At 39.0% G+C, this 72,089-nt stretch overlaps 2 protein-coding genes and 2 long non-coding RNA genes across 11 annotated transcripts in view; 2 read left to right on the forward strand and 2 right to left on the reverse strand.

Annotated features, from left to right (window-relative positions):
* Positions 1-9,731: 9,731 nt before the first annotated feature.
* LOC147835767 (uncharacterized) lies at positions 9,732-37,596 on the reverse strand. The gene is made up of 3 exons (XR_015498333.1): positions 37,503-37,596; positions 17,520-17,557; positions 9,732-10,068 (listed from the first exon to the last, which is right to left on the reverse strand). It is a non-coding gene; the product is annotated as an uncharacterized LOC147835767 (long non-coding RNA).
* Positions 25,158-53,415, forward strand: LOC101884065 (uncharacterized). Of its 8 annotated transcripts, none has more exons than XM_087265261.1 (6): positions 25,158-25,253; positions 25,667-25,811; positions 36,398-36,749; positions 39,623-39,910; positions 42,046-42,211; positions 52,347-53,415. In XM_087265261.1, the coding sequence occupies exons 3-6, from the start codon at positions 36,434-36,436 to the stop codon at positions 53,134-53,136; spliced, it is 1,560 nt and encodes a 519-aa protein (XP_087121387.1). In that variant the 5' UTR covers positions 25,158-25,253; positions 25,667-25,811; positions 36,398-36,433; the 3' UTR covers positions 53,137-53,415. The 8 variants fall into 8 exon arrangements, with proteins under 8 accessions (XP_087121387.1, XP_087121388.1, XP_087121392.1 ...); XM_087265264.1 differs by lacking the exons at positions 25,158-25,253; positions 25,667-25,811 and adding exons at positions 27,176-28,263; positions 28,792-29,003; XM_087265262.1 differs by lacking the exon at positions 25,667-25,811.
* A 12,052-nt stretch (positions 53,416-65,467) lies between these two features.
* Positions 65,468-72,089, forward strand: part of arpc5la (actin related protein 2/3 complex subunit 5 like a) — a 9,022-nt gene continuing 2,400 nt past the window's right edge. Inside the window, 2 exon segments of the mRNA NM_200578.2 lie at positions 65,468-65,793; positions 69,207-69,279. Coding sequence (NP_956872.1) covers positions 65,654-65,793; positions 69,207-69,279 — 213 coding nt within the window. The 5' untranslated portion in view covers positions 65,468-65,653.
* LOC147835768 (uncharacterized) lies at positions 71,119-71,952 on the reverse strand. Its single transcript, XR_015498342.1, has 2 exons — positions 71,440-71,952; positions 71,119-71,328 (listed from the first exon to the last, which is right to left on the reverse strand). It is a non-coding gene; the product is annotated as an uncharacterized LOC147835768 (long non-coding RNA).

A 72,089-nucleotide genomic window follows, 5' to 3' on the forward strand; every position in this document is an offset into this window, starting at 1 on the left:
AGTGTGAGTAGGCCATAAGTCTGATTTATACTCCTGCGTCAAACACCGGCGTATGCTACTGCGCTGAATCATAGCCCTTCGCCGTGGCCGTCGCCGTCACTGACGTGCACCTCTCAAAAAATGTAACTGCACGTCGCAACAATGCGTAGCGCAAGTTCTGTGATTAGTCGGCTTGGTAGCGCTGACGAGTCGGGGCGGGACCGAGAGCCGCGCGAATGGCGCGAGCCCGATGTAGCGATTGTTTACAAGTGTGGAGTCCCGTGAAGGAGCTCCGGATGGAAAGTTTTGTTTTGTGTTTACCTCATAGTTAAATTTGTTGCACGTCCGCCGGTTTCTGCCTCAAAATGAGCGAGTTTGAGTCACTTGTACAACCAGGAAGTGTTCAGGAAACACAAAACAGAAGCGGAGAAACTCGACACAGAGGAACATTTACACCTCACTGCCAACTAGCATTTCGGAAGTGTTAACGCAGACCAACAGAGACAGCCCGCAGAAGTATAAATGCACAGCTGCGCGCATTCCCTGCGCCGTGAGTTGCGCCAGTCACTTGACGCAGAAGTATAAACCGGGCTATAAGCTGTGCAGAGCTGTGGCCCTCCAGGAACTGGAATTGACACCTTTGCCCTAATCCCTTTAAAGCTGTCACTCCAGAAGTTATGGCATATCGATGAGCTCCTGTGGCATATTATTTTGCCTGTATGTATTTTTTTGTCATTCTAAACTCTGTAAGTGTTTGACTTACATTTAATGAATCACCAATGACTGCAATTTCAGGAAATCCTCCTTGTTCAACTAAAGAAATTAAGCCTCTTTACGAAAATTAACAATATATTATTTTTTTTTCGGTTAACTACACATTTAATTCTTTTGAGCAATCAAAAAACCCTTTGAAAACTGGTTGAAATATTACAGAAAGAAGCACATAAGAGCTTAATATTGATACAGCTTTGGACTGTTATTTTTAATATTACAGGCAAGAAAAACAGAGAGTGTTGCTATCAGCAGTCCTGCTGTGTGTTATTCCTCTGCAGATATATACTTTCATTTGTTTGGAAAGCAGTTGACTTAAGGTCAAGTGTTGAGAGATTTCAACTCTGTTTCTTGCTTTTGTCTGGACAAAGTAGATTCCAGTTGCCTAGAAGGCATGAGTAATTGGGAATCATATCAAAATATATCTTTACTCCAACCATTGGGAATTGACTTCAAATTAAAATGCTGTTGTCAACAACATTCATCCCAAAGGACATGTGCTCTGCCATAAAACTAAATTCATTTGCTGGAATCATTCTTTTATTCTCTTGTGCATAAAACATTTCTAATAAAAAAAACTTATTTCACTCTCGCTGCAAATGAGTGTGTGTTTCTGGACATCCTTTTAAAAAGAAAAACAGCACTGAATGCCTTGCAATAAATATCACGCAGTGGACTTTTATTGCACCCAATACTGCTAAACTATTATTGCATCTATTTGAGCTTTTTCACACATAAAACTTCACACATCATATCACAAAACACTAATTTCCCATACAAGGTCAGAGTGCGTGTACAATATTTGACAAAAACACTAATCATTTGTTTCCTGTTCTGGCCCCGTTCCTGTCCAGACCCAACATGAGGAAACAACCCAGTAACCTGAACCCATAACATGCACTTACTCTTATTATTTTAACTAATGCCTTTAAAAGTCAGTCAGAAAAGACCGCAGATTACATCACCCAGTGCCCCGGGTGATGCTGATACAAGCCATATAAGGCGGGGGCCATATTACATAAATGAAACCTTCATATGGAGTTCGGTGTTTGTCAAATGACACACATGAGCAGCTATTTTTTTACCTCAGAGTTTATTTATTTTTATTTGCATGATGCATCGCTCATTTGAGCTGAGGCTTGAATTTTGTGGGTGGGCATTATTATTTTTATACAAGGGAGACCGTGGCTATTTGTCAAGCTTGGCTGCAATGGATATTTTTTTAGTATGGTTTATTTGGAAAGTTAATTTCGCATACGTTTAAATGTTAAATATTTGCACTATTATTTCCCAGGAAAACAAAGAAACAGTTACTACTCACATCAAATTGAGCATGAAACAATACAATAAAGCATAAAAATGTGTACAAATCAAAGCATCAAAGTGAAGAAGAATAATGATTAAATAGATTTTGAAGATTCAGTAAAGGGGTCCTATTATGCTTCTATTAATTTTTTTATAGTAGCCAGTGTGTAGTTTTTATGTTTGGGCATTCAAGTCATATCAGACAAATCAAATTTAAGAGTTAAATGCACATGAACATCACCACAAAGTAATTGTTACAAATAGGAAACACAAAATTTCCTTTAAGCTCTGAGTTTTTCAAGTTGTGGGCATGTCAGTGAGAAACATGGCGAAATTGCTGATCTATAATAGACAATTATATACCATTAGATTCATTCATTTTCTTTTCTGCTTAGTTCCTTTATTAATCCAGGGTTGCCACATCGGAATGAACCGCCAACTTATCCAGCACATTTTATGCAGCGAATGCCCTTCCAGCGGCAACCCATCTCTGGAAAACATTCACACACAATCATTCACACTCATACACTAAAGACAATTTAGCCTACCCAATTCACATGTATTTGGACTATGGGGGAAACCGGAGCACCCATAGCACAGGTGTCAAACTCAGTTTCAAAAGGGCCGCAGCTCTGCACAGTTTAGTTCCAACCCTAATTAAACACACCTGATCAAACTAATTGAGTTCTTCAGGCTTGTTTGAAACCTACAGGTAAGTGTGTTGGAGCAGGGTTGGAACTAAACTGTGCAGGGCTTCGGCCCTCCAGGAATTGAGTTTGACACCCCTGACCCAGAGGAAAACCCACACGAACGCAGGGAGAATATGCAAACTCCACACAGAAACGCCAACTGACCCAGCCAAGACTCAAACCAGTGACCTTCTTGCTGTGAAGTGACAGCACTACCTACTGCGCCGCTGCGTCGACATACCATTAAATATATACCATTATTATAGCGGTTTGCAGTATATAGATCATTTACTGGAATTCAGGATTCTGAAGGCGACTCTTCTGACTGGTCAGTGACAACAAAATTAAAGCAAATGTTTTGCTCTGCATTTTTTAAAAGCAGATTTAACAAACCCCGCTGTATCTTCTTGTAGTTTATCAAAAGTAGGTACAACAGCATATTGTTTGACAAAATTACTTGAATGCGCCTGATTTTGTTATTACGCAGCATTAGCCTTCATGGAGCAGATGGAATTTGCTACCTGGGCAAGGCATGTGGCAGTACTGAAACAACATCTACAAGTTGTTCGACAAAAAACAAAGCACTGGCACAGCTAACCAATCAAAACACATTTAATTTTTCATAAGTTGGGCCTTCATCAAACCTGGAATTAATTACACTCATTGTGCTAGACTAGGGGGAAAAGGTATTGTGTAGTAATGCAAGTTATGTTGAAAAAATAAGGCCCATTAAAAATAACCACTTGTTAGCAAAGTCTATTTTACAATGTAGATTGTGTCAAAGCATCTTCAGTGCAGTTTTTAGAGTTGAAGTTCAGTTTAAGTTAGTTCAGTGTGGTTTACATTTCACTGCTGAAAGTTCAAACACTAAAGAGCAAATCTATCAATGAGCAGCTCCACAAGTCCCGAACCAACCAAGCCAGTGAAACCAAACTTCACCAATTGACAAAAGTGAAGGAAAAAAAATGTGAGAGGAACCAGGCTTAGTCGGGCATGACCATTTCTCCTCCGGCCAAACTTTTTGTGCAGAGCTGCAGTCTAGGTGCTTGAGGCTGGATAACATTGAATCGTGATGAAGCTGTAGGTGTGAATAGTTCACTGGCGGATGTTCAGGCTGGCCCACGGAACAATGTGAAGCCTCGTCTGTCACTGGGGTCTTTCATGAATCATGCTCTCCACTCCTCCATGACCATCACAGCCTGACCGGGTGTGGCAGTACTGATACAACATCTACTGTAAGTTGTTCGCCAATGCACTGGCACAGCTAACCAATCACAACATTTTTCATAAGTTCTATTCAGCCAGACTGAGGAGACTTTTGTAGTGATGTAAATTATGTGAAAAAAAGGACCCCTCAAAATAACCACTTGTTTCAACCAAAGTCTGAAAAATAGATTTCTGAAGACATTTAAACCTGAAGCAGATGTGCTACAGCAACAGAAAAAGTCGATGTGATGCTTCTACCAGCTAAGAACAGAAAACTAGGTGACAACAGAAGATTGGAAATAGGTTGGTCTGATAAGTCTACGGTTGACATAACAACGATGTAGCTAAAATAGTAATAAAAAAGGTTACAAATTTACATTTTAATGTTTTCAAAATTATCCGCATTCATACACCTGGGAAAATGTCAAAAAAGTATTATCAGGTATGTCAGGTCAGTATTGTGCACTGTTGCTTTTTGGAAACTGTAACTATAAGGAAGTTACGGAATGGCGTTAGCGCCTCTGTGTTGGTGTGTATGTAGAATTGACCATGTGAGTATGATGCGTCTCTGCTGTTGGTTGAAATGTGAAGTAAATCTAAGTACATACTCTGTCATTGTTGTGCATCACATCATTGTTTTCAAAGAGTCTTGTTTTTATGTTTACACAGACATGACATCAGAGTCGTTTTCTAAAACTTCCACTTTGAAACTGATTTTCAGTCAAAAAAAAGCTGTTGTCTTGTAAATGAGCACGCAAAATGCCTAATAAAGTTTCCTGTTTTTGGCTGAAGACGTGTAAATGGCTTCTCAATGTGCTGCTAATAGTCTTTTAGATCTGTTACATTAAACACAGTCAAAAGCTGCTTCAACCTTAGAATCTAGTCTGTGTTTTTATTGTGTATACATACTAGAAATTGTGTGAGCATATTTTACTGATAAAGTTTTGATTCACAGGATCAAGGCTCTGATAAACCCAAATACAGATTTAATTAATATTAACCAACCCACCCTCCATAAACTGGGTCAAAGACAGGGTGTAATATTTCATTTTTCTCTATGACATGCTGAAATGAGTGATATGCCAGGATTTACTGCTTTATGGGGTTGAGAGCAGATTCAGTCAGGCATCTCAAAAATCCTGTTTAATGTGAGAATGATAAATTGGCCACAGATGTTTGAGAGGGATATGCTGGGATGAGCGTATACTCGCCTCTGGAGAACAGGTGATGCCATATGTTGTGAAATGTGATCGCCCTGCATCTCTTACGGCTGTGGGTCTTATCATAACTGATTATTATGCCTCGTTCTGCGAGTGACTTTGAAGCCAATGATATTCAGATGCTGTGCCAATGCAAACAAGAGCGAAAAGGAAGGTTTGGTAAAGTAAACTGTACTATCACCCGGAACTCAATCTGAGAAGTTTGATGTTTGCGAGTGTGGGTGTTTGGAGAGAGTGGATAAGTAAAGTATAACAAACTATCAAGTCAAAAATCAGGTTAAAAGGATAGTTCCCTCATAAATTAATGTAATTTATTCATCCTCGTGGGAAAAATCTGTATGACTTTGGGACTTTAAGTTTCAATTCAGTGGTTCATATCATTTGAGTACTCAGGTCTTTGTGCATTCAAGGGGTTGTTTCAAACAAAAACACTAAAATAAGTTATGTAATGGATAATTGACAGAAAAAAAAAATATTTTTTTAGAAAATAATGCCTCTACTGGGGGGTAAAGACAAATAAGTACACTTGTAGATCACTCTTTCTGTAATGTTGACCATTCTCTCTCTCCTTTTCACTGGTAACACTCTCAGTTGCACATTTCTTGAGGGGTACTAATGTTGTGTTTCAGTGGTGTATTTAAAAATAGCCGCTTTATGTTGTCATTTCCTGTCTTGTTGCACATGCTGGTGACAATTCACTGTAAACCATTAGTGTTTAGCAGAAAGTCTCGTTCTACTCTTTTGGCACCATACCATACCTGCCTTCAACATTCACATTTTTCCTGGGAGTCTCCTGCATCTCCCACCACTCTTTCATTTTATTATTACTCCTGGAATTTTCTTCCCCCGACAACCACTTACCCCCTGCCCACCACCCCCCATGGCACTCAGCTTTTTGGTACAGTCTGTAATACCCCTGAGTCGCCAACTTTGGCATACTATCCGATCGCTGAGGTTGCCCAAAACCCGGTCCATAGTACAGTTACTAACACTGTGAACATTACCAGCTTGCACCAGCCTCCCTGGTTCTCAATTGTGTTACTCAGAAAAACATCTAATTTTTTTTTTTTTTTTTTTTTTTGCGATTTACTCTCACGTTTGTCTGTTTCTGAAAGTATGTCAGAAGCTATTCAATAATCATGTGCCCGTAATTATCATCAGCTCATGAAGTTCGTTATTTCAAATATAGATGCGCACAGGAACCATCTCTTGAAAGTGAAACCACTCGCTCTTTAGACGGCCTTGTAAACAACAACGGGGCACAGGGTAGATTCTGCTCGTCTTCTTGGCTTTCTTGCTGTTCATCAAGATAACGACAAGGTTTGTTTAAGCTCAGGTTGACCATGGCTTGTTATAATATGTATATATTATTACAGTGTAATATCTCGGCTGTGTTTTCAAAAATGGCACTTCCTTTGTTTTCATTCTCCTGGCTTGTGCATGAGTTAGTGATGTATCTGTAAACTAGTAGCGTTCAGCTGTGCGTCAGGCTGCACCTTTTGGTACCCTTTTGTTGTGTTAGGTACCCTTTGGAATAGGTACCCAAAAAGTGATATAATACGGTTCGATTTTTGGTATCTTTTACAGTGCAAATGAAAAGAAAACCGAACCATACTAAGTATGCCAATAATGGTATGGTATGATTAATTATTATGGCACCTTTGACAGTGGAAATCAACATAAATGCATACCGAAGGATGCTGTACTGAACCAATCCATACCGCAGTGAAAATGGGCCATAAGAGTGAGTGGATATACAGTAATAGAATGCAGGTCTCATACTGTAGAAGGAACAGCTGGATTCTGATGATGAACACTTCAAACATACATGATTGTGCATTTTTGTCAATGCGGTTTTTAAAAGTCAGCTGGACACTGCCTCAAGATTCCTTACTGAACTTGATAGATCAGAATTGATGGTATCACAAGGAAGACAAAGAGCTCAATCTTTGCAATATTGAGATGCATCATGGCAGATAGCAGCAGTTTTTGGCAAAAAACAGCAATACTTCTTGCCCTCATCTCCATGCTCACTCCTCATGCTTGCTGGCAATACAAATTGCCTACATTGGCAAGAGCTCTCCAAAAGAGTGTCCATTCTTCCTCCTTGTTTTGGCACCAATGAATGATGGAAGAACCAAAACTGATGGTAGAAGAAAATTGGAACAGGCATAAAATTGACTTTAATTATACAACAAACAAACAATCAAAGAAAGGTATCAGTTCTTTCAACATAATTGCCACACAAACATCAACAAAAAGTGTCCCTTCTTATTATCACTTCTGCCAATGTTAAGTCTTTAGCTCTAAACTGACTTTCAAGTGGGATTTGATTCAGTGATTACACCAATGAAGGCCGTAGTCTCTGGTGTCTGTTGCTTGTGAGCTTCAGGGAACTAGCCGACCTCCATTACACTTAGGGCGTACTCACACTATGTACAGTTGCCTTGAACCGGGACGAAGTACACTTGACCCCCCTCCCGTCTCCCCGACGGCCCGCTTTCACATCTCATTCGGGCCTAAGCACACTTACGTCATAAATGCTGTTCAGTAAGAAGCGCTCTTGCTCAGCACAGTGGAGATTTCTTTAGTTATATCATCTTAGTCGTTTGGGATGCAGTGACACACAGTCAAATATTTCGCTGAAAAGATCAGCCACAGCTGACGCTCATAAACAATCATAAAAGTCCTCGTGCTGCAGGAATTATTAGGTTTGCTGAAGGTGCAGCTGTCGTGCAGTGAGGGGTTTGCATCTTTAATAATCTATGATATTGTGCGTTCATTGAACAATAAGAATGATTAATAAATCCATATGAAACAGTCCCTTTAAAGTCACGTCTTGTCTTCAGTTTCGGGCTCAGCTGTGCTTTGCACTCACACTGCAAGCGTACCACACCAAAGCCCAAGTGAACCGCAGTCTAGCACACCTCTTCCAACCGGGCCAGGGCCGGTCAAGTGAACCATGCCTGAGCCCAAATCAGAGCACTCATGCTTCTCAAACAGTTCCCAGAAACGGGCCTGGGCTCAGTTCGGCTAGCATAGTGTGAGTACACCTTTATCCTTTCAAATGAGGAACTGCTAAGTGTAGTTTTATTGGAATGTTTGATACCGCACCGCTAATGGGAAAAAAAAACGCCACATTTCTCGGTAACTTGGATGCACTCGGTAGGTAGCGTCAGAAAGCTGTGTGTGTATAGACTATCCTGTCACAACATGCAGCGAAAATCCTACACGATGATAATAGTTTTATTAAGGTCTTTACATGTTTACACTCAAAGAGACGCATTTCAGCGGATCTTTCAGTACATAATATTGTAGTGATGTTAACATACTGTAAACTTAGAACCTTTGAAATTATTTTGACTAAGGTATGTCTTTAAAAACTGAAAGAATACTGCTGACGATACGAACTAGCTTTGCCATCTAAATAAACAAACAAACACCACTTATGACTTACCAAATCTGTAGTGACAGGACAAACAACACCAACTGGAACCGTGTCTTTTTTAAAAGGAGACGAGCAGCAAATCGGAATTTTACCATTTCCAGATGCGAAAAGCTCTCGGGTAAAAAAAAAAAGTTCAGTACAAACATATTTCTGTCGCATAAACTAGTCCACACATGAGTCCAGCTGCGCTCTCATAGCGGGAAATGAAAACAAAACGTTCGTTGCAGCACATTTATAAACGTCACCAAACAATTCTTCTTCTCCCATTTGTTTTGGCAACACAACGTAACAGGTAAATACAGTCTTCAAAGCTATCATGCATATTAACGAAGTTGCACCTCATTCACAATATTGCACTCTGATTGGTTTAAACCAAGTCTTTCTCATGAATTAAGGCTGCACACTCAGAGACGTCACGATGCACTCCCAGGTACAGACATCCAGTCTACACGCTGGAATACACGCAAGGATCTAATCACCGTGACGCAGCTTCAAAAATTTGTTTCAAACCGGAAGAACGAATTTGCTCGAAATAACACAAAAAACAATTTTCACTTTCTAGTGAAATACATTTCCTAAAAGTGTTTTTTTTAGCAGCGTGGGACACATATATGACTGTCAACAGCTCAAAAAATGTGTTTTGGTTTTTTTGACCCTTTAAAATTCTGTTACTCCCATCCAGGTCAGAGCACCTATGTAACCAGTTTAGTTGTATACTGACCTGCTTTGCATATAATTCTGCAAGGAATCATCTTAAGAGGACCTGTAAGGCTACAGCCTGTAGTGTCTGTTGATAGTGCACCTCGCTTGAGGTCAGAGGAGGAAGCTTTATTTGCACAACTCTTACTTACTGGACTCCAAACCACTGACCTCAGTCCACTTCTATGGCTCTCAGCCACTCTTTATGCATCACAGAAATATAATACAGTCAAGACCTGTCTGTGGCATCTTTAGATTTGCATTTCCCTAACAATGGGAATCAGGTCTTCAACAGTTCTGTAGCTTAACTGATGATAATATTTCCCTTATGGGATCTGTCAAAGAATAATATTTCTTTAATAAGTGCTTTTCCTCAACAGACGCCATTAGACGACATGATGATTGTATAATACATTTTAAGAAGGGGTGAATTCTTCCTTTAATGGTCAAATAAAAGGCCAAAATGACATTTAAAACAATGGAATTGATACGGCTTGTACGCCTCATTCACAAACACATAAAGTTCAGAAAATCTATTAACTCTCTTACACTCACATATCTTCTCTACCGGTTGAGGTACTGCAGTCTCCACATGTGCTGGGTGGAAAGAAAAAGAGCGAATATAAAAGGATTTAATGGTGTCTTCCACTGAGCAGATGTTGGCAGGGCAAGAGTCCATTTTACTTGTAAAAATCAAGCTGGAAGACGAGGAACTGGGGAGAATTCCTAGACGCTCATTCCTTAGAATTGCCTGTTGGGTTTGAAGGAAATAGCAGCATCTGTGAGTCCAGGAGAGCCGGAGAGCTATTCACAGAATGAATACATTATAGTGGGTACATGAGCATTCAGTTTACTAATATGTTTCCATTGTTTTTCTTAATGGGAGGTGGGTAAAGCCATGAAACAGCTGTAGTGAGGTTATTCTTTGAATATGTCTGTTTTTTATCACTTACGGCCTGCCAATTGTACCAAATGGGAATTTTTTTTTTTTTAAGGAGCCACTGCCCTGTTACTGCTGAGATGATGAATGTGGACAAGCATAAACTTAAAACAATGTGACAACTTGAAATATGTGCTGTTACTGTACGGTTTATTAAATGTGTTCCACTTAGCCAAAGACAGCCACTTCATTTTCAACACTACTCAAAATCCAGCTTTTGAAATGTTAAAATGCATCTCTCATAATAAACCTCACATGTTTGAAAGCTGGATCGCTATCTAATGATCTAAAGGATGTTAAATATACAGAAATGGGGTTCTGTTTGTAAGAGAAACATGTATAACTGTGTTAACAGAATGTGTGATAACAGGAATGTCTGTAGAATTAAAAGCTCACATTTGTTATTTAACATTGATGTTCATCAAAGATTTCAAAGTTTTATTCATGCATTAATTTTCCTTTTAGCTTAGCTCCTGATTTATCAGAGGTTGCCACAGCAGAATGAGTCATCAATTACTCTGGTTTGTTTGCATATGTTTTACACAGCAGATGCGCTTCCAGCCAACTATCACACACACTCATACACTACGATCAATTTAGTTAATCCAGTTCACTTAAAGCGCATGTCTTTGTACTGTGGGGGAAACCAGAGCACCCGGAGGAAACCCAAGAAGAACATGCAAACTCCAAACAGAAATTCCAACTGACCCAGCCGGGACTCGAACCAGCAACCTACTTTCTATGAGGCGAAAGTGCTATTTTAAAGTATTAGACTTTCAAAATGTGATGTTTTTGCACGAAAAATATTGGCCCTGAAAAACAACAACTTTATAGTAAGTATGTATTAATACACAGCAATATCCTCAAAATAACACTTCTTATAGTATAACGGAGGCCAGTTAGTAAGTGCAGTGCAGGTAAACCTCACTCCTTTGACCTCTAAACGAGCTCTTGCGACAGACACTAGAGGCCATGGTCTTTAGCCTCCTTGTTAGAGCAATCGACTCCCATGCGGAAGGTTGCCTGTTCGATCCTAGCTTGGAGCGGGTTGGGTGGTGTAGGACTGGCGGGGTTACAAGAGCATATAGGCCTACTCTATAGAGCAGGGATCACCAAACTTGTTCCTGGAGGTCTGGTGTCCTGCAGGTTTGTTTGATAAGGGTTGCAACTGAAATCTGCAGGAAGGTAGATCTCCAGGAACAGGGTTGGCCACCCCTGTACTAGGTATCCTTGAAACAATCAGTTAGGTGTGTTGGAGGCAAGTTGGAGGTAAACCCTGCTGGGACACCGGCCTTCCAGGACTGAGACTGTTGACCCCTGCTATAGAGTGTTAAAGAAACACTAAGGGAGTGTTAAACTAACAAGATAATAAAGTGTCTAATGAAGTGTTCAATCACTGAAGAATCAAATCTACAACAAAAACAAATCTACAGCTGACATCAATCACAACCTTAGATGAAATCAACTGAAATAAAAAAAAAAACTTTAAATCTGTCAAAATCTCATTAGAGGATCATTAAACAAGTCAAACAGTATCAGCAGCTGCACATATTACTAACCTGTTTGACTTTATTTTTGCTATACAGTCTAATGGAAAATCAAAAACACTTAGAAGATATTGTTTGGACAATTTGGTTGTCAGTGAATGCTTTAGTTGGGCTCTTGGCCCCTGTTAGATAAATTAGTTTTATTCACTTCCATATATTCTATTTACATATTTATACTTTTAAAGAAATGTAAAATTTATGTTATAAATGAATGTGCTTGATATAACCACATCGTCAGTTGTAGTTTTCAATCAGTCAAATGGTTTAAATGTGCCAGTAACAAGAATACTGTGCTGACAATGAGTCAAGTATTATAATAATAATAATAATAATAATAATAATAATTTATTTATAAAATAATACATTTTATTTTTATTTTTAAATGGCGCCTTTTTAGACACCCAAGGTCACCTTACAATAAGCATCAACAGCCATGCTAAAACAAATTAAAACAAATAATAAAACATTACTAAACAAGCATTGACCAAACAGGTGTAAACACACATCACAAATATAAAATAACATGATAAAAAACATGATAAAAATTGTTAAAGGTAAGCCTGCATAAAAGATGGGTATTTAGATGAAATTTAAATGTGTCAAGACTATCACTGCTCCTTACATACAGGGGAAGCGAGTGCCATAGCCGAGGAGCCATAGAGCTAAAAGATCTGTCTCCCATTGTGCTTAATCGAGTGCAAGGTGGTACCAGGGAGAAGGATTATCAATAGGATTCTACCACACAAACTGTTTAGACCAATGGTTAAAGACAATACTTCATCATCTGTTAACATGCCTGTATAATAACTAGCCTCAAAGGACTGCCCTTTGAGCAACCTTTTGTGTTTCTTCTGTATTGTTTCCTTGCTGCAAGAACATTACAATCTCAGAAAATGAATCTTGCTGAGTTTTGGAATCATTTTTGATCCTGACAACCATTAACTTCATTTCTTTTTCTGGCTATTGTAATTGTGCTTATTAATCACATTTTTTATAGTTCATAAACTAGGAAAAATATAATTAAGTCATACTTACTAATTATTAATAATGTATCAGCATATGAATCTCAATAATGGTGACAACAAATAAAATGCTTCATGCTCATCCATGGCTCCCAGCATGTTTTGGAACATATAAATAAATTATGCATCTGATTTGTCTGTCTTTTTTTCGTTCATTCTTATTGTTTGTTTTAATGTGTTGCCATTTTTGTTGTCTTTTTGTAGCTTGTTTAATGTTGAAATATCTGGTTATTGTCCCCATTTTTTAAATTAATTTGTTGATTCTAGAATAACGTGTCTTCTGCAGACAGCCTATAACCTGTTTTGATCAAATAATACATTTCAGACTCCCCTAAACTGAAAGAAAAGTGAAATGTTCTCAGAACACCTACATAAGTGGACTGAGTATGATTCATTTTGTTTTTGATAAGTGAAAGCAATGATATCTTGGTTTGCTTTTCACTTCGCACTTGTTTAATGCAGCTATCATTTTTATAAAAACAAAAAAACTTCACATCAAGACAGGTTGCAGGATTTTGTGGTCTCAAAAGAAGAGCGCACTTATTGAAATCTGGAAAGAAGGGTACATCAAACAACAGCTATTCAGAGCTTGCAAAATTTCTAAATTCCTGTTTGCCCTCAGGCAAGCCCTTTTCAGTCTTGGGTTGCCCGGATATAAAGTAGCCCAAAATAAAATACATTATTTATTAAACAAAATAATACATTTACTAAATAAAAAAATATATAATGACATTTTTAATAGGCTATATATTTATTTTTTAATTAACCAAAATTGTATTTAACTTTTTAAAGTTTTTATTTATTATTATTTTTTTAAATAACCAAAAAAAAAAAAAAAAGATTCTGTAGATAGATATTTCACCCAAACTGGAAAACTGCTATTATTTACTCACTTTGTGAGAGAACTTACTGTAAAGGCAGTGAAATATATTTTTCCTACTTAACTAGCACACAGGCATGTAGATCGAATTTAGTAGCCTGACTGTAAAAACAAAAGCCCCGGGAGGTCAGGCTACCAGATTTAAGGACTGAACCACTGAAATAAAGTAAAATTAAAATAACTTGTAAAATATTATTTACTGTTATTATGCCATTCTTCAACTACGGGCACTTTTAGCCTTGTGAAGTTGAGTAAAAAAAAACTAGTTCAAAATAAACGTAACAGCCTCATAAGTTTAAACAATTTGTCTAGTTTTAAAATCTGTAAGTGGACAAATTTAGATAAGAGGGAAAACATTTTTTCATCGTGAACTGAACAAATGTCAATTCCACATCTCAATATACAGCTTTTATGTCACAATGACATACATTATGGCAGTCAGACATTGTCTAAGATCATTTTTATATCTAGTTTAACCAATCTTTCCTCAATATATATTATAATTATACATTTGTCAATTAAATAAATGAGTTGTATGCTGAATTGTACACCTGTCACACTCTAGAATTTAATATTAATTTGGTTAAGAGCTTATTAGAAAATAAACTGATTTTGTATATTAAATAGAGCATGAACTCATACATTGTTAATCCACTTTTAATGTGTGATGAGAACTTTTTAATTTTATTTTTTTAAAATGTGTGTGGTGAAGGAAACCACAGTGGTGGAAATGACATTTCAACAGTTTATTGTGAAAAAATGAAAAATAGCTTCACTGATTAACTTTGAATTGAAACCAGCCTTTCATCTATACAAAACACTCTTATTTACCTTAATTGTGTTTGGTTTTTAGAAACATCTTTAAAGGTACAACATGTTTGGAAATGATGTAGAATAAATGTATTTCCTTATTAAGCAATATTTACCTTGATTTTTCTTTAAGTGATTTAAATTCCCTCCATCTTGAACATGTTCTCAGATGGCACTATTTATTTCATAGAAACCACCTAAATAATCTTTCATACACAAACTTTTTAAAGCGACATTACAGTGTTGTGGTGGAAATGACACTGATACTGTGCGACAGCTATATTTTGTATAAATAATAATATTGATAATAGTCTCACATTATTAACTATAAAATATTTAAATTACTTCACTAGTGCTCAATTAAGATAGATACCAGATAAATAATATTTTAAAATGTTATTTTCATTGTTGAAGTTTAAAACTCTGGGTGTTCAACAAGGTGAAAACAACGATTTTAACACCTAAAAGGAGGTTGAATAATATGAACAAATATATAATAGAAAGGTGGTAATTTTTTTAAGTAGATTTTATTGTAAGTTTGACAAAGAAAGGGAATTTGAACAAAATTATATATTTTTTTGGTTATCTGATCAAAGAACATACAAGTGCCCGTAGTTGAAGAATTACCCTATTATGACAAAGACAAAATAAAGTACTTATTAGACATTAGTCATTAAAACTATTGTTTAAAATGTGTTGAGAAAAATCTTCTCTCAGTTAAACAGTATTTGGGACATATTTGTAAAAGAATGATATTTTCACAACGGAGCTTATCATTTTGACTTTCTTAAGATTTTTTTAGATATTATATATATATATATATATATATATATATATATATATATATATATATATATTAGTGCTGTCAAAATTAACGCATGCGATTAATTTGAAATAATTAATGCGTTAAAAAAAATTTGCTCAATTAACGCAGTTTTTTTTTTTTTCCGGTTGTGGCCAGGGGCAGACGCCGGGCAGTTTCCCGCTGTTTCGACATAGTTTTTGGGCCGGGCTAATCATCTTCTTATGAACTGATCATAAGAAGATCTGTGACATAATCTGCAGCCCATTGCTTCTTTTCTTTATTGACGTTTGGCTGACCCACTCACAAATTGTTGGGCTCTGTGTAATGTAGGTGTGTATTTGTCAAAATAGCCAATATTCCCGCTTGTTTCTTACGCGCGGGTAAGGGGGAGAGCAGGCTTTTGCATCTGCATTCTGCACAGATCAATATATTCCTGACTATTTTATCTAGTTACCTATCTGTCCATATAAATATACTTTTTTTTAACTTTTAAACTGCACCACGGCCCGCGGCAACTTCCTCCTGCTGTTTCCTTAACCTGCAAGTCTTTATTTTACAAATTATAAACAATGTCCGCTTCTCAAGCCCTATGAGGAGTGTCAGTCATGTATTTTAAGATGCACTCGGTCAGAAGACAAGCACAGGAGATATCATGACATTGTGTTTTTGATCCTTAGCATGATGTAGGCTTATAGTGACAATAATATTTATACAATATGGTTATAATGATATTTATACATGACCAAACTAGTGTGCTACTTAAGCAACTTTTTTTTTACATTTAGTTTTGTAGTTGGGGCCGAAACAAATATTTGTTGCATTCTTCAATTGTTTGAGTTCATTTGATTGACAATGTAAAAGCTGTTAGCTACGTTTGATGTTTCATTGTTGAGTTACACATGTTATTTAAGGGTCTCTGACACATTGCTTTTATAATTTATCTTTATTTTATTAATCAACATTAACTGTGTGCGTCAGCAGGCAGTTTTTATGTTCATTATTTATTAGGCTCCCTCAAAACACACAGGCACCCACATTTCCAGTGTGGATTATAATTTTATTTTAATAATAAATAAAAAAATGTAGTTTTTTAATTTGTCAACTCTCGTTATTTCCTACATATGGCTTTTGTGCTTTTATAGAATGGGAGTTGGTAAACCTATTCAAGGGCATGCACAGATTTTTAATACTTTATTATTATAATTTTCCATATCTGCAATGCCTGTATTTTGGCATTTTTTTGCAGTCCACATAGAATCCAACATGGAAATTAATGTTTTCTTTATTGGCATTGACTGTTTTGAAATTCAAATGGCACTAACATGCCTGTGTTTTAATTTCTGTAATAAATATTTACGAAATATATTTGTTTAAATAATTACATATTGTAATAGGCTTTTTTACATTCAGAGCTTGTTCATTTAAAACTAATTCCTGAAAATGACAGTCATGTCATACAGAGGTTTAAATTATTAAACAAAAGCAAAGAAACTGTCATTCTGATTAAAATGTAAAGCTGTAAAGATGTAAATGTACAGAAGAATAAATAGGAAAAATGTAAGTTAAGAATTGCTATGCAACCCCCAGAATTGGAATTGGATCATATCGTTAAGTCCCTAAAAAGTCCCACCCCTAGTGATAACATAGATCACAAATCTATCCGACCCACCACAATACTTTTTTATGATCCAGGGTCACATATAATATTTATAAACATAACAATACCAAATCAACTAAATATTATTACATAATCAACTAAGAAAAAATTAAATCAGTAAAAAAATATGAAAATGTATAATTATGTTTGTAAAAATATTTTGTTATATTACTGTATAACAAAGTGAGTAATTTCACAGAACTGTCTTGGCTTGAAATTAACCTCAGCGGTGGCCTGTTATGACCCATTCAGGATACTTTAATCCTTTAATAAGCATGTTTCAAATTGTATAGGGCAGTGTTTCCTGTTTATGTTGCGAGCTCCTTTCTGAGCTTGAAAATACCGGTTGTTCTCTTCCAGGACACCAGCTGATATGCTTTGGACCTCAAACTGAGTGTTAAAAAATGAAACGGACATTCATAAGTTATGTATATCTTAAGCCTCGGGCTGTAACACGAGCTGCTTAAATTTCAACACCACTGAACTGTTTGTTTTAGATGATATTTAAGTCGATAAAGTGAGTGTTCGCTGCATTCCTCACCCTGAGACTTCCATCGCCAGCTGTCTTCTTTGATCCACCTGAAATGTATAGGAAGAAAGAGACACAGTGTGCATAAACTGCAAAATACTGGGCTCTTATTGATATTATCCAACACAAGCACAGCACCAAGCAAATCACATAACAAGAGGATGAGTGTTATCATGTTTTACTGCTAAAAAAATAATAAAGAAGATCGCTTAAGGACTTAGGGAGCTGTTATCTGTTTTTGCTGCCAGTGGGCAGTTTCAGTGCAACATGGTACTGATGATACACACGATAGCTTGTTTATAAAGCAGCAAGCCTGTCTCCATATGTGAAAATCAACAGAAGTTTGAAGAAAAGAATTGGTTCTTGGATGTAAAGCCAAAACTTGACCCCCGTCTGTCGCTGGATGAAGTGTAAGTGCATAATGTGCTGAGACATTCAATTTATAATGCTAATGTTATAGTTGGCTAATGGTGGGAATGTTGTCATTAAACAAAGAGCATAGTGAGAGAGACGTTTGAAAGAAAAATATACAGTATTTCTCTTTATGTAATGCTTTTTTAACTTTCATTTACACTGTAAAACCCATAAAGGGAACTTAAACAATTTGAGGAAACCAATTGCCTTAAGACAATAACAGTGATTTTTGACGTTACATGCATATCAGTCTGTTGTTGGAAACCCCAAAACCAAACCATGACCTTTAATAATGCATAATAGGGGCTCTTTAAACTGTAATATTCTTATTTCGAAATTTTGAAGTCAAGGTCAAATAAAACACAAATGTTTTATTTAAAAAAATCAAAACATGTAGCCTACTTATTAATGAGTAATAAGACATTTCTATTCTAAAAATTTCTAATACAGCAACATTTGACATAGCAAAATCCTGGCGCACATATGGGTCATATGTTATGGCCCTCTATACATCTTTTTCCTCTACCCAAAACCAGCACACACTGAAAACTGACACATACATTTAGATCCGGCCCAGATCTGTCCCACTCCTTTAGTAAAATAATGTTTTTTTTGTGGTCCAAGTCTTGTCCAGACAATATCAGACAGATCTGGCTGAGATCCAGCTTGGTCTTTGAGCCAGATCTGGTGCAAGCACTATCAGACAGATTTAATAGCCCCTTGCCTTCATCTAGGTGATTACATTACACTATCGACATTTATAAATGTATTGACAGTGCATTAAGAAGAGAAAAGAAAAACATAAGATCGAATAAATCCAAGGGTAAGTGTATGTGTGTGCTGTTCCTAATATAATGGTCAAGCGAATACTAGCTGTGAAGTTTTGCCATAACAAACACAAACACCTCGTCACCTTAGAATTATAAAGTTCTATCCGACAGTTTTGTCATAATTGAGTTATAGACATATTTTTAATGACGTCTTATTTACATTATGGGATGTTTTTTTTTAATTGTTTACATTTTAAGATGTTTTATTTAAAAATAATAATAATAAATGTTACACACATATGATATAGAAAGCAAAAACTATGAAGCTCAATATCTCAAAATTATTCAGAACGCAGATAGAACCTTATAATTCCAAGGTGACGACCTAGTTTTACACGTACTAAAACTCATCATCAAAGGCCTAATATGTGTGTAACAGTCTAAATTATCATAGCATTTGTTTATATGTCTTTTTCACCAAAAAAGGCTTACACAAATTCCAAAGGCAGATACTGATTAGATCAGGGCCTGGTGTGTGAACTTTGGGGGTTTTTACGACGTGGTCACATGTTGATTAGTCAGTTTGAATGTCTCAGTATTTGGGCTTTAGTCACATAGTCAAGAAAGAGCAAAGTTTACCAGCTATTTTGCCTCTGTCTCTTTTCCTTGTCTGCCTTTTCCCTGGTCTGCGTCTCTCCTGCTCTGCTCCTCTCCTGCTCTGGAGGCTATCTTCTCTGGCTCTACTGCTCTCAGGCTTTTTGGGGCCAACTTACTTACTTTGTCTCTCCCTCCCCCTGTCTCTTCATCTATATCTGGCAACTTAAGTTTTACATTTAAGCTGGGTACAATTATTATCATTTTTTTTTTCATTTCATATTTTACCATTTTACAGTTATTTTATAACTAATTCAGTTGTAACCATAGAGAATTATTGTCAATAAATAATTTTTATTTTCAAGTATTTGTGAATTATTTTTGATTTAACAACACTTAATTGCTCCATATTGCAATACAATCCAATCACATAAAATCAACGCTCTCCCACATTTTAAGCTATTAATTCTGCACTTACTACAGTTTTTGGTGTAAGATTGCAAAAGAATGGTTTGACCAGAAATGTCCAGAAATTTACCATCATGCTGATTACTTTTTAGTCACTCGGCAGAAGTTGGAACCTCTGTGGTTAAAACCCATTCTTTCAGGTGTAAGAATATCAGATGTGCACATCATTTCAGAAGTTTTAGACAAACATTACGATACCTGCAAGTAATCATCAACCATTTTTAGGCACAAGCAAAATATTTAACTTTAACCAAAGTAGAACAGCTATTTTGGGTCAGTGAATCCTTCTTTGTAGTTGGGAAAGGGAGCATGCCTAATCAAACTCCTGACACAAATCACAATTTAGCTGCCACCTTCATTCTGACAGGGGCCCATCTTTGACAGTACAAACTTGGGGGGAATGTAGCAACTAAATCCAAAGTGGACCTGTCACAGATCTTGGGCCAAAGGTGGAGACACACAATTACACCGATAGCGGACACATCACAGCAATGACTAAACCGAGTACGGACCTGCTGAACAAACTGCTTTTCTTTTTTGGTAATTATTTTTAAGGGTTTTTCACCTTTAGTTGGGATAGGACAGTGGAGGTTACAGACAGGAAAGTATTGGGAGCAGAGAGAGGGGAAGGCTTGGCTAAAGACCTCGTGCTGGGAATCAAACTCAGGTCACCGTAACCACTAGGCCAGTGGTTCTCAAACTTTTTTTCATCAAGTACCACCTCAGAAAAAAATTGTCTCTTCAAGTACCACCAAAATGAGCAGTATTGAAATAGAGTAGCGTAGTAGGCCCAGTAAAGCAGCTACAACTCTGCAAAGTTAAAAAACGTGGCAGATTACCTCAGAAATATAGGCTAAATGTCATATATGGCACATTATATACATCATTTTTTGATCAATTTTAAAATGTGTGTAGCATATACATGACATATTTCATTCCTCCGCGTACCACTAGAAGGAAGCCTGCGTACCACTAGCGGTACACGTACCACAGTTTGAGAACCACTGCACTAGGCTATTGGCACCAACAACATAAAATACCTTTGAGCTGGGACTAGCTCATCAAGGAAAATGTGCCAGTCAAACAGAAGGGTTTTGTAAAAAGTTGGCAAAGCTTTGGCCCGTTATTTTCTCACCAATGCAGAGAATGAGCCCACAGTGCCACATTTTAGTCAGAATTGGATCAAAAGTGCTTGCCATCTGGGATATTGGTACCAGTAAACATGTGAGAAAATGCTACAACATGCCAATTGTTGCTCACATAGCAACATTTTACATAAACACCCTTGCAACATGTGTAACCCCGCCGGGCCTACGCCACCCAACCTGGTCTTGAACCGGTGACCTTCCGCATGGGAGTTGTTTGCTCTACCAAGGAGGCTAAAGACCATGGTCTCTAGCGTCTGTCTCTAGAGCACCTTTAGAGGTCAGAGGAGTGAGGTTTACCTGCACGGCACTTACTAGCTGGCCTCTGCTACACATGCAACATGCATATTGCTAAAACGTGCTAGCAATATGTACGTACTTCATACTAGCAGCATGTTTTAGCAATGTGTGATGAACATTAGTAACAAACTAACAATGTGCTTAACAAGCTAGCAATGCTAAATACAATATAAAAAATACAATATAAAAACTCTTAAAACAGCTACTTATTAGCTACCAACAAAGTTCTAAACTTCATGTAAACTTTCCGGTCTGACTTTCTTAAGTCAACATCTAGTTTAAATGATATATATTTGGCTTGTATTTTCATTTGAGTGGTAAAAAAACAAAAAAAAAACATCTATTTCGAGAAAGGTTCAAATAATAAAAACACATTTTCCTCACTCTACAACCCATCAGGCAGAGTGATTATATCATGCCTGCATGTTGAAAAGCCAAAATTTAAAGTCATATTGCATAGCTATAACAAACTTCCTAGATAGCATAAGAATGTGGGCCACTTTAGGCAGTTATGCAGCACTGCAGCACAGGCCCAGACAAAATGACATGAAAATAGAAAATTTACAATGGCAAAGAGGGTGCAAAAATTTTAATTAATATATGGGCCATTTAAGGCAAAGATTTGGCACTTGTACTTTGCACTTGGCACTTTTGGCAAAATGTAATCTGAATGTGAGCCTAATGTGGCCCATGTGGGAAAATGATGAATTTGGCCTAAATGATGGAGTACAAATGTGGGCCACAGTTGGCAAAAATGTGGCATAGTCATTTAAGGGTAATCTGAGTCTAAACCTAAAGTGGTTCACATGTGTAGTGCAAATATGGCCCAGTTATCTTAAGAAATATGTGTGCCACTTTTGGCAAATATTTGGCACAGTAAGCTCTGGCTATTGCGGCTCTGAGCCTAATGTGGCCCAGAGAAATATAGCAAATGTAGCCCAGTTATTTTAAAACATATGTGGACCACTTTTGGCAAATATTTGGCACAGTAAATTCTGGCTAATGCAGCCGTTAGTTCTTAGTGGCCCAGAGACGATATGGAAAATGTGTCCCAGTTGTCTTAAAACACAGTTGAAGTCAGAATTATTAGCATCTCTTTAATTTTTTTTCTTTTTTAAATATTGTATATTCTAATGTGTAGGCCAGATCTGGGCCAGAATAAGCGCAAACTGTGGCCCAGAATAGGGTCAGTTCTGGTTCATTTGGTTCAATTCTGGCTGATATGTGATATTGCTAAGGCTTAATTGTGGCTCAGATCTGGCAAACAGAAGCAGACAGCACAAGAGCCATCATTCCATGCGGTTAGGGTTAGGGCATGTGAGCCAGATGTAAGTGTCTGGTGTGGGCCGGATTTGAGCCACATGAATTTTGTTGGGTTGTTTTGTATACTCTCAAAGGAATTTACATTAGCTGTACTGCAAAGTCAGGGTTCAACGCTAAGGATTTATTCCTACTGGCCCTTTCAAAAAAGAAGTTAATAGATATTTCTTAAGCCCCTTTCACACATACAGACCTTTCCGGAAAATTGCCGGTAATTTTCCGGAAAGGTTATATGTGTGAACAGGTCCTTTTTGAAAATACCGCTAAATTCGTTCTGGCTATTTTCCGGAAAGAGAAGTTGTAACATTACCGGCAATTTGCCGGAATGCTGCGCTGTGTGAATGCAGAAGGAAGATTACCGTAATAAGCGCGTGCACGTCTAGAACGTGCTGACGTGAGACGTCTGCTTTAGTCAATCACAACAGTCAGACGCATTTACGTGCGCGCGGTTTGTGAGAATAAAAACCTTTGAATATTTTTCCAGACACATTTAGCTGCTAGAAGTTAGTCAGATCACGTTTATATGTTCTTCTTTATGTCAACTGTGTAAATAATCATCGATGAGATGCTTATGATAAGCCGTTGTTTGTTTACCTTCAAGCTTTGCGTGTGCCTGTGAAACAGCCTGTGAGCGCCTGCACACGCACATATTATGAACATCTCGACATGAGAAAGTGATCCTGCGAAAGTTGTTCACAATATTGATCATCCGCAGAGTTTGTAATTTAGTCAAATGTTTACAAATACAAGCGCAGCCGTTTAAAGCTCATTTGTGGTGAATGATGTCAGAATTTACCGGTATTTTGGAATGGATGTGTGAATGCTCTTTTCCGGAAAATTTCCGTAACGTCCTCGCCTGTGTGAACAGCGCTTTTTTGAATATACCGGTAAAGTCGTTCCGGAAATTTTCCAGATATTTACCGGTATCACTGTGTGAAAGGGGCTTTAGTCACATATTTTAAATTATATGTCAAAAGCCTCTAAAACATAATTGAACACATAAATATATTATAAGCGAAAATGTTTACTTTAATTTTTGACACCCACACACATCGTCAACAAAAATAAATCAGAGGTAAGACTTTCTCATACATAGCCTCATTTCAGTTGTCAAGTTTTGTAAAAATCAGTTAAATTAATCAATCTATTAAAAATAATGTTGGCTAGAATTATGCATTATAGGCTTTAATTATAGAGAGTTATAGCAGATGAACCGAGACTTCAGTCTGATCATGAAGCAGATCAATGTTGATCTTTCTTTCCAGGTGTCAGTGGTCCCTTTCACACAGTGATACCGGTAAATATATGGAAAATTTCCGGAACGACTTTACCGGTAAATTCAAAAAAGTGCACACATCCACTCCAAAATACGGTAAATTCTGACATCATTAACCAGAAAGGAGCACTAAACGGCTGCGCTTGTATTTGTAAACATTTGACTACAATCACAAACTCTGTGGATGGATCAGTATTGTGAACAACTTCGATGAAAACATATAGAGAAACACTTTCGCATGTCGAGATGTACATGATATGTGTGTGTGTGCTGGCGCTCACGGGCTGTTTCTCGGGCACACACAAAGCTTGAAGGTAAACAAATAACGGTTTATCATAAGCATCTTATCGATAATTATTTACACGGATGGCATTAAGATGAGCATTTAAACGTTACCTGACTAATTTCTAGCAGCTAAATGTGTCTGGAAAAATATTCAAAGGCTTTTATTCTCATAAACCGCGCAGACTTGAATGCGTCTGACTGTTCTGATTGGCTAAAGCAGACGTCTCACGTCAGCAGGTTCTAGACATGCACGCGCTCTTTCCGGCAATCTTCCTTCTACGTTCACACAGCGCAGCATTCCGGCAAATTACCAGTAATGTTACAACTTTTCTTTCCGGAAAATAGCCAGAACGAATTTACCGGTATTTTCAAAAAGGGCCTGTTCACACATACACACCTTTCCCGAAAATTGCCAGTAATTTTCCGGAAATGTCTGTATGTGTGAAAGAGGCTAATGTGCAGAAATGACCTGAAAAAACAATAGGCCTAATACAAACAGCACTTAGTATATTTAAGCATAGTTTCACTTTCATATTCGAAATGAAACCCATCTTTAACCAATAGGAATGATGACGTCCCGTCCTACTCATGATTCTCTCTTCAGATAGCCATATATATGGCTATTACACAACCATAATACACTGTGATATCGCTTTGCTTTCTTACTACAATCGATTCTGCTTCAGAGTTCAATCCAGCCAAGATTCAGGCGATCTCAGACAGATTGCTTTGGTGCGGATCCGAGTATGATTGTGGGATTCACGTTTGCCAAGTGAACCATGCTAACTAGGCAAACGAGACAAGAAAGCGTTCCGAAACAAACATCTAGGTGTGAAAGCACCCTATTTGCATGCAACTGACAAACAGTTGCAGCCAAATTAAACTTTAGGCGGGCCAGTAACAATCCTGTCTACTGTCTCGGGCATCTCGAACAATGGGCAACGAGCAATCCTTAATGTCGAGCCCTGAAGATGATGCATGTTTGTAGATTTGACTTATGTCAGCAAAGGATCATGGGGGAGGGGGCGGAGCATGCACTGGCCAATTTTATAAAAGACAGACAGATAAGCTAACAGTTGGTGAATAGATGTGACTCTGCAAACATTCAAAATCAGGCCACTTACATGTAATTGTAACAGATGGATAAAGCAGTATATTGTTATTGGAATAGAAGGTACATGCTGTTGGAATGAACACACATGCTTATAAATCTAAAACATGCTTTTCTTTTGCAAGCAGCCATCATCATCATGCCCTGACAGTTTAACAATGGGTGGGAGGCTGGGAGGGAGAGCGGGCAGAATGTTAATCCATATGCGTTGTGTTTCACAATGTTTAAATGGTGTTTGCTGAAACTTTCGAATGACAGCATGCACAGAATGTGGAGTACAGATGCATGGATCAATCACGCAACACATTTTTCTGGAACAGGTTCATTTGTGAACTCATGGAAATGCAGAACATTCTGATCTGAAACGCTGCCCTGGTTTAACACTGAAACTCATAATTACATCGAGCACATATAAGGTTTTGTTGTTGTATCCATTGGTGACATAATGGGTCTTGCTCGTTCACCTTTGCCACCAGACTTGACGCCAAACAAATCACACACTAAAGCTGAAAGTTCCCAAGGAGACTCCAAAGATGGCCAAGCCTTCAACAATGACACATCTTTACTTCTTTTAACCTGGTGTTTTATACAGAACCACTTTTGACCGCGACTTATTGGCAGGTAAGAGTGCAAACTTATTCAACAAATTTGAAGCCTGTGAGGAAATCTTCCTACAAGCTTCTCATAGGAACCAGAGGGGTTTTCAGGAACAATCCTTTCTTAGGGTTGGGCCAGATGAAAGACAATGTATGCATCTCTTTGTTTGATGGATAATTTAAGGATTTACAGATGGTGTGTGTTCGGTAGGAGCATGGGAATGGTCTAATGAGGGCCCTTCTCTATGTATTTTCCCCTATTCTCAAGATCACATGATACATTGCCAGACTTTCTAAAAAAAAAAAAAGCTTCTGATTGAACTCTGAATGTAATTCAGTGTAGTATGATGTCAAAGCAATTCTCTGTATTTTGTCAAATCAAGGCAAATATTTTGACAATATATGGTGAGCATATGGATGCGTGCAAAGCATAAAAACAGCTACAATTCAGTTGTCTTGGGGAGGTATTGCTTAACATTCTTTATAATGTTTAAAAGGGTCTTGAATTAATAATCAGAATTTCCTTTTGACATTTTAGAACCCAAATCTTAGGATACACTCACACAATATTGGTTTTGCTTTCCGTTTTTTAAGGTTTATTTACAGGCAACATTGCAGAAATGAACCCTGTTGGGTCCATGTACCATCCGTTAATTTGATTATCCCTTTTATTTTGGAAAACGAAACACCAGAAAAACAGTTTACATTTTGTATTTCTGTTTATTCTGTAGGCACAAAAACAAAACAAAAGCTCATCTGTTATCCTGTTTTTAACTCAAAACGGAGACTTAAAAGAAAGATAAAACAAAAACAAAATAACGAGGCATTTATTCGTTTGATCAAAAAATGAACACCAAAAAAACGAGATTTCAACGTGTGGGCGTGCACGAGACGGAGACGCCCTTTTTCTGCCGATTGATCAATAGCTATGAGGCTGTAGGATTTAAATCAAACTTTGCTTATCAACTCATACATAAAACAGGTACGTATACATCTATAAATTGCTCGCATTTACACCTACACTATTGAATGTTCAAAACAATATCTGAATCTTGCGTATACATAAACTTGATGCATGCATTCACCCACATACATGCGCACATACAAACTAGATCTGTGCATATGCGCCATAAAACTCTTGCATATGAATTTAACCTCGATGCGTGCCAAATAACACTCATGCAAACATACACAATAAAATTCACGATTGTATATGCAATTAGTTTTGAACATGCAAGGGATTTCATATGTCTATGTGCATAGACTTCTCAAAAGTCATGAGTTTAAATGGACGAGATCATTATTTATCATACAAATAATAATTAATAAGCTTATGAAATAGAAATAATCCAATTAATAGAGGAATTACATCTGGTGAATAATGAAAGTAGATTATGCTAAATATAAAAACATAAAAAAGATAATGATAGGAATGCTCCAGCAAATTCCTTCGTTCATTAATTTTTTTGTCGGCTTGGTCCCTTTATTAATCCGGGGTCGCCACTGCAGAATGAAATGCCAGCACGTTTTTACGCAGCGGATGCCCTTCCAGACATAATCCATCTCTGGGAAACATCCACACACTCATTCACACACACGCTTATACACCATGGACAATTTAGCCTACCAAATTCACCTGTACCGCATGTCTTGGACTGTGGGGAAAACCGGAGCACCCGGAGGAAACCCACGCGAACGCAGAGAGAACATGCAAACTTCACACAGAAACGCCACTGCGTTACTACGTCACCTTACTCCTGCAAATTATAAAGTTTTATTATGCAATTAAATTATTAAACTACCTCAAGACATGCAATTTATAATTGCAGAAAACTGTTTGGAAGCATTAAAGGTGTCTAGGAAGATGTCCAAAATCTTTACACGCATTAATCCAGAGACTGTTCATGTCACTGATAAGAAAATGAAGGATGTTTACTGTATGAGGACCGGAATGGCCTTAAAGGGGTGGTCCACTACGATCTCATATTTTAAACTTTAGTTGATGTGTAATGTAGTTGTGTGAACATAAACAACATCTCTGAATGTAAAATGTTCTAAGTTCAATGCAAAGGGACACCTTGGTTTTTACAGAGTTAGCATAGCAAAGCCTACAATTAACAAATTTTGGGGACTACAAAAAATACTTCCACCTCCTGTGAGATCACAAGTTCGTTTACTGCGCATCCCACACTGCACAGGTAAGGGCCGTGGCCAGAGGCACTGTAACATTACAGCAGAGATGAAGCTAAAAATGCGTCTAAACACAGCTGTTTCCACAGAGCTTCGTCTGTTTCTGTATTTGGGCTTCCAAAGGACACGACACAACGACAGAAGCGCCTTTAGTTCAATATTAATTATGTTCCAGAGAATTATGAAACACACAGCAAGCATGATTTGACAAAATAGCTCCAGAATCTCTCCCAGTTCAGTGCTGGAATTGGGTAAATTCTCCTCAAAGCAGAAGTTGTAAGCTACAAGTAAGTGTTTTTATTTGTTTAAATTGATCATTACATGTACAGTGTCTAGCGTTAACGGTATGCCGTAGCAATGATGTAAACAATGCGAAATGCTGCTTTGCGGGCAAATGATTGAGCTACAAATTCATATTTATCAGTCAAACTGCTGTAAACACACACGCACACGCACACACACACACACACACACACACACACACACACACACACACACACTCCACCAGCACTCCGCTCACTCTCCGCCTCTTTGCTCTAGTTTGGTATCCCGCCGTGGGTGCGTTGACGCGCGAACAAAATGGTGACTGTTGGCCGCGCCTATTTGTGGCTTCTTTTGTTCTCTTCAGAAACCTATGGATGACGTCACGGATACTACGTCCATATATTTTACAGTCAATAGTTTACGCACACACACATCTACAAATTACATTTAAATGCATCAGCTTTTCACAGCAAAATATTCACTACTCACTACTCTTAAGTAGTTTTAAAAGGGCTACTTTTTACTCATACTTTGATTAATATTCACAACAGATACTTTTACTCGGCCGCTAGCTCTCTGCAACTCTCACATGGTTGCCCACTGAAGCTAAGCAGGGCTGGTCAGTACCTGGATGGGAGACCACATGGGAAAGCTAGGTTGCTGCTGGAAGTGGTGTTAGTGAAACCAGCAGGGAGCGCTCAACCGGTGGTCTGTGTGGGTTCTAATGCCCCAGTATAGTGACAGCGACTCTATAGATTACCTGGTGAGTGGTGTCTTTCGAATGAGATGTTAAACCAAGGTCCTGACTCTCTGTGGTTGTTGGCAGAATGGCCTTCGAATAAGAGTAGGGGTTTAACCCTGGCATTCTGGCCAAATCTGGATGCGTGCCAGGGGGAAATTCACCGCAATGTGTAAAGCACTTTGTGTGTCCAGAAAAGAGCTATATAAATGTAAGGAATTACTATTATTATTATTACTCTTCTTGCAAGTAATAGTATTTGAGTTTGATTTTTCAGCACTCTTTCCCCCACCGCATATTAGTATATATATAGTTTGGGCACAATTTATGCAAATGACGAACACAATATATGTAAAAACTCCTTTATAAAACTCTTTTTAATTAGCTTAAAATTAATTAATTAATAATAATTTGTTAATATTTTATCAAGTTCATCAATGTGAATCCTCTTTACAATTTGTAACGGGGAGACTGACACGGAGGGATCCATTTTGCAGTATTTATTAAGTCACACTCAAACATCAACAACACGCACGGCTGTGCGGACATACAACATACACATCAAAGGAGACTTAGCAGATAACAGACGCAGTGTGATTACCAGGCTTGGGTCAGAGGCAGGCAGCGTGATTCAGAGTCCGAGGAAACAGGCTTTGGTCGAGGGCAGGCAGAAGACAGAGCAGAGTCGTGAAACGGGCTGAAGTGGTAAACGGGACATCAGGCAGGATAGAACGCTCAGAAATGCTGGCCGGGGCTAAACAAGACTTCGCACTGAAGTGTGTGTGTGAGCTGCTTATATGTGGTACGTGGGTCATTAGTGGAATGGATAACAGGAGTGCAGGGATCAGGTGAAATGGATGACGTAATGGTTAGAAGTCCGGAGATGGTGACCTCTGCTGGTCAGCGAGGGGAATGACTGGGACCGAGTCGGTGACAGAGCCCCCCCCCAACGAAAGGGACCCTGTTCACCGGCTGCCACCTCCCTATCCGCCTCGGCTGGACCAGCAGCAGGCTTGAGCAGAGAGACATGGAAAGTGGGAGAAATACGAAAATGATTAGGGAGTGTCAGTCTGAACGAAACAGGAGATATTTGTCTTTCAATTTGGAATGGACCCACGTACCTGGGACTGAGCTTCTTGCAGGGCAGTTTGAGGCGTAAGTCACGGGTGGAAAGCCATACCCATTGTCCTGGGGAATACATGGGACCAGAACTTCGGTGTCGATCGGCTTGTTCCTTGAAACGCCGTACGGCATGAGAGAGGTGAGTGTGAGCTGCGTTCCAGACCTCTTCGCAGTTTTTAAACCAGGTATCCACAGCGGGGAGTTCAGAGGTCTCGCCGGACCAGGGAAAGAGAGGAGGTTGGAAGCCCAGTACGCATTGAAATGGAGTTAATCCAGTAGATGCCTTTCTTAGGGAATTTTGAGCATATTCTGCCCACATGAGAAATTTAGCCCATTCACTCTGGTTAGAGTGACAATATGTGCGGAGGAATCTGCCAATTTCCTGGTTCAAGCGCTCTGTCTGCCCGTTGGATTGGGGATGATAGCCGGATGTTAGGCTAATATTAACCTGGAGATTTTTGAAGAATGCTGACCAGAGTCGGGATGTAAACTGGGGACCTCTATCCGACACGATGTCTTCGGGGAGACCATAGTACCGGAACACATACTCACAGAGTAACTCGGCTGTTTCCATGGCTGTAGGCAGTTTGGGTATGGGAATGAGACGGCAGGATTTAGAAAATCGATCTATTACTGTGAGGATGGTGGTTTTGCCTTGTGATATGGGTAGGTCGGTGACGAAGTCGATGGCGATGTGTGACCAGGGACGGTGTGGCACCTCCAGGGGTTGGAGTAATCCAGCTGGACGGTGACGGGAGTGTTTAGACATTTGGCAGGGTGAGCATTTATTGATGAAGTTGATGACGTCTTTGTTTATGGATGACCACCAATAGCGGGATTGAATCAATTGTACAGTGGCTGTGCTGCCTGGATGACCGGAACTGGGGTGGTCATGTACCTCGGAGATGAGCTTTTCTCGAAGTGACGGAAAAACAAAGATCTTGTCTTCAGGACAGGATTGTGGTGTGGGACTGGTTTCGGCGGCTTGAAGGATTTCATGTTCGATGTCCCACTGGATAGGAGCGACAATGAGAGGATCTTTGATTATGGGTTCATCATTGTATTCGGAGGTTTCATCGTCTGAGAGGCGGGAAAGAGCATCTGCTTTGATGTTTTTTGAGCCAGGGATGTAGGTGACTTGGAAGTCGAATCTAGTGAAAAACAGAGCCCATCGAGCCTGTCTAGGATTCAGACGTTTACAGGAGCGGATATATTCCAGGTTTTTGTGATCGGTGATCACAGTGAAGGGATGTTTGGCGCCTTCAAGCCAGTGTCTCCATTCTTCTAGCGCGGCTTTCATGGCGAGGAGTTCTCGGTTTCCCACATCGTAGTTCCGTTCAGCGGAGTTGAGCTTGCGAGAATAGAAGGCACAGGGATGGAGCTTCTTCGTAACTAGTGATCTCTGGGACAGGATGGCTCCAATTCCAGTGTTGGATGCGTCAATTTCAACTACAAAGGGTTGCTCGGGATCAGGATGACGCAGAATGGGTGCACTGGAGAAGCGGGTTTTGAGCTGAGTAAACGCTCGAACAGCGTCTGGGTTCCATTTGAGGCGAGCGTTATTAGCTTTTACCATGGCGGTAAGTGGAGCAGCGACTGAACTGAAGTTTCTTATGAAGCGCCTGTAGAAGTTAGCAAAGCCCAGGAATCGTTGCAGTTGTCTTAGGGTTTCGGGTTGTGGCCATTGTGTCACGGAGTCGACCTTTTGCTGGTCCATGGCCACGCCTTCGGGACTGATGATGTAACCCAAGAACGAAATACAGGTCTGATGGAATTCGCACTTGGAGATCTTTGCATATAGCTGGTTTTGAATGAGGCGTTCGAGCACTGCCCTGACGTGCTGAATATGCTCAGATAGCGAATTTGAGTAGACCAGGATGTCGTCAATATACACTATGACCCATTTGTTGAGCATGTCTCTAAATACCTCATTTACAAAAGCCTGGAACACGGAAGGACTGTTTGCTAGGCCGAAGGGCATAACGAGGTATTCATAGTGGCCGTCGATTGTAGAGAACCCGGTTTTCCACTCGTCTCCCTGTCGTATGCGGATGAGGTTATATGCACTACGGAGGTCCAACTTAGTGAAATACTGGGCGGATCGGAGTTGCTCAAGGGCGGCTGGAACCAATGGCAAGGGGTAGCGGTATTTGACTGTGATCTCATTTAAGCCTCGGTAATCAATGCATGGGAGTAAGCTGCCATCCTTCTTCTTGACGAAGAAAAAGCCTGCTGAAGCGGGTGAGGTAGATGGTCGGATAAAGCCCTTTTCCAGCTCCTCAGAGATGTAATTCTTCATAGCTTCAGTTTCAGGTTGAGAGAGGGGGAAAATGCGACCACGAGGGGGCGTGGTGCCTGGTAGTAGTTCGATGGCAGTCATTTTCACGATGTGGAGGGAGCTTGGTAGCCTTCTGTTTATTAAATGCCTCAGTTAAATCATGATAAGCATCAGGAACATGACAGAGTTCAGGGTCTTCGGTGTTGGTAATTGTGTTGATCTGGACAGGGGAAACAGAATGCAGACATTGGGTAAAGCATTGATTGCTCCATTTTGTGATCTCACCAGTTCTCCAGGAAACTTGAGGGTCATGTTGTTGTAGCCATGGTAACCCAAGAATTACAGAGTGCTTGGGGGAGTCGATGGCAAGAAGGGAAATCTCCTCTTCATGGAGAGAGCCTGTTTGAAGAGAGATTGGTTGAGTCTGGAATTTTATGTGTCCCTCTCCCAAAGGGCGCCCGTCTACAGCAGTGATGGCTATGGAGGAATCACAGGAGGTTAAAGGAATGGAGTGAGTGGTGGCAAACGTGTAATCAATAAAGTTGCCAGCGGCTCCTGAATCGATCATGGCCATAGTCTCAATTTCATCTCCATTGTTTCTCAGAATGACAGGCAAATTCATAACATTATTAGTGGTAGTGAACATAGTGGTTGCACTCACCGAGAGGGTTTTAGGGAGAGGCTTGTTGGGACATAAAACCTTCGTATGACCTGGAAGTCCGCAATAAATGCACAGGTGATTTCTTCTCCGTCGTTCTTGCTCCTCTGGGTTCAGGCGGGTTCTACCCAATTGCATGGGTTCAGCGGAGGTCTCAGGGGATACAGGACTGGAAGCAATTGATCACAGTGGATTGCGAGTGCGGAGGAGAGTGTCTAACCTTATGGAAAGTTCGATTAGTTGATCCAGTGTTTTTCCCTCGTCACGACATGCCATCTCTTTCTGCAATTCTGGTCTTAAAGCTTTTCTGTAGAGCGTGGTAAGCGGATCATCAGCCCAGCCAGCTGCGGAGCGATCTCCCTGTTGGATGCACAGTAGCTCCTCGCCAGCGTTACAACCACCCTCCGGATGATCAAACACAGTGCAGAAACGTTTGAGAAAGTCATTAAACGAGGGAAATATCGGGGTACTGTCTGGCCAAACTGCAGTAGCCCAGTCTAGCGCTTTCCCAGTGAGCAGTGAGCACACAAAAGCAATTTTCCCATTCTCGTCCTTAAACAGATGGGGCTGTTGGGCGATAAACAGTTTACATTGCAGTAGGAAGCCTTTACATTTTGCTGGGTTACCTGAGAACTTGTCAGGGAATGCCAATCGAACTCCGGGAGTCATCGGGGGTTGTGCAACAACAAGTGGACTTGGAGAGTAGTTGGCGGTGGGTTGCGCAGTGGCAGCAGCTTGCAGGTTTTGTAGGGATTTCACCAGTTCGTCTGTTAACTGAGTTAGATGTGTTAGTTGTTGTTGGTGTGTGGACAATACCTGAGCTTGTGTTGTGACTTCGTGAGACAAAACCTGGATGGCTGCGGGATCAGTGTTGGGCGAAGTCTTCTGTAACGGGGAGACTGACACGGAGGGATCCATTTTGCAGTATTTATTAAGTCACACTTAAACATCAACAACACGCACGGCTGTGCGGACATACAACATACACATCAAAGGAGACTTAGCAGATAACAGACGCAGTGTGATTACCAGGCTTGGGTCAGAGGCAGGCAGCGTGATTCAGAGTCCGTGTAACAGGCTTTGGTCAGGGGCAGGCAGCGAGAATCAGAGTCCGAGGAAACAGGCTTTGGTCGAGGGCAGGCAGAAGACAGAGCAGAGTCGTGAAACGGGCTGAAGTGGTAAACGGGACATCAGGCAGGATAGAACGCTCAGAAATGCTGGCCGGGGCTAAACAAGACTTCGCACTGAAGTGTGTGTGTGAGCTGCTTATATGTGGTACGTGGGTCATTAGTGGAATGGAGAACAGGAGTGCAGGGATCAGGTGAAATGGATGACGTAATGGTTAGAAGTCCGGAGATGGTGACCTCTGCTGGTCAGCGAGGGGAATGACTGGGACCGAGTCGGTGACACAATTATTAATGAGTGATACTGACTGTATATTTGTTTGCTTCTTTTAATTTTTAAATGCATAATTCCAAGCTGTTTATAACTTCAAAAAAAAAAAAAAACTTCTTGTCAACACTGTATGAGGTTCTCAAAACAATATTCATGAACCCTTTAACATCATATAAAGCACAAAAATAGACTTAACTGCCCAAACATCTTTCTACAACATGTGGCACGAAGAGCAAAACAAGCCAGAACATCTTTAGAATGATGAGCTAATTAAAGACTAATAATGAGGGCCTGATTGGTGTTACTGTTGACCTCACATTCCATATGCGATCCAGAAGTCTTTTCATCATTGGATTATAGCTGAGCTCACTGTCCAAATCATAAAACATCAAAACGCTGAGCACATGCAGACAGCAGCTGTAACGTACATTCTTTAAATAAGCCATACTGGCACAGAATTACAGATAATCCAGGTTTTAGGAGGGTCATTTCTCATTCTAGTACATTTTCACGATCTCATTTAATGTCTTAATATATTGGATAAAATGTTAAAGCCGCAATTGTGAAATATGGAAATCATTTAATTTTTCATTATCACAGTAAGATGATTACGTTTGAACATTTTTTGGTTCAAAGGTTACAAATGAAGAATAATCTGTAATATTTCGTAACAATTATTAATTTGCAATTGCAATTTCCTTTGTATATTAAGCATTTCTTCGTAGAGGTGTGAACATTGGCCTCACAGTTCGGTTCAGTTCAGTTCAGTTATGATTATCATGCCATCTCTTCAGTTCAATTTGATATCTCGGTGCATCATGGTGCATTAACGATGACACAAATGGATATTTTACTTCACAGAACATGAATTCTTGCATTAAAATAATTTTTTTAATATATTTTTATACACTGCAAAACCCAACAGTCAACTTTATGAAATGAAATAAGTGTAGTTAACTCAGAATTGACTGAAAGTTAATTCTACTAATTTGATAAGAGTTTTGAACTCAGTGTTGAAGGTAATGAGTTAATTAAATACCTCATTACTTCAACTTAAATGGAGTAAGTTCACAGTACTCATATAAATTCGTTTTTTAACTCCAATGGTTTGTTGCAATCGGTTTCCTCAAACAGTTTGAGTTGCCTTAACTTATTGAGTTTTACAGTACTCAGTTGGTTTGAGTTCTCCTCATTTATTGTGTTTTACTGTGCTTAAATTGTTTTGTTTACTCAAATGGAATGAGCAATCGATTTCCTCAAATGGTTTGAGTTACATTAACTTTTTTGGTTTTACAGTGTACACATTTTTAGTATTTAATTTTTTTGTATTGTTTTCTGAAATGATCTTGGGAATATTTTGATGTACTAATTATTTCAAAGGGTTCTTGGATTCAATTCATTTGTTATCCACTGAGAAACTTGCACTTGTTAACAATAGCATTAAAACATTTCTTATGTTTTCCCTCCATAACATCTCTTAAAATTTTGCTTGCAATTTTTTTTTGTGAATGAACACAGAAAACCTGATAATTTTTTTCTCCTATCTCATGTTTTTTTTTTCATTTCCAGTTTTGCTTAAAGTTTTTTCTACTCTAAAACAAAACAAAAAATCTTATTCAATTTCTTTTCACCACAGCGGTGTGTTCACTTATAAATTGAAAACAAATCACTTATAAACTGGATAAATTGTATGTTAATGATAAAATCATGGTTAAAATTTGATGTATTTTCATACTGTTTGGTTGCATCATCTTTATTTTTTTCTATTGTACAAATAATCAAGTCATCATTAATAAAGCTGAGTTTAAGCAGAACATATTACTTCAACTCTGGTTTACCCTTTTATAGGAATATGCCCTTAAAGGCATAAGTATCTTGTTCATTCAAAAGGCAAAACATAACAGCACATTAGAGTAAGATTTATGTTCATAAATGACTGTTTGTTTTTTCTCTAACATTCTCTAGGTGTAACTTATAAGCAATGACGTCAAATGTTGACCCATGAACAAAAACGGGCACAGCCACGCGATGCATTTCTGTCCCGTGAGAAGTTTTATAGACCACACAGGATCCGTCAGAACAACAGGCTCAATGGCATGGAACTCCGTACTGAAACAAAGACTGCAGCTCCAGGTCACAAACCAGACAGGAGTCCCCGCTCCTAAAACATTTCCAATACATCAACATGGATCATCCTCTCCAAACACTGGTGCCTATAGTAACGGCATGCTTCAGGGGAAGGTCTTAAAAGACTCGAGAAACCCCTCGGAAATAAATTCCAGGAAGTCATTCGCAGCCAAAAAAGCTCTGCTCATAGGTAACTCATTGTCTAATTATCTCATCTAAAATGTGCATAAAATTATAAATATGAAATATAATGTACACAGTAGATTATATTATACTCATAACAGGTTAAATTGCAGATGAAATTGAAGATGGAAAATGTGGATAAAAATATGTTCCAGATGGACACTTCTACACTTTGAATTTTTACCGGAAATAGTAAACCATCCAGGAACCTTGGCATACTCTGTTTAACATACTATGGTTTAAGACATATTAGTTCTATTTTAAATACTATTTAGGATGGAAAGTGTGCAAATTAAGACAGAGCAACAGCCAAGGAATTGAAGAAAATGAGAGTATATAAATACATGGATAACTAAACAAGACAAAGGTGAACACAATCAATGAAACAAGTAGTAGCCAAGGGAATAAACTAAAAATGGGAACAAATGGAACAGCATGTAATATAGGTCAAATAACAAAGGGCAAACTAAATGTTGATTATTCATTCATTTTAGTCCCTAATTTATCAGAGGGTCACCACGGCAGAATGAACTGCCAACTATTCTGGCATATGTTTTACACAGCATTATATTATATTATATTATATTATATTATATTATATTATATTATATTATATTATTCACAGCAAGGTCAGGTTATTAGATTATGATCTAAATGCAGAAATAACTTCTTTTACATAAATTAATAAATGAAAATAAGATGGATTCATCAACAGCTATGCAAAAATCAAAAGACCAAAATAAAACTCCAATTCACTCACTCATTTTCATTCACTCTTCAAGTAGACTACATTAGTGGACTAATGTAGAGAATAGTGTGTTAGAGTATAAGGGTTGATTTCAGATATTGTCAAAGAATTGATGGACATAAGGGAATATAAACACATGGGTAAATAAACAAGACACAGGTGAACACAATCAATGAAACAAGGAGTAGCCGAAATAAAATGGAAGCAAGTGGAACCAGACGAACTCAAACAAAACTGCAATTTATTCAATTATTTTCATTCCCTCTATTAATTAGACCACATTAGTAGACTAATGTATGGTATAGTGAGAAAATATATAGGAGTGATTTTAGATACAGTCAAAGAATTGATGGACATGAGGGGATATAAACACATGGGTATGTATTGAGCAATATATTGTGGGCAATATTAGCGGTTAGAGTATGGATGCTTCTACGCTTCGAATTTTAACTGGAAATAGAAAACCATCCAGGAACCTTGGCATACTTTTTTTTTACATACTATGGTTTGGGACATAATAATTCTATTTTCGAATACTATTTAGGATGGATAGTATGGAAATTGAGACAGAACAACAGCCAAAGAATAGAAGGAAATGAGGGGGTATAAACAGATGGATAATAAATAAGACACAGGTAAACACAATTAATGAAACAAGTAGTAGCCAAGGTATCAATTAAAAAATGGGAACAAATGGAATAGCATTTAATATAGTTCAAATAACAAAGGGCATACTAAATGTCCATTATTCATTCATATGTTTTACACAGCAGATGCCTTTTCAACCACAACCCAGTACTGGAAAAAAAAATTATTATATTATATTATATTATATTATATTATATTATATTATATTATATTTTATTATATTAAATTATATTATATTATATTCACAGCAAGGTCAGGATAAGGGAGTAGGATCTAAATGCAGAAATACCTTATTTTACATAAATTAATATATAAAAATAAGACCAGCAAAGCAAAAGCCAAAAGACCAAAACAAAACCCAATTTGTTTCACTCACTCATTTTCATTCACTATTAGGGTGTGAGAGTATAAGGGTTGATATCAGATATAGCCAAATAATTCAAGGACATAAGGGATATAAACACATGGGTTACTAAACAAGACACAGGTGAACACAATCAATGAAACAACGAGTAGCCGAAATAAAATGGGAGCGAATGGAACCAAACAGACTCAAACAAAACTCCAATTCATTCAATCATTTTCATTTAACACATGGGTAACCAAACAAGACACAGGTGAACACAATCAATGAAACAAGTAGTAGCCAAGGGAATAAACTAAAAGTAGGAACAAATGGAACAGCATGTAAAATAGGTCAAAATAACAAAGGGCAAACTAAATGTCCATCATTCATTAATTTTTCTTCAGTTAAGGGGTCGTCAAAGTGGAATCAACCACCAACTATTCCGGCTTAAGTTTAACACAACGGATGCCTGCCAGCCAAAACCCAATACTGGAAAAAATGTCTATTCTATTCTATTCTATTCTATTCTATTCTATTCTATTCTATTCTATTCTATTATTCATTCACTCATTTTCTCGTCGGCTTAGTCCCTTTATTAATCTGGGGTCGCCACAGCGGAATAAACAGCCAACTTATCCAGCAAGTTTTTACGCAGCGGATGCACTTGCAGCCGCGACCCATCTCTGGGAAACCTATTCTATTCTATTCTATTCTATTCTATTCTATTCTATTCTATTCTATTCTATTCTATTCTATTCTATTCTATTCTTTTCTAAGAATGGGATAGCTTGAAAAATCATCTATTTCATGTTTCCTTAAAGTCTCTGTACTCTGAGCTTTCTTTATCCAAACCAGTGTCTGAGATTTCGTAATGCTAGCACATATGTGTCTACTAAATAATATATGAAAATAGATGTGCTTTTTTACTCTCTTATTAAGGTTTTAAACAAAGTTATTGAAGAAAAAAACTCATGAAACATCAAACTCTATGACAGCGATACTATTTATCCTGCTTATTATCCATCTGCTTAACAGTAATTTACCTCATACTTTACTGAGATTCAGCTGTTGCTGGCAGCGGCTGCAGTTAAAGCCGTTTAAACCCTATTAATCAAGATCAGCGTTTGTGTTTTCACAGCATGTGGAGTGCGATGTGTCCTGTCACCACGACCCTCCAACTGCTCCACATCATCACCCCATAAAGATGAGAAAGACAGGCCTCATTCCACTTCTGCTCGAGGACAGCAGCTCAGTAGAGACTGTGCTAAAACAGAGAGTGAGCTGAAGGTATTGGAAACATACGTAGGGATAAAAAGAACAGAGAAGAGAGAGAGGGCAAGAAGCAGTGTATACAGACAGAGAGTCCCTCTGGATTTAACCCCCAGGCCTTCCACTGCCCCTCTGGGAATGGGGCGACGAGCACCAGGTACTGCTATAAACCCAGCTGGCACCTTGACATTAAAAATGATATCAAAAAAACGTCAAATGTCAAAAATACTAATTGATTTGATGTCTATTGACTACCTTTGTCAAAACAACATCAAATTGACATCTAACATTTACGGAAGTCCTAAGAGGCCATGCATGCAAATATTTTTCTCTCATGTTTTCTAGTGATCACTACTTAATTTTCTCGTGATCGAGACATAACAAAAAATAGTTTTCTCATTATCACAACTTAACTTTTTTGCTTTTATTTATTTATGTATTCATTATTTTTATAAGTTTAAATTTAATACCTGCCCAGTGTATCATTGAAACATGTGAAATGAACACTCAAGCCTTTTAAACAGAATCTTCCTCATGTAACCTAATGATTGTGTATGATAAAGGTGAAACACAAGTGTTTTGCTAAGAGCAGCAGTTAAGTCTGTATTTCGAGACGTGCATTCATGCAACACATTAATAGTGTTCAGAAAAACCATAATATGAGCACAAACACACATGCTCATAATTATTGTGCATTCATATGATTATATATCATTATTTACAATAATATACCACAACTGTTACCATTTTAGAGAGCAAGTTTTAGATGACACAAAATAAGTTCTAGATGGCACAAAATAAGTTGCTGAATGTATGAATGGGATAACATGTCCTTTCCGCAGGTTATTTAAAATTACTTTGAAAAAGTAAATCCCTGGGCGATGCAGTGGTGCAGTAGGTAGTGCTGAAGGTTGCTGGTTCGAGCCTTGGCAGGGTCAGTTGGCATTTCTGTGTAAAGTTTGCATGTTCTTCCTGCATTTGCATGAGTTTCTTCAGGGTGCTCCAGTTTACCCCACAGTTCAAAGACATGTGGTACAGGTGAATTGTGTAAGAAGTGTATGAGTGTGTATGGATGTTTCCCAGAGATGGGTTGCAGCTAGAAGGGCATCCGCTGCATAAAACTTGCTGGTTAAGTTGGCAATTCATTCCGCTGTGGCGACCCCTGATTAATAAAGGGACTAAGCTGACTAAAAATGAATGAATATATGAGCAAATCCCTGGAAATAACAGAATATGAAGTTACTGTATGCGTGTCTAGGACATCTTCTTAGAATAAGCAGAAAAAGGTAGATTGTAAACTCAAGAAATGTTTTGTTCTTTATCAATATAATAAAATAATCGTTTTGTCAAGATAACAAGAAAAATAAGTTGTGATAATAGCCCCTGTGACTATGGGAACCAATAGCAGAGTGTTAAAAGTGACAAAGCAATGTTGAGGTTGATGTGACAGTTAAAACAAAAATTGGGATAAAAAATATCACAGATTTTTTATAGTGTAGATCTGACCCTTAAAAAAATGTTCATTACATTTAAATTATGTAACCTATTAAATAAAAGGTAATAGTATCTGACCTGAATATCAGATACCCATCAGATATCTGAATATCTGACCACAAATGAGAAGATAATGCTCCAAAAACACCAACAGAAATGAATTACTAGTAAGATTCAAATGTTTTTCATTGAGCCAAGACATACTGAGAGTTCAATAAGTACACCGTGTGAAACAAGTGTAATTATTGACATGGTAACATGGATTGAATAAATTGTTTATGTCAGCTTAAGTCTTGGTTATAAGCTAGCAGAAGAATGTTGCTGCAATGTTAATAGTGTAGTGTAGAGTAAATAGTGTCAAAGGCTGACAAGACACAAAACAGCAAGACAGCAAATTTAAAGTTTGTGTGAAATGAAAATGTACAGTGTTTACTTTGTTTTAGGGTGAACAATGAATCTGTGCAAGTTAATTACCTGAAAAAAGTTTTGGTGATCTTCAAATCACAGTCTGACCATATGCTTTTGTGTCTTGAGTGGTGGTCCTTCTCTGTTGATATTAGTTTGATGGCTTCAGCCAAAACATTCTTGACCACATCTCACTTCCTGTTTGCAGTTTGCTATGAGGGAATGATGCACAAAAAGAAAGCCCCGTCTCCCACTGAAAAATTAGTTTCAATTGGGCGTACATCAATACTCAAATAAAAGTCTCTGTAACTTCTGGTTCATGCAGATTTTAAGGATCACTCTCACAGTCCCTTTCTCACAAACTAATTTTCAATAATTTCATTCTTTATGAAGAAACTCCAATGTGCGAGATTATCTGGAGAAGAAAAGATGACTACAAAGAAACATCTCAACATTGTACAGAGGACCTTAGTCTAACTCCAACATTACATCTCTATCTGCCCTCATCCTACCAGCCCCATGAGCAGGGAGAAGACGGAGGAGCTGTAGAGGATAATAGGTAAGACTATCTAAAACCTCACTGATAGATCATGTCACATTCCAAGAAGACTATATGGGCGTACTCGCACTATGTACAGTTGCCTTGAACTGGGCAGAAGGACACTTGCCTGAACCGTGCCTGAGCCCTGTAATGGTCTGAGTGGTAATCGAACCAGGGTCTACGGTGTGGTTAGCAGTAGTTCTTACTACATGAGCTAAGTCAGCGACTTCTGGCCCAAGAGCAGAAAAGGAACAAAAAAAGTTATTCCACAACGTATGAATTCCAAAAATAATACGTCTTTACTGAAGAAAAATTGACATAAAGGAGAGACAAAATCTCTCTACAGCCAGGATTGAAAAAGTAGAACAAAATAGGAAAGCCGAGCTTCTCAAAATACATACAAAACTAAATAGACATGAGGGTCTCAGAACAATTAAATAAGAACATCAAGCAAAAAACCTAGAGAACAACTTAACTGTACATTGGACGAGGCATAAGAGGTAGGGTTCAGGACTGAACACAGAGCAGGATACAAAGCAGTCTTATATAGAGCAAAGAACAGGTGGTGGTGCTTAGGTTGATTAGAGGGGAGTTTAAAGGAACAAGAGTCACTGCCGCCGTCCAATGTTGAGGAGTATAGGGCAATATTGCTGCGCCCCCTGATGGCTTGGAGGATGTGATAAAGTGCTGAGATATTACAAGCATGATTCAGAGCACTCGCACTTCTCAAACGATTCGGGAAACGGGCCTTGGCACGATTTGGATAGCCAGTGTGAGTGCGCCCCATAACACCATTGTTAAAAAAGGGCAGGGGGTAAAAGTAAAAGTCTAAAAAACAGTGAGAGCAAAAAAAAAACAAAAAAAAACTACTCATGTAGCTAGTTTCTAGTTACTTAAAACCGCATGTTTTAATCTACTTGACTTAGCTTTCACACATCTCTTTCCTGTGTGATGACCACAATAACCTCACAAAACCTGTCATTTACATTAACACTGTTTATCTGTCCTTGTTAACTTGCTCAGATCTTGCTTGGCTTCTGCCATCATCTTCAAACTACAGGCGTGACCCATGCATGCTCTAAATGACAGAAGGAGATCCACTTCTATAGCAGCCTCTCGCAAAACAAACTCTCCAGTGCGGCAAGATTTGTGAACAAGTCATATGAACTTATTAGACTTAAAAATCTCTTTTTAAAAGTAAAGTTTTTTTCCCTAAAATTTAGTTTAGTAAGAATAAAAGCACCCAAAATTATACTTAAATGAATGTAATTTGTTATTACCCACATATAGCTTGTATTTCAAATTGAAAACAATCATGGCCACCATATTGTATAGTGTCATTCCAAACCGAAGTACTGGACACTTTGAAGGGCTCAAAAATGGTACATTTGACACACTCAGTGGCGGGTTTAGTCATGGGCAATATGGGCATTCACCCAGGGTGGCATCTTCTTCCTCCAGGAACGTGGTTGTGAAACACTGGATTGGGGCACAGGGATGAGCCCTTCCAAATGGAGCAGACACCATGTTAATACTAGCTTTAATAATATAGTAGTATATGCAACCGGCCCCTGCTCTCTTGAACATGCAGCAATATGGAAGGGTGAGAATGGGCTGAGGGTAAAGCCATTGCACAGTAAAAGCTACTTAAAATGAAATAGATGGCTTACATATTTGGATGCCAAAAGTAACGGACTCATTCATCCATCCTCTTGAACGGTTAATGAGGATACTTGAGTGATATCACGAGTCCTCTGTGCCACTGAGGCAGCGTTAAGTGACATTCTGGCCTGTGTGGTTTGTATCTGGCATTCAGCTGGCGAAAGTATGATGTTCTCACTTCCATGGAAACTCACAGTAGAGCAGGCCAGACTTATTGAACTCATGCTAGACATGGCCTTAACCTGATGCTCACAGATGAAGTAAATTTATCTACATGACTGCACTCAAAGACATTACTAAGCTACAAGGTTGTTGTTAAGGTAGGAACATTGTCTCAGCCCCAGTGGTGAGAGGGTCCAATATGATAAGCTTATTCACTTAGAAGGGGGGCAGTCTTAATGCACCCCGGTCCCATCATGAGCTGTGGTAAATTTCAGACAAATCTCAACATACTGAAAACACTTCTAATATATTGATGTATTAATTTGCATTTGAATGATTCTGGGAATGTTATAGTAAATCTATGTGCAAAATGATTAGTTTTGTAGAGAGTCCACCAAAAGGTCCATCTGTCATCTCTCTTTTTAAAATCTGAGCCCATATCTTGAGTGTGAAAGTTAGTTTAATATGATTTCACAAAGTAGAACATGTTCCTGGATCTACTTCTTGTTGATCATGGAACAACATTCCAATCAATCAATCAGATTTGAGAGATATGTTTACATGTAATGTCAAGTTTACGCCTAAAACAACAGCAAGTAGGGGCTTCTGCATAATTTTTATTTACTTTATTCTCCCTCAGATTTTAGGCACAAGTTATATTTATAGTAGGAATAGATAGGGAATAAGGTCAAGAAAATATTTTGGACATAAATGTTGTACCTGGATCAGTAAGAAAAGCAAAGTCGTGACATGTGGCTAAATTTGATGACCCATACTTAGAATTTGGGCTCTGCGTTTAACTCATCTATGTGCACTCAAACAGCAGTGAACACACATACAGTGTGAACACACGACTCGAGCAGGGAGCAGCCATTCAATCATTTCCAAGGCACCAAAATGCCCAAAAAAATGCCTTGCTTAACAATCTCACCTCAGCTTTGTTATTGAGGGTGGAATAGATTGCTGGTTATTTACTCCCCTATAATCTCAACAATCTCTATAAGGCTTGAACCTGCAAATGTTGGATCTCTAAGCATTATGGCTGCCCTAAACAGACCCACAAACAGTGTTTATCCAAGAGCATGTCAGACCAGAAGCATAATATAACTGATGATCTTTGTTTCCACTCCAGTCCCGCCAGCTTTTCAATCATATTTAAATAAGGAGACTGAACAGGCCACTCAAGAGCATTCTAGGACATATTCCTAAATCTGATTTTGGTCAATTTGGGTGTGTATTTGAGGCCTGCTGCAAAAAGTCAGTTAAAAGACAGAACTGTTGGGAATGATTCAATATCCTTTTTGTTGAACCCAGCAGTTTGCATCAACCATTTATCTAGTAAAGAACCATACACAGTGACTTTATTGAAAAGTCATAAAATCTTCAAAATTTTATTTTATTTAAAAATGTTTTTTTTACTTTTTTCAAATTTCTAAAACAATCGAATTCCGAATAGTTAAAATGTACAGAACAGTTGCATTACCCATAATGCTCTACAGACGTTTTGCCAATAAGACAGTCGCAAAAGGCAAAGCGTGACAAAAATATCTTTGGCTCCATCTACTCTCATGAACCATTACACATTTTATATAGATAAGACCTCAACTTTTAAGTAAACTTAACTTAAGTAAACATTATGGAGTTTACATAACTTATGATGACCTATCTGAAACTGAATAGCACTAAAACTAAAACTGAGCTTATGCTTTTTTGTGCAAATGCTGCAACTCAAAAGGCCAATTACACTCAACAACGACTTTATTAGATACACCTGTTTAACTGCTCATTAACGCAAATTTCTAATCAGCCAATCATATGGGAGCAACTCAATGCATTTAGGCATATAGACATGGTCAATACGATCTTCTGCAGATCAAATCAAGCATCAGTATGGGGAAGAAAGGGGATTTAAGTGACTTTGAACGTGACATGGTTGCTTGTGCCAGAAGGGGTGGTCTGAGTATTTCAGAAACTGCTGATCTACTGGGATTTTCACGCACAACCATCTCTAGGGTTTACAGAGAATGGTCTGAAAAGAGGAAATATCCATTAAGTGGCAGTTCTGTGGCCGCAAATGCCTTGTTGATTCCAGAGGTCACAAGAGAATGGCCAGACTGGTTCAAGTTGATAGAAAGGCAACAGTAACTTGAGTAACCACTTGTTACAACCGAGGTATGCAAAATAGCATCTCGGAATGTACAACATGTCCAACCTTAAGGCGGATGGGCTACAACAGCAGAAAACCACACCAGGTGCCTCTCCTGTCAGCTAGGAACAGGAAACTGAGACTACAATTAACACAGGCTCACCAAAATTGCACAATAGAAGATTGGAAAATGTAGACTGGTCTGATGAGTCTCAATTTCTGCTGCGACATTCGAATGGTAGGGTCAGAATTTAGAGTCAACAACATGAAAGCATGGATCAATCCTGCCTTGTATCAACACTTCAGGTTAGTGGTGGTGCATCGTTAGCATCAGGTAACACCACAACCTACCTGAGTATTGTTGCTGACCATATCTATTCCTTTATGACCACATGTACCTATCTTCTGTTGGCTACTTCCAGCAGAATAATACGCCATGTCATAAAGCGCGAATCATCTCAGACTGGTTTCTTGAACATGACCATGAATTCGCTGTACTCGAATGGACATCACAGTCACCAAATCTCATTCCAACAGAGCACCTTTGGAATGTGGTGGAATGGAAGATTCGCATCATGGATGTGCAGCCGACAAATCTGCAGCAACTGTGTGATGCTTGCATGTCAATATGGAGCAAAATCTCTCAGGAATATTTCCAGAACCTTGTTAAATCTATGCAATGAATGATTAAGGTGGTTCTGAAGGCAAAAGTGGGTTTAGTAATGTGTACCTAATAAAGTGGCTGGTGAGTGTACAGTATATTAGCTAGGTTGTCGGTTTTAATTTTGCTACTCCCCACTTCACAGCTACAGAACATTGGTGTCATCTTTGTTCTCTGACTAACATTTGATGCACAGATAAAATGTATCTAAAAATTACCTTTTTTTACTCTCAATTTGAATCCATAAAGAAAGACTGATTGCCTCTTGGTTAACAACTAGTTGATCAAACTAGTACTTAAGACAATGCTATGTTTATGCAGCTGGCCTCAGGGTCTAAAACTTTTTGATCTTGTCAAAGATTGACCACTTCCAGACATAGTTGAAAACGCATTAGATCAGATTCATAGCATAAATGCTTATGTGGTTAAACAATGCATGTGCAACAATGTTCCAACATTTTTGAGGAACAGTGATGACAGGCTAGATCGGTTCTAAAACAAAAACATAGTACTGTGGTAGTTAGGTTGCAGTATTGTTTACACGCCTGCAAAAGTGATGTAGTACATGACAAAATTGGAGGAAAGGGTCTTGACAATCTGAACACAAGTGGTCACAAGAGACACATTTGAATGTTTGTTAATACCAGGTGGAAACAGAGCCAACAAAGAGAAGCATTTAAGCCATTTTTTTTTTGGTTTGAATTAAGTCCATGAACTGTAATACAGCTAATCTCTAATCTACTCATGTTACAATTATTTTCATTTTGACAACTACAAAGTTTTCAGTTTCCCATGGCTACCCAGATCACTGCATGCGTTTCAATATCTTAGTATCATAGCAGCTGTAATCCAGCTGTAGGTCAGGCTGCAAATATCATTTCACATTTGGTATTTGCAGGTTTCGCTTATGTTCCAGACTAGCAAAACTCTGTTCTCTGAACATAGGTCTCTGGGGTCTAACAATCAAGAAGGGATTTCTGGTTTACTTAGCCTTAGGATGTGGTCACTCTTTATGACTTTTGGACATCTGAAACCACGTACTTTTAAAGGTAATATGCTGTAACATTATTTCGCCCTACAGGCAAACAGTCCTTTAATCTGCAAACAAATATGTAAACTTTATAGCCCACATGTGTTGCATGTTACTTGGCTAAAAGTTTGTTTTAGGTTACATAAAAAGATATGATGTAAACCACAATGTTATAAAACGAATAGTTTCGGTCCCTTATTCTGATTGGTTAAACTATGTTCAAAGCCAGCTCAACAGAGACACTGATCCTCAGTATATTACATTTGTGCTACTGCAGTTTGTTATATTATTTAATACAGCAAGATCAATAGTTTATTACTAGTTTAATGGTGTTAGGCATCCTTCTTTCATCTTTAAAAGGGTCATGACATCCAGTTTGCCTTAATGTTTCACATGCCATACACTGTAAAACCCAATAAGTTAAAGAGCCCCTATATTGCATTATAGAAGGTCATATTTTGATTTTGGGGGTCTCCAACAACAGTCTGATATGCAAACACTTTCCCTGGCTTATAATATGCGTTTATTTTTACATAATTATCCCAGCGACTTCCATATGATTCGTTCAGCGATTCATTTGTTCCCAAATCCCTCCTTAGCCTAATGCTAATCTGTGCTGATTGGTCCGATGACCCAGTCAGTTGCAATAGGTTGACTGCATTCAGCGCGAGACAGATACTACATCCCAATTTGCATACTTATACTACACCCTTAAAGTATATACTTTTTTTTGTGAAGGAAAAGTTTATACTTTCGAGTGTGCAACAGAAGAGTATGCAATCTTTGGGACATATTACTTCCTCTTTAACAGATCGTTGTGTTGCTTAGTTATGCCCCCTGTCAATCATCCACACACCATCCACATTTCTGTCATATTTAATTTCCTACCTTACGGGAGAAGCAGCAGCAGGTTAATCTCCCATGTATGAGTCTTTCATGCAGAGAAATCTCCTCAGGCCTTTGGGTAATTCTCATTCAGACGTTCAGAAATCCAAACACATTTTTTTACAAGTTCAGTATTGTTGTTGCAGATGCAATATAACATATATAATGTGATTTAAATATTCTCCAGTGGGCTAGATATTGACTAACAGTCATTCAAACATCTTTTATGAAGCCTCTCTACTTGACAGTTGGTCTCGCGCATCCATCATGTTTGTAGTTTATTTACACTTTTCACACGTGCTTGTAGTTCTAATCACATTCCATTGCGCAATGTATTGTGGGCAATATCAGCAGTTAGAGTATGGACACTTCTACACTTAAATTATTTACCGGAAATAGCAAACGATTCAGGAACCTCTTGCATACTCTTTTCAACATACTATGGTTTGGGACATACTAATTCTAGTTTCAAATATTATTTAGGATGCATAGTATGCAGATTGGGACGCAGCAAGAGAGAATTGCCCACCACAGCTTATTAACAGTTTTGAAGAAGTCAAAGTGTATATGTGTGAGCCCAATGCAGGAGTGCATTAAAGCAATGCAGTTAAACACCAGCATATTGCTCTATATTGCTAATTCGTACGAATTTGTACGAGTTCAGTCGTACGAAATGATACGATTTTAAAAAGGAGGCGTGGCACCTTACCCCACCCCTAACCCCAACCGTCATTGGGGGATGTGCAAATCGTACTAAATTGTACGAATTAGATCGTACGAATTCATACGAATTAGCCACTAAATGAAAAAGTTACGAATTGCCGTGAGATTGTGTTGGAACAGCTGATGATGGCCATAGCAATGACAAACGACAGAGGGTCATGATCACGTGCGCATTTAAATCCAGTGTTTTTCCAGTGTTACAGTGTTTGTGGGCGGGGGTTTCAATTTTCCCGGGTCTGCGCCTGCAACAAATGGGCGGGGCTTAAGTTCCATATCAACATCACACCGACATGGATAAAGATTTGTTACCCTGATGATTGCTTTAAACTACTCTAATTGGACTTTTTTATAGAAGAATCAACAGTTTTAAACATAACACACTTTTAGATTTAAGCCTTAGCTGGATATTTCACTTCACTTAGAGCTGTTACACACTGCATAGGAGGTCATTTTCAAAAACCCATAATAGGGGCTCTTTAAGGTAAGTCAAACCATTTGAGGTTGAAGTAATAAAGAGACTGAAGAGAAACATAACTGCACATTCAGTCTCTCAAAATTTCAGCAGAGGATGATTAAATAACTAGACAAACTGTATCAAAAGCTTCAATTATTACTAACTTTCTTGAGGTTTTTCTTTTGTCAGACGTCTACTGAAATTCATTGAAAATAGTATTTTATATTTCAAATTTAATATAATACAGTGGTTCCTTTACAGGGCTCTTTGACATCATTTCTCATGTCATTTTTTGGCTTGCTGTTATGGCAAGCATAACACACACACACACTAAACAGCAATATTAATGACTAACTATATTTTGAATATTCAAATTCTGGGGTGAAAATTTAAAGAGTCACCATGATATATGACGTTTGTGTCACAATACAATAATGTTGCAAAATAAATTCTGTGATATATTGCAATTGATTACTTTTTTTATTTTTAACCTTACAAGTTATGTTACCAAAGGAAAACTTCAACAACATTTTTCAGTTTGTTTATCACACTTTAATTTTATTTCTGCAATGCAAAATTGGATTGTCAAGCAGAAAAAACTGACCGACACTTTAATAAAAGCCGGCCAAATATGTTGTATGTGTACAAGTTAGGATTATCAAATTTGTTCCTGTTATGCTTAATAGCAGAATATTGAGATATTGTTTTGAGAAATTGTTTTAACCTTATTTGAAAGTCAAGTTTACATACTATAAGATTATTATGCCTCTGAAAAAGCTCAGATGATGGTGTCAAGGTTTTGGAAGTTTCTGATTGGAGGCACATCTGTAGAATAGTTTTCAAGGAAAACCTCAAACATACTGCTTCATTGTGTGACAACAACAAGCCAGAATCAACAAAAAAGCCAGATTAAAATTAGCTAAATTACACTGAAAAAAAAAGACTAATTTTTGGAGACATGTACTGTGGTCTGATGGAACTAAGATTGAGCTGGCCATAATGACCAGTGTTACATTTGGAGGACAAAGGGGAAAGCTTACAAGCCTAGGAACACTATCCCAACTGTGAAGTATGGGGGTGGCAGCATCATGTTGTGGGGCTGTTTTGCTGCAGGAGGGACTGGTCCACTTCACAGCATAGATGGCATCATGAAGAAAGAACATTAACTCTAAAGACATCAGCCAGGAAATAAAAACTTGGCCACAAATGGGTCTTCCAAACAGACCATGACCCTAATCATACTGCCAAATTAGTTAAAATTTGCTTTAAGGTCAACAGAGTGAATGTTTTGGAGTGGCCATCACAAAGCCCTGACATCAATCCAATAGAAAATTTGTAGGTAGAGTTGAAAAAGCCTGTGCGAGCAAATCTGACTCCGTTACACCAATTCTGTCTGGAGGAATGGTTCAAAATTCCTTCAAACTATTTTGAGAAGCTTGTGGAAGGACACCCAAAACATTTGACCAAAGTTATACAGTTTAAAAGCAAAGCTAAAAAATTCCAAAGAAATAGATGTAAACTTTTGACTGTCTAGAAATTAATAAAAAATTCTCAAAAAAATAAAAACAATTCTCATTATTCTGGCATTTAGCAAATATAAATCATTTAGGTAATCCTAATGAACCTAAAATAGTAAACGTTAGTATGATTTACCATCAGACATTTTTTTTTTAAATGCCTATGTTCCTTTTTTTTAGTGTATGCAAACTTCTTGTTTCAACTGTATGAAGTATTTAGTACTAATTTACTGCATGCTAAAGGTGAATCCACTATTTATCCACCATATACAAACTAAATAAACCAGTGGTTCTCAAACTGTGGTACGTGTACCACTAGTGGTACGCAGGCTTCCTTCTAGTGGTACACGAAGGAATGGTGTATGTCATGTACATGCTACACACATTTAAAAATGTATCAAAAAGGATGTATATAATATGCCATATATGACATAAAGCCTATATTTCTGAGGGAATCTGCCACGTTTTTTTAACTGTGCAGATTTGTAGCTGCTTTACTAGGCCAACTACGCTATTGTATTTCAATACTGCTCATTTTGGTGGTACTTGGAGAGACAATTTTTTTCTGAGGTGGTACTTGAAAAAAGTTTAAGAACCACTGAAATAAACAAAATCACAATGGAGTGTCGTGTTACGAAATGGCGTCTGTTATTATAGTATTGCTGTCAGTAACTATTTTTTATGCAGAATGGTGGCATTTAATGATAAAATGTTATGATGAAAACATATTAATACATATATTTTTCCTTGGGAATTGTTTATTGTTTGGTAATATTTTGAGAAAAAATTAACAATCACCCATGAAGCCATGGTTGACAGGCAATCTACTGTAAACCACAGCTTCCTGGGACTTGTTGCTTTATCCTACCTTTATTCCATCCTTCAAGTGTTGACAATTCGTTTTTCTTAAAAGCGACTCAAAGGAGCAAGACACCATGGTGGATCTCAAGGAGCATGACATCACCATGGAGAGCCAAAAACAAGACGTAACCATCAACAAAACTCAAGATGAAAGACAAACTGAGTTCACAGATGTCACACAATATGATATCACGGATACCGGTCTGAATGACAAACAAAAACCAGAAGAAACCTTCGAGAATGACACGATGCGAGAAATTCGCCAACAAGATGACAACAATCAACAAGAAATGCATTGTCACATTGAAAGATTTTTTAACATCGTAGATGACAAGCAGGAATATGACATCACAGAGAAAACCGAAGGCATATTTAGAAGAACCAAATCCAACAGAAGTTCGTTTTCCAGGCTAACAAGCAAAACACGTTATCCAGCCACAGCTACAGCGCTAACATTCCCATCAATCCTGACAGACAGATATCCCTCTCCGACCGTTAGCCTCCTGCCGTCATTTTATGGCACTTCGTTTGGCTATCGCATCAGAACGATGTCTGAAAACTCCAAAACAAGGACCAGAAAACCCCGCGATGACAACCGACTTGCACAGTCGACGAATGACATGCGACATTCCATTGAAATAAAAGGAAATCCCTGCTTATTAAAAACAAGGGCAGGACTGGCAGTCGGCCCCCACCCTGAAATAATGAGCATAGAGAGGGGGTCCCGAACTCGTAAAATGAAAACCACCAAGACGTTTTTGTCGGGGCCAAAGGGGCCCCAAGAGACTAAGACAGTGTGTGAGCAGCACAGTCCTGAGAACAGGTGGAGAGGCCAGGATTAAGTCTGACGGCACAATTGTGTGTGGCCTTTTATGCCTTTTCATTAGAGATTGACTGAATTAAAGCAGTTCACACAGGCATGTTAGACCACTCAGACGTGTTATGGCTTTGGGAACAAGGGTTTTGGCACCAGCTGGAACATTTTCTTGTTCAATTAAAGGCCAGCAAAGAGGAATAGTAGACTTTTTATGTTTTTGACTCCCATCTGGTCTTTCTCATTGAGTGTTGGTTTAGGTATGTTGACGTAGATGATTATAAATATTTCATGATTCAATCCTTGCAGAATTTTGGTGCATTTTTCTGTTTCTCTGACTTTATGCAAAAGTAATAGATCATCTAAATTATGTAACATCCAAAAACCATGTCTGGTGACTGTTTTTTAGCAATAGGGATTGACGAGTTTATGAAGGTTAAAAGTGATTTTTAAGCCATACAGCATGTGATTTTGAAAATAACAGACACATTATAATGAGATAAAGTGCAAAATAAAAGATCAGCTAAACTCTTGCATATTTATTTTACCGTTATTTAACCAGGAAGTCTCACTGAGATTTAAAATCTCTTTTACAACACAAAAATAAATAAAATAAAAAGTAAATAAATAAAATACATAAACGCTACAACATAACATAACATAACATAACATAACATAACATAACATAAAAACAGCATTTCATCAGTCCTCTCAACAAAAACAATTACATTCTTTCAATACCGCTTTTTATAATGGCTTTAAAGTCACTGAAAGACACAAAAAAGTATTTTTGCAAATTATTCCATGCCCAAGGTGTGCAATAAGAAAATGCAGTTTTACCCAGCTCTCGAGGTATATTGAAAAGCAAACACTTGGAAGAGGATAGCTGGTAATTCCCAGAGCTAAGACACAAGAAAATAAAAAAAATTAAGATAAGCTGCAAGTTTACCTACACTGTAAAAAAGATCCGTTATTTTATTTTATTTATTTATTTATTTATTTTTGGCAGGTGGGGTGCCAGAAAAAAAGTGATATAACGACTGTCTGAAATTTACTCTAAAACAACAGACGTTAAATTACAGAAATTTACCGAAAATTTTTATTTTATGAAATTTCTGAAATTTAACCATTATTGTTTTACAGTAAATTTCTGTAATTTAACGGCCGTTGTTTTAAGGTAACTTATTTAGTAAATTTATGTAATCTAACAGTGTTGTTTTACAGTAAATTTCTGTAATTTAACAGCTGTTGTTTTACAGTAAATTTATGTCATTTAAAAGCTGTTATTTTACAGTAAATTTCTGTAATTTTACGGCTGCTGTTTTACAGTAAATTTAAGTAACTTAATGCCCGTTGTTCCACAGTACATTTTTGTAACTTAATGGCCGTTATACAGTAAACATCTGTAATTTAACGGTTGTTGTTTTACTGTAAATTTATGTAACTTAGCTGTCGTTGTTTTACAGTAAATTTCTGTAATTTAATGGTCTTTATTTTATGAAATCTTATTTTAAAAGTAAAATAGCAGATTTTTTAACAGTGTAACATAGCTAGTTTTCTGTGTACAGCTAGTGATGTCCAGCCCACCATCTCATCTAAAATGCATTGATGAGTACGGGATTTTGCAGTAATAAAACGTAGAGAAGCATGACATACAGAATCAAGTCTTGTTAGAAAAGAAGATGCCGTATGCATGCATAATATATCCCCATAATCAAGCATAGATAAAAAAAAAAAGCTTCTACAAGTTTCTTTTTAGAATTTAAAGTAAAATTAGACTTATTTCTAAAATAAAACATAAGTTTCTTTTTTTTCTTATATTAACTGTTTAAAAGTTTGGTAAAATTTGTATCAGAAATGCTGCATTTTTTTTTTTTTTAAATAAGCACCAATGTCAGGGCATGAAAAAAAATCCAAAGCAGCCCCCATATCGTTCGAGGTTACTAAGTAACCCTTCGTTCCCCGAGGAGGGGAACGGAAGCACTATAAGTGGATTTGATTGTAAAATCCACGCATTGGGAGGTTCGGTTCAGAAGCTACTCGTCTGAAAGAGTATTGAACGGGCCAATTAAGAATGAATTGGCAGCGCAAGCCTGCGCAGGTGAGCGGCATAAGCAATCAACTGAGTATATAAGCTCACCTGGCGCCAGCAGACGCTATCCTTTTTAAGCTGAAGAGACTTTCAACAGCTAAGGGACAGTCATTATGGCGACGGAGTATAGTGCTTCCGTTCCCCTCCTCGGGGAACGAAGGGTTACTTAGTAACCTCGAACGTTCCCCTTCGGGGGGAACTTCAGCACTATAAGTGGATTTGATTGTAAAATCCACGCATTGGGAGCCCATTGAAAGCGCCATAATGACTGCACCTTACCAACACCCCCGATGAGGAGATAGTCAAGCAAGCGTGACGCACCCACATCATGGGGGGCGCGGTCCTCCAACGTGTCCCTGGCCCTAATTTATCCTACTTCAACAGAAGTTTTACGGATTTATATATATTTTTTGGGAAGTCGTGAGCATCTAGATAATTCTAGGAAATACGACAGTACGTTGGGAAGCGTGCAATCCCGATAGGGAGGACGCTGCGGAGGCCATCCGTTACCCAAGGGGGGATAGATGGCAGAATTTACATATGGACTAGCCCTAAAAAAGGGGGAGTTCGCATAGCAAAAGAGTGGTTAGCGGGGAGGGAAGACACAGGTCCGCCCAGGGGGGGGACTTAACCGTGGCGGAATAAGCATATGGGATCGCCTAGTGGGGATCGCGCATAGCAGGCACCTTTACCCAAAACGCGGGCTGACCAGCGGGCAGACCTACAACGTAGTGGGCCAGCAAGTGACTCCTCCGCTGAGTCAGTGCTGGGGGCCACGGAGGAATCTGCAGGGCTCACCTGACGGGGAACTTTACTGACAGATAAAAAGGCGCACGTATCTCCGTGTTAGGGAAAATGGCGCAGCAAGCGTGTTTCAACACCCTACCGAATTGTTTCCTCAATCACCAAGGGTTACCTAATACCCTTGAGGAAAACCGGCTCCACTCGCAGATTGTAAAACCTTGCAAATGTGTTGGGTGTCACCCAGCCCGCAGCTCTACAGAAGTCTGTTAGAGGGGCGCCGCGTGCGCGCGCTCGAGAGGATGCGAAGCTCCGAGTGGAGTGCGCACGCGCTCTCGGGGGACGCGGCTTATCTCGGCTCTGATAGTGAAAGAAAGGCATCCACAATCTAGTGGGAACTTATTTCGGTACGGCACTTCCCTGCTGCCGACCGCTATAACAGACGAAGAGCTGCTCAGATGATCTAAACTCTGAGTGCGGTCCGGATAATACGCAAAACGCGAACTGGACCATAAGAAGGGCTGGGTCTGCCTCCTCCGAGGGCAGCGCTTGCAGGCTCACTACCTCGTATTAAAACGGAGTGGTAGGAACCTTGGGCACATATCGCGGGCGGGGTCTCAGGACGTGAGAGAAGCCAGCCCAATTACAGGCACGAGTCACTGACCGAAAAATGCCTCCGGGTCCCCGACCCTCTAATCGATATCAACGCGACCAGCAGAGCTGTCTTCAGGGACAGAAAGATACTGAGTCGAGGATCGAAGGGATCTGACGCGGCTTGTGTAGCGAGGGCGAGATCCTAAGAGGGCATGAGAGGGGGCGGGGTGGATTAATTCGCTTAACGCCCCTGAGGAACCGGATGATGAGGTTATGCGTTCCCACGGTGCTGCCAGCCACCGCGTTATGAGAGCGGAGATGGCAGCCACGTAACCTTGAGTGTGGAGGGCGACAGCCTGCTCTCCAACTTCTCTCGGCGTAAAGAAAGCACAACGCTGATCTGGCAAATTACGGGGGTCTTCTCAGCGAGAGACACGCCATTCAGTGAATAGACTCCACGTCAGGGCATAGGCGCGCTCGGGGAGGGGGCTCTAGCCCGAGTGACGGTATTAGCCACCGCGATCGGAGGTTACCTAAGTCTTCCTCGCGTCTAAAATCTCATCAAAGATCGGCGAGGGTGCCAGGTGGTGCCCTGTCCCTGAGAGAGTAGGTGCTCTCTCGAAGGGACTGCCAGGGGAGGGCTATCGCGAGGGAGAGCTCTGACATCCAGGTCCGGTTGAGCCAGAGAGGCGCAACCAGCAACCTGTTCCTCGTCCTCTTCCTGACCTTGCACAGTAACTGCGCGAGCAGGCTCACTGGGGGAAACGCGTATTTGCGCGTGCCCCGAGGCCAGCTGTAAGCCAGTGCATCCGTGCCGAGAGCACTCGGTCAGGGAAAGAACAACTGGCAATGAGCGATCTCGGGGGAAGCAACAGATCGATCTGGGCTTCCCCGAATCGCGCCCATATCAGCTGAACAGACTCGGGGTGGAGTCTCCATTCTCCAGGACGCAAGGCTGCCGTGAGAGCGCATCGGCTGCACGGTTGAGCTTGCCTGAATATGAATGGCGTGCAGCGATTTCAGCCGCGGATGACTCCAGAGGAGCAGACGGCGGGCGAGCTGAGACATGCGGCGAGAGCGCATACCCCCTATACGGCTGATATACGCCACCGCCACCGTACTGTCCGTCCTGACCAGCACGTGTTGCCGCTCCAGCACCGGAAAAAAACGGTGGAGAGCGAGGAACACTGCCAAAAGCTCCAGGCTATATGCCAATGCAACTGGGTACCTTTCCACAGGTCCGCAGCCGCATGCCCGCAACGCACAGCCCCCCAGCCCGTGTTGGAAGTGTCTGCTGAAACGACAACAAGACTGGACGCCTGTTCTAGAGACACCCAGGCCTGTAGGAACGAGGGGTCGCTCCAAGGGCTGAGGGCGCGGCGACACAGCGCAGTAACAGAGACTCGGTGTGCGCGCGCGTGCCATGCGCGTCTGGGGACTCGATCGTGAAGCCAGTGCTGAAGTGGTCTCATATAGAATAATCCGAGCGGCATGAAGCGGCTGCGGATGCCATATGCCCCAGGAGCCTCTGAAATAGTTTCAGTGGGACCACTATTTTACTGTCGAGCTCTCTCAGACAGTACAGCATCAGCTGAGCGCGCTCTCCGGAGAGGCGCGCTGCCATGGTGACCGAGTCCAGCTCCAGCCCGAGAGAAGAGATCCTCTGCACGGAGGCGAGTTTGCTCTTTTCTCGGTTGACCTGAAACCCCCACAGGTGGAAGTGCCAGAGCACTTTGTCTCTGTGCATAATCAACTGCTCCGAGAGAGGGCAAAAATCAGCCAGTCGTAAAGAATTGAGTATGCAGATGCCCGCGAGCCGAAGGGGCGCTGAGGCACCCTCCGCGGGCTTGGTGAGGACCCGCGGAGACAGAGAGAGCCCGAAGGGGAGGGCTTTGTATTGCCAAGCTCGACCTTCAAACGCAAACCGCAGAAACTGTCGGTGGCGAGGAAGAGTGGAGACATGGAAATACGCGTCCATCAGGTCTAATGCTGCAGACCAACCCAGAGGACGAACGCACCGGAGGATGCGCTTCTGCGTGAGCATTCTGAACGGCAGCTTGTGCAGGCAGCGGTTCAAAACGCGCAGATCTAGGATTGGCCGTGACCCACCGCTCTTTTTGGGCACGATGAAGCGTGGGCTGTAAAACCCGCTCTCCATCTCGGCTGGAGGGAGCGGCTCGATTGCATCCTTCGCCAGGAGGACAGCAATCTCCTCTCGCAAGACAGGGGCGGACAGGGGGCTGACCCTGGTGAATACACACCCGTGACTTGGGGGGGCCGTTTCGCGAACTGAATCGCATAGCCGAGTCTGATTGTGCGTATGAGCCACCGCGAAGAGCTGGACCGCGCTAACCAGGCAGGCAGAGCTCTCGCTAATGGACTCATCGCTACAATCGCTGACGTACCAGCAGTGGGGCAGCGCGGAGTGGGTGTGCTGATCCGGGAAGCTCGCGGGTCCCACGGAAAAGCTGGAGGTGAGATATTTGCTCTCACTCCAAACCCGAGCTCCGGAGGGGAGGCTCGAGGGGTGGGAGAAAGGAGACCGTCCTCCCAGCGCTCGTGAGCCACTGGCGAAACGCACCGAATCTGCAAGCTAGAAAGCATAGCGTCCCAGACTGGCAGATTTCGGGCTGTCACATCTGGGGAAGTGAAAAGTGCCCTTTCATAATGTTTTCATGGCAGTAAAAAGTGCCGTTGGAAATAGGGCCCCGCCCTCCAGCGGGGAAAGAGCAAGTTTCCTCTTCTCCAGATGGCCTGTCCCAGGGGCGCTTCGCGGTCCGTTGCCGGACTTAGCGGCGTTCTGGGCAGGGGGGCTGCCTGCTTCCGAGGTGCCCGACGCGCTCGCTTCGCCGAAGGCGTGTGCGGGGGCGGAGCAGCTCTCGTAGGCGGGCGCCTTCGGCGAGGAGCAGGTATGAATGGCACGGCGGGCGGAGCGGGCTACGGACCGCCGATAAGACATCACCCACCAACTGCTCTCTCACCGCCTTGAATTCCTGGGTGAATTCACAGACAGTGTCGCCGAACCTGGCTGGGGATATGGGGAAGTCAAGAAAGCGGACTTTGTCGACTTTGCGCATATCAGCCAGGGGTGGCGCTCCTGGACCACTAATGTGGACATCGTCCTCCCCAACGCACACGCAGCGGACTCAGTAGTCCGAAGAGCTAAGTCGGCGGCGGTGCGAAGCTCGTAAGCCTGGGTTGGACCCACCCTCGTGCAGCTCGGCCAGCGCCTGCGCTTGGTAGCGCTGGTAGGTGGCTATCGCATGCAAGGCGGAAGCAGCCTGGCCCGCAGCTATGTAAGCTCTAGCTCCGAGGGAGGTAGATAACTTACAGGCTTTGGATGGGAGACGAGGCGGCTCCGCCAAGAAGAGGCGCCGCGCGGATTTACCGCCATCGCGCACTCAACCTGAGGAATCGCCACATACCCCCTGGCTGTTTCACCGTCAAGAGTGGTTAGGGTGGAGGAACACGCAGCACGAGCAGAAAAAAGTGCTTTACAAGACCGCGTGAGCCTACTGTGCACCTCCGGGAAGAAGGGAACGCCCCTCTAGTCGGTCCGGCCGCGGAGCTGGGGGATAAACCATCTCCAACCCACGGCCGAAGCAGCCCGGGAAAGCACGGCTAACATGTCCGTTTCAGGATCCGTAGTGACAGCGCTCACCAGCCCGAAGGGGGCGAGCGGGTCTGGATCATCATCGGACAATGAAAGCCCACCCTCCGATGCCGCGATGGACATCTGGTCTCCGGTGTCATCGGGCGTAAGGGCTACCATCTGTTAGACGGATCGCTTCCCCCGCCCGAAGCTTGGATGGAGCGCTTAGAGGAGCGGGAGGTCCGCGGGCCCGTGGGCGACGGATTATCTCTCGCTGAAACCCTCAGATCTGCCCGAGTGCCCGCTGCAGAGCAGGGGACAACTGGGGTGGTTCGCCCTTCTGCAAAGGCTAACCGCGATCTTGCGCAACAGTCATGGCATCGCAAAGACGACATGAACTGCCAGCGAGCAGCGCATTAACATGCTGGACCCCCAGACATGTAACGCAGTGCCCGCGCCCATCATCCGAGGACAGGAAACCACCGCATCCAGAAACGCACAGTCGGAGCGCCGTCCTGATAAGGACGTGCTGCACGACTGTGTTGCTCTTTCTGTGAAGTTTGCAACTTTATACGCACCGCTCTGGAGGACCGGACCCAAAGAACGCCAGGCAAGGGAGAAACCCAGCTCGACCGTCTGCCACTGCGTGTACACACTCTGGACCGGGAGAATGCTCTCGTTCGCTCAGAATCGCTGGTCACAGCTGGAGGAACCCTCATCGACTCGATCAGAAAGTCTCTGAAGCGAAAAGGATAGCGTCTGCTGGCGCCAGGTGAGCTTATATACTCAGTTGATTGCTCATGCCGCTCACCTGCGCAGGCTTGCGCTGCCAATTCATTCTTAATTGGCCCGTTCAATACTCTTTCAGACGAGTAGCTTCTGAACCGAACCTCCCAATGCGTGGATTTTACAATCAAATCCACTTATAGTGCTGAAGTTCCCCCCGAAGGGGAACACTCCTGCCTCAATCATGAGGGTAAATAATAACTAATAATGTCTAAAAAATAATAACTAATAACATCTTACTTTTTTTCTCATGAGCATTTTACAATTGTAAACATCTAGTATATGTTTTACCTGTCAATTACAACCTGTGATTACATATACTACTCCATTTTGTTTCTTTAAAAAATAAAAGAGAGGCCATAGAATACCCCACCAAACATTAAATAAGAGTTCTCTAAATCCATCTTTATAGTCTGCTTATTTGTATTCATATACAGTACTGTAATATAGGCTGAACATGTTGAAATATTCAGATTCTGAATATGTTCAAAGAGTCTCTGTAACATAAGACCGGCATCAGTGCCATACACAATCTGATTAAATGAACAGTAAGCAGCACAGTTGTGTGGAAAACCCAGAGGTCTGTGTCTCCCAGCATTCCACTGCACTGTGTAAATATTTGTATTGCCTTCAGAAAATGAAAGAGAGGATGTAAGCCGAGTATTGATAAAGCCTGAACTTACACATTAGTTCTAAGCAGCAAGACACCAGAACAACCAAAAATAAAAAACATTATAAGTCAAATCACTAAATGTTGGGCAGACGCCAATTCAGCTTTGTTTCATTTCTCTGTACGCCAATGTCTACTTTACAATTCTGTTACAGGCCTTTACATTAACTTTGATTTAAATTAACTGATTATGACTAGAATCAAATAGAAATTTATTTTCCTCACCTTTCACTTGTTCCAAATCTGTTTGAGTTTATTTTTATTTTTTTCTGTTGAACTCAAAAGAAGTAATAATTTGGGAAACAAAAAAGAGATGCTGCTGGAAACCTGCAACCACTGACCTCCGTATGGCATTAGGCTGGGCTTAAAAATGACAGAATTTTTAAATGACAGAATAATTTACAGAACTATCCCTTTAACTACATAATGTGGCAGTGCTGCATGTTATACAGAGTGATTATTTGTTTAATAAATTAATTTATCTGTTTAAGATGATGTACTTTTGATTCGCCTGTCAAAATAAAAAATGAATAGACACGCGTTTACTTGAAAAACATCAATTAAAAAGAAAATATCTGCTGACCTCTAGTGGTCGGTCAGTGCTGTTGCGTGAAGTTATTTTTCTGTTGAACAAAAAAAAAGATAATTTGAAGAATGTAGACTAGAGAGCCACAGACATTCATTTTAGTCAAATAAATACTATGGCAGCCAATGGCAGCATGTGTAACGCTCTGTAGTAATTTCTAATGTTAAAACAGAATTGTTTATTCATATATTTTCAACCGTTTTACAAAAAAAATGCAGACAGAAGAATAGGCTAAAGCACTTCATTAATTAATTATGGATATTATTGGCAGTCTTTTAGAAAATCATGTTTAATAGTTGACTTTATTTGCTTTATTTATTGGACTACAATTTGGGTGTCAAATTTGAATTCATGAACACAATTTAATTGTTTCAATTTGCGAATTGCCTTTAAAAGTGACACTGCAAAAGATTTCAGCAAGTTCAATTTTAAAATATCTATTTGAGCAACATCATTTGAATAGCATTGCCATATACTGTACAGTAGCTGTAAATAGATGCAATATTATAAAATTCATGGTGTTGTTTATGCTATTAATATTTGGGCAACAAAAAATGATATAATTGTATATTTTAATTTATTCAATCAGGTGACGCACGGGCGCTGTAGGTAGTGCTGTCGCCTCACAGCAAGAAGGTCGCTGGTTCGAGCCTCGGCTGGGTCAGTTGGCGTTTCTGTGTGGAGTTTGCATGTTCTCCCTGCGTTTGCGTGGGTTTCCTCCGGGTGCTCCGGTTTCCCCCACAGTCCAAAAATATGCGGTACAGGTGAATTGGATAGGCTAAATTGTCCATAGTGTATGTGATGATAATGACTGTGTATGGATGGGTTTCCTAGAGATGGGTAGCAGCTGGAAGGGCATCCGCTGTGTAAAACATGTGCTGGATAAGTTGGTGGTTCATTCCGCTGTGGTGACCCCTGATTAATAAAGGGACTAAGCCAAAAAGAAAATGAATGAATGAATAATATATGCACTTCAATCTATTAAATGGTGAAATTTTTTTCTTTATTACAAATTAAAAGTTTCCCTGATTTTATTTTGTACTTTGTTTTAATTTTATTATGATTGTTTTATTTATTCATTTATTTTTAATCATATTTTAATTTGTTTATCAGGGTATGTTGTTATAATTGTTTTTTTGTTTTTTTTTTCTTCCTGATGCTATTTGGACGTTTTGGAATTGTATTAACTTTTTTCTTGTGATTGCTACACAGTATTTATGTACTTTCAAGCTAAAAATGAACAATGCTAATTTTTGTAATTGAACATACAGTAATGTACACACAGGTGCAAATAAAGAACAAATAATATGTTACATAAAATAATTTTAGGTAAAATAATATACATAACTAAATCTTATAAATAATGGGAAATAAGGACTGTGGGTTATCCTGTAATTCATACTAAAGATTTTTTTTGTTTTCATTATATGTGATTTTATATATGAAAGAATGTTATTATAAAAAGCTCAAAACATTGGTTTCACCTTCAAATATTTTGATTTATGTATGTAAAATTCTAAAAGCATAAGGATGTTGTTGATTGGAACGGCATCTTCCTTACTGTCCATTACAAGTCAAAGATCCTGAGGTGTGGAATCGTTGGGTAAAGCCAGTCATAAACATCTGACCATACTGCATCACAAACATTGAAAAAACAAATGATCTGTTGTTTCAATATCATCCCAAAACATACATTTATTAGACCCAAATCCAATTCTAATTCTTGAATATTCATTTGATGGATATGTCCCTCTTAAATTTTTTAAATGAACTTCTTTAGCTTTTGGAGAGAGAGGAAACTTTAAATATTTAGTTCTACAGTACATGTGAATGCTATCTTTAGAGAATTGATGTGAAGTTGGGTTTCTATAAACCGCTAGAGGCATATAATGTTGTTAAATAGATTTCTAATCTTTTTGTATGAAAATTTACTTTCTTCAAAATCCCAGACTTCTATTAACACAGGATGAACAGTTGGGGTTACAAGGGTAGAATAATTATTGTGGCTGTTATTTTTGCACAACAAAAATAATAGCATACAATAAATGAGGAATATAATGCTTACATTTTTTTTCACATCAAATGAAAAAATCAGTAGAAAAAATAAATAAATAAATAAATACAATTAAAGGGGATAAATAAATGACAAATGAGTCACATAAGAAAAAGATTTCAAATTAATTTTTTTATGTGTCTTTCAGGGTTTCGATATAATGCTTAAGATTAATTGTGAACAAAAAAAAATATTTTAGGCTTAACATTGGACCATTTTTGTTTGTGTACATGGTACTTCCCATAAATTATCATTAAATAATAAACTAATTTTGCTCCAAAGTTTTGCTCTTATTATTGTATATCAAAACAGCATCTTTACAAGAAAACTGAATTTTTAATTTTGTAAGTTTGAATATAAGATATTCAACATCGAACGAAAACATTTGGGTATATGTGCATTCAAAAAAACAGGTGTTTTATCGATTCCTCCTCTAATTTACAAAACGTGCACGTAGATTCCATGTCTCTAAAAAATATTTTAACAACTTGTTTCACTGGATAAATTAAATTAGTTTATTTGTTACTTCTTTAACTTTATTGGTGAGACAGTATTTACTAGGTTCTAAACTTTTTTCCACTAAATCTGCTCAAATAAGGAATTCCAAAAAGATTAGCATTTAGGCAACAATGTGGTTCTTATTTGCAAAATATTATTGCAAATTATTTAGCAGTTATGGGGATCATGTAATAATTGAGACATTCGCAATAAGTAAAAAGGTGTCCATTACTTTTGAATAACGTTAACTGTCTCACCAATATAATATCATTATTGTACCAATTTCTATAAAATAATAATTTATTTTTAAAGGTTATAATTTGTTGTTCCGTTGTTCCATATTACTGATTTACAATTGAAGTCAGAATTATTAGCCCCCCTGAATTATATATATATATATATATATATATATATATATATATATATATATATATATATATATATATATATATATATATATATATATATAATTTATATATTTTCAGACATTCTGTGAAAATTTCCTTGCTCTGTTAAACATCATTTGGGAATTATTTCAAAAAGAAAAAGAAAATCAAAGGTGGGGGGAGGTTAGGGGGGCTAATAGTTCTGACTTCAACTGTATGTGGAGGGTGGAATATTTCAGCAAAGCCATCGAACTCCCATCGCTGCATCACAGGAAACGGAAACTCCGTGTCCCAAGCGTAACTATGCTGTGTAATTCCGCTTCCGCCCCAGTCGGGATTTTCGTCCGCTCTGCAGGAATGTGTGGTGGAGATGCTCGGGCCGGTGGAGAAGGAACAGCCGCACCTTCCTGCTGACAGATGAACCTTCGACCGGCGGCGGCCCGTGCCTGAGGGAAGCGGACACACGCGCGCACCCCACCCGTCCCGCCACCGCGCTTTCCCGGACTCCCCCAACCGATAGATCGACTGATTAAAGCGGCTCCTCCTCATGGCGAAAAACACCCTGTCCTCACGGTTCCGGGGAGTCGATATCGACGAGTACGACGAGAATAAATTCGTGGACGACCAAGACGAGGCGGCCGAGCAGCAGGGACCGGACGCGTGTGAGGTGGACGATCTCATCAGGCAATATCCTTCAGAATATTTGTGCTTATTTACTCCTTATGCTGATGGAAAAATATGTAGAAAATTAGTCTGGGGGAGGTTATCTCTTATTGGGTCATCCATAAACAACACTGTCCTGATTTAGATGTTCCTCGTACATTATTGACGCTTTAGGTTTGGAGAAATTGAGGAATAGACATTTATTTGACAGGTGTATCGTTAGTTATTTTGTTTTGTGCTGTTCCTATTAAGAAGTAGAATAATACAATTTTTTGCTGTTAAATATTATAAAGTGTATACTTATATTATTGTTTGTTTAAATATTTTCAGTAATATTTAGGTTTGTTTTTATTTTCGGTTTAGTTCACTCCAAATGATATATCAATTCTTACTTAAATACAAAGATGTAATATAAATTAATTAATGGTTAAATTAAACAAACTAAAGTATAATGTTGCATGATTTGTTTTATACTTAAGTGCTGCTTTAATATTTATATATATATATATATATATATATATATATATATATATATATATATATATATATATATATATATATATATACACACACACAATAAAAATATTTAGTTTTAAAGTGCATTTACCTATTTTGCCATACAATAAGTTTTTCTTGCATGCACTGAATCTTTATAGTAGTAAATTAAATATATATTTTTAAAAATGGTTTATAGGTTTTATTTTTTTATTAGGATATTTTGCTAGTTTCAGTTTGGTTTGCTTCTATTTTGTTTATTTTGTTGTTATGTTAATTTATGAGCATTTCCAGCATTATGGATGTGACATTTGCAGTAAAAACTCAACACATAAATTCAAAGAGAAAGTACATGTTAACATTATATTGAAACATCTTATTATATTTTCCAGAGCAGCTAACCACAGAGTGATGAGATCAGAAAGATATCAATCTGTAAACATGTTTTGTACTTTAAATGAGGAAAATAAACATGCGTTGAGGATGTGACCAAAAAATTCAGCAAGTTTACAGTATACAACATACTTTGTAGAAGAAGAAATTCTATTGAATTAAACTGCACAACCCAAAAGAAGTAATGTTAATCAAAAGGAGAAGAGTTGGCTCACTACAGAGCAACCATGATTGGTTTAAATTTATTTATTTATTTATTTATTTTTTACATTTTTGCATTTATGAGGAAAAAGTGCCTTTATGGATGTGATGTCTCTCTGCTATGGAAGTGACATGTAAAATGTCCACTTGTGTGACTTTGGTAAATCAAATTCTAATAGTTTGAAAACACTGACAGAGACAGTTTTAAGTATTTTTAATGTATTGTAAAATACTTGCTTAAAAAAAAAAAAAAAAACTTTTGGTGTATTTTAATGAAAACCTAATTTTTTTTTTGTTTCATGGCAAGGTCTACATTTGCATGGAATTGCTCATATATAGTTGTTAAAATAATATTAAGTTGTATATTTGTATGTTTCAATATTTATTTATTTTTTTACGTTTTCTTCTGTAGAGTTTTTAGCTACCATTTATTTGGTTGACCACTGATTACTTTGTTATTATGATGAAAAAATATTTATAATAATAATAAATAATTATAGGTAATATATTCTTATTAGTTAGTTATTGACCTATTGTCTTTGGTCCTTCCATAATGTTTAGCAAAGACTCATTTAGTTGATTTCAGTATTGAATGCACATCATTTAGTACAGTAAATTGGTGGCTTGAAATGTTACGTTTTTCTATTTACATTAGATTTTTAAATAACCTTGAAGATGACAGGGTCATTCAGTTTTGTTATGTTTTTAAATAAAATGTCAAAGTTTCTAAATCAGAAAGTAAACAATTTAGTTTCTGAGAAAGAGAAACTGAAGAGAAACTCTCTTTCCCTTTAACTGTGTATATGATGTCATTTATTTAATCAGGTCATCAGCGTTTGTGACTTGAATGATCCATTTTTGGTGCTTTAAAGAGGTCTGAGCGTGATGTCTTCCTCCTCACTAATATTAAAGATATGAACTGTCTATTTGGGTCATCAGTAAATGAACTACTCCATTTTAAAGGTTTGTTTTGGCAATTTTTTTTAATATTTGTGACTTTTTCATTTGAATTATTGTGCAGATGATCAGGATGTTTACACAAAAAGAATGATGCTTCTACAGATAATCAAAGTTAGCACTTTTCCGAGAATTTAACCCACAATTGATTTGTTTATAGTTGACTCTGCATTAAAAGTTCTTTTCACTTTTGTTGTCATACGTTTGGGGTAACTTTTTCCTTATGCAGTTTTGAAAAGTTTTGCAGAAATTTTTGTCAAAACGATTGCCATTTACAATGACCTTCGAACAACTAAATGCTATAATTTACATTCCAGGCCACCAAGGGGCGATGTCATTTTGTGAAGAATCAGTTGCTGCGCACATATTAGGGTTTACCGCTATGGATTTTTTCTATTGGCCCGATTGGGCCAGTGGCTCAAATTTTCACTTGCCCTGCCAATATTTTCACTTTAAAAAAAAAAAAAAAAAAAAAAAAAAAGTTAATAGCTATTTCTTAGCCACATATATTTAAAATGTGTCAAAAATCTGTGTGAATCTAGAATTAAAATATTTTTATAACACTAATGAATGTATAATGTACAAAATTCAAAGTGTTCTGCAAACAAAAAGAGCAGTATGGAAAATCTGCAGGTATTTTATTGCAAATAACAAAAGGTGGCTGACCTGCCAAACTGATGGCAAACTGTGCAAAACTTCACTTCATTATTTTTGTCATGTTGTACCCATGTAAATGTCTGCTTCCAGGATGTTAGAAACAAACATTTCTTTTATCCTTATAATTTGATGTTGCTGTCTCTTCGTTGTACTGCTTTTTACCAGGTTACGAAAAAAAACAACTTGCTCATAACATCCAATCAGATAAGATTGGTGTTTATGACATCACAGAGACAGCAGCATTTAATTGCGTAAAAGCACAAACTGTATTTCGATTCTAAGACAATGAAAATCTATGAAAATTGACAAATAGCTGCAGACAGATTCAACTTTAGAGACAAAGCAGCACCAATCGGGCCAGTAACAATCCTGTCTACTGTCCCGGGCATCTTGCACTCTGGCCCCGGGCAGTCCTTGTTGTTCAGTCCTGCATATGGTCCTGTAATGTCATTGTTTTGACAATATCTTCTTTTTTTCTTCACAAAAATGTGTTCTTTGAAATCATTTTCCCCTAGGTTTGTTTACGGGCACGCAAAACCCTCAAGAAAATAACAGCCAAACCCAGTGAGCAGTGAGATCAAGATCAGATATGTTCAAACTGATCTCCAGCATTTCTTTCCAAACTATTTGAACTATGCAAGAAACATTTACTCTAGATTTCAGAATGCTCTTCTGGCTTTTTTTTAAAAGTGACTGTCTGATTGGTCAGCTTTTCTTAACTAACTGTGATGCACAGGGGACATGATGACAGCATTTCACATCGCCTTGAGGAATCCACCAATCAACTCCAAGAATCCAGCAGTGAAAGTAAGAGCCCGTTTCTCAGACAGTTTGATTTATTGCTTCGATGTTTAAGAACACTATATTTGGTGCCCTCTTATTGCAAAATAGACCATCATAGCAGGTATTTCACTATTTACCTAGAAATTTGTTAAGTTTAGGTCTCTGGATTCCTGGAAGCCTCACAAAACTGTGCTTTATGAGTTTTAGGTCATGCCCATCCCAGTGTTCAAATATGGCTGATTCTATACTATACACTCTAAAAAAAAATTGTATTTGACGGCAGTATCTAACTGTCTGTCTGTCTGTCGATTAAAGGCTGTTTTTTACTTCTGCGTCAAACGCCGGCGTATGCTATGGCGCTGACGCATAGCCCTTTGCCGTCGGCGTCGCTGACGTGCACCTCTCAAAAAATGTAACTACACGTCGCAACGACGCATAGCGTAAGCTCTGTGATTGGTCGGCTTGGTAGCGCTGACGAGTCTGGGCGGGACCGAGAGCCGCGCGAATGGTGCGAGCCTGATGGAGCGATTGTTTACAAGTGTTGAGTCCCGTGAAGGAGCTCCAGATGAAAAGTTTTGTTTTGTGTTTACCTCATAGTTAAAGTTGTTGCACGTCCGCCGGTTCCTGCCTCAAAATGAGCGAATTTGAGCCACTTGTACATCCAGGAAGTGCTCAGGAAAAGCAAAAAAGCAGCGAAGAAACTCGACACAGAGGAACATTTACACCTCACTGCCAACTAGTGTTTTGGAAGTGTTAATGCAGACCAACAGAGACAGCGCGCAGAAGTATAAATGCACAGCTACGCGCGTTGCATGCGCCGTGGGTTACGCCGGTCACTTGACGCAGAAGTATAAACCAGGCTTAAGTGCAGCATAAATAGTTGCAGTCCCATTGAGTTCATGTGAATATTGAAAAAGATCGTTACACTTCTAGTATTTATAAAATAGTAGGTGACAAGTAGCTAGATGACCCACTAACTCCAGCAAGATTGTTAAGTATGCTTAGATTGACTTAGTTAAAATTGGTATTGATTACTCATTGTTGTGCTATTCAAATAATTATGATGAATGTCATTCATAATTTTTGATAAAATCTGAGAATTCTCTGAAGCCGGCTTTCCATTGCACACAACGTTTGAACATGACTGTCGGAACATGCCCCCATGTGGCAGTCGCACAGAATTTTCAGTTCTGATATGCACCATGGTAGAGAAGCCGTTCTTGCAGTGTCCGAAATAAAGCAGTGCAAAAGCAAGAGCCACTATTCACTGTGCATTCAACATGGTTGAATGACTAAATACTAGAAACTCATATACCGCTAAAAAATACTGGATTATTTATGAATAGAAATGTTTTTTAATAAAGACTTTTTTTTCATTCAAAAAATACAGAAAAACACTCCTCTAGTTTTCATCTCGCGCGCACAGACCTGCTTGGACAACATTGAAATACATCACATCCGGTCGGCTGGTTGCATACGGTCTAGTCCAGGGGTGGGCAAACTCGGTCCTGGAGGGCCGGTGTCCTGCACAGTTTAGCTCCAACCCTAATCAAACACACCTGCTTATAGATTTCTTGTGATCTTAAAGACACTGATTAGCATGTTCAGGTGTGTTTGACTAGTGTTGGAACAAAACTCTGCAGGGACACCGGCCCTCAAGTATCAAGTTTGCCCATCCCTGGTCTAGTCGCAGGAGTATTTCAACTGATCCACAGCTCAATTCGGATCCAAATTGTCAGCATACGGAGATGATCGAAACTTCACACAGCTCCCAGACTACTCTCCATTGGAAATGAATGACTTCTTGTCTCATTTGTCATGTGCAGTGGAAAGGAGGCTTGACTAGGCATGGGACAATAACAGTTTTCTGCGTTTTGTATACTGCGGTTTGGAAAAGTCAGGGTTTTAAAACCGCCAAAATTTTCTGCTATACCAATCCTAAGATATATGAAAGATTTTTTATTTCCATTTTTATAGTTTATAGAAAATAAATCCAAAGAAGCTTTTTTAACTGTGAATAAATCTGTTTCTAAAACTAATGATTCACTTGAACTATTTAGCCTGACATGTTTACTGCTCCAAAATATTTTAAAAGTTTCTCAGAGTAAAATACATTGTGTTCAAATTGGAAAAAAAAGTTCAAAAATACCTTATTTTAGAGCAGAAATTACAATATCGTGAAACCGTGATATTTTTATCCAAGGTTATCATACTGTCGGAATATTATACCGGCCCATGCATAGGCTTGACCTACATCAAGCCTCATTCACACTACGAGCAACTCACAGTGGCAAATCGTCAAGCGACCGTTCATTTTAATGAAGAGTGAGCGACTTCCGGTTACCTACGTGACCGACAGCAACCTTTGTTGAGCAGGGGGGCGTGTCTAGCAACGCAACAGAGTTGAGAATCCTTCAGATTTATGCAAATGAAGAGCAACTTTCTTGAGCGACAGCCAATAGGAGCACCAGTAGACCTCATGTAATCTTCTCTTAACTCACTCAGAGGCCAGTTGTAGTCTTCAAACCTACACAGACCTACATTTGCAGCAGATTGCCACCCAGAGCGACAGGCAGCTACAAAGTCGCTGCTAGTGTGAATGAGGCATTAGAAAGTAAGGGTCATGACGAGTTGGGTCAGAAAGGTACCAACAACGTTGGCAAAATAGTCCATGAATACTTATATGCTTTTGTGTGTAAAAAAAAAGAAAAAAAAAAATAAAAAAAAATATATATATACATATAGACTTTATTCTTTACAGCAGGGGTGTCCAAACTTGGTCCTGGAGCATATTTTAGTTCCAACCACAATTAAACACACCTGAACCAGCTAAT

The sequence above is a fragment of the Danio rerio genome, chromosome 8 (genome assembly GCF_052040795.2).
Source record: "Danio rerio strain M-AB ecotype USA chromosome 8, GRCz13ab, whole genome shotgun sequence".
Lineage (NCBI taxonomy): Eukaryota > Metazoa > Chordata > Actinopteri > Cypriniformes > Danionidae > Danio > Danio rerio.

Bases quoted from the DNA above. Each gene is read 5' to 3' on its own strand.
- LOC101884065 (XM_087265261.1), top strand. From the start codon at position 36,434: ATGAACAAAAACGGGCACAGCCACGCGATGCATTTCTGTCCCGTGAGA. The intron at 36,750-39,622 runs GTAACTCATTGT...GTGTTTTCACAG, and splicing joins CAAAAAAGCTCTGCTCATAG to CATGTGGAGTGCGATGTGTC. The intron at 39,911-42,045 runs GTACTGCTATAA...TTCTTTATGAAG, and splicing joins AATGGGGCGACGAGCACCAG to AAACTCCAATGTGCGAGATT.